The sequence below is a fragment of the Danio rerio genome, chromosome 8 (assembly GCF_052040795.2).
Source record: "Danio rerio strain M-AB ecotype USA chromosome 8, GRCz13ab, whole genome shotgun sequence".
Taxonomy (NCBI): domain Eukaryota; kingdom Metazoa; phylum Chordata; class Actinopteri; order Cypriniformes; family Danionidae; genus Danio; species Danio rerio.
In genome coordinates, this window is record NC_141028.1 from 45,664,190 (window position 1) to 45,736,278 (window position 72,089).

Genomic DNA, 72,089 nt, shown 5'->3' on the forward strand with positions numbered 1-72,089 from the left:
AAAGGCAAAAGGGGGTCCAACCCTGTACTAGTAAGGTGTACCTAATAAAGTAGCTGGTGAGAGTATGGATTCAATATTAGGAGTAAATAAACAGTTTCCCCATTTTAGGAAAGATATTTGTGACCATGGACAACAAATGTCTAATAAGTGTCAATCTTTGGATTTATGCATTATTGTAAAAGCTGAATACACTCAAAAAATGACTTTTGCTGCATGTTCAAACTACTTGTTTCAAATGAGTTGAGACAACACAGTTCAGTGTTTCCTCTAGGATTTCTATCAGCTGTGGCAGCAGGTCTTTTTTTAACACAGATCTACCTGTGACGCTATTTCAATGACAAATGTCATGAGCGCAGTATTAGAAGTCGAGATCGCATTTATGTAAAAGCCTACAGCATGTGGATCTCTTTGCTTGCGTGCCGATTTCCTCTGCTCGTGGACAAAACTTTTTGCACGTCCCCTCAAATATCAGCCGCTTCAAGAGCTTGCACCGCACAGATCTTGTGCGCTCTCAAATAAATGCTGAAGTGCGATTTAGTGCGTTTATGTAACAAGTATGTCTCCAGCATTTATTAGATTTGCTAGGAATATTTATGAATGTCTCCCCAATAAACCTACAGAGCGATGTTAATGCGTCCTGAAGTAAAGTGAAAGGGCTATACGTCGTGTTTGCTGGCCTCACGCATCATGCGCCTGTCAATCTGCCAGTCAGTGAGTCAGCACGTAACCTAAAAAGGTTAAACAAATGACACACAGCACTACTACGGTTACAGAGAAGTTCACGCTGTTATAATTTACTTACCCTTTAATACGTTTTGGTGCGATTATTACCCGCTATAAAAAGAAAAAGTATATGTTTTGAATGAGAAGCTGTAATGTAGCTGTGGCGGGATGAATTTTGGCGTGGCGCCCCGCCATGGAAGAATGAATATAGCGGAAACCATGCAGTTGTTATTTCTTTTTGGGACAACTTAATCGTTTTATTTTCAATCCACTTAAATTTGTAAAAATGATTAAGCTAACTTAATGGATTTGTGTTGGGACAGATTGAAGGAATTGTGTGAAACCCAGCATTTTTATAGTGTAGATAAGCTGTTATAATATTTGACTGAAAAACAACTATTTAAGATCTGTAATTTGAGTCTTTAAAAAACAACAACTAAATTCTGAATTTAAATTAGAGTTTTGATGTATTGATAGTAGGATGTATACAAAATATCACCATGGAACATGAGCTTTATCTAATATCATTTTTTTAACTTAATCTTTAACGATTTTCACAAATATACCCGTACAATCATATGACTAGTTTTGTAGTCCAGGGTCCCATTTCACTGATCAAACCATTCATCAGAATATTGTGACAACATTATTAATAATTACATAAGAAACCCATCTTATGCAAGCTTTTACACTGGTATCAATGCTATTTTTAATACCATACTCATGATTTTATGCAGTATTATGGATGCTGAATCTGCAACCTCTGCAAAACACTATATGGACAACCGTATGTGGATCGCATCTGCCTTTTATCTACGCTTTCATTCATCTGGTGTTTATCTCTCTCTCCCCTCGGTGTTAGCAAAAGAGGTTAGTTATGTAAATCTCCAGTGCTGCAGTCTGATAATGGCTGCCGTTTGCAGCACTACCCATCCATCTACCACCCCCATATACTAAAAAATCCTCCAAACATCCAGCATGTTGCTTTAAAATGTATCCAAACTGCATATAAGAGATATAAGAGTAGTTAAAAAATAGGCAGTAACAATGCTTTTTTTTTGTAAAACACTTTTTTTTTGAGGAATGAATTGTTATATATATATATATATGTAGTTTGATGTCTGATGTTTGAGGAAATATAATAACTTTATCAATACCTTCACCGTTTTTTACTCAACTGTACCTTAATATGGAAAAAAAAAACACAACAAAACAAAACTCTTTATAATATCCAAATTGTGTAAGTGATTTACCATCATTACTGAAAACTTATCTTCATATAGTAATATTTATTTATATGAAATTATGAATATTTTTTCTCTATTACATGTTGGATATTTTCAATAAATAGGGGTGTCACACCAAAGGGCAACTTGATTTAGTAGTTTTGCCAATATATATATATATATATATATATATATATATATATATATATATATATATATATATATATATATATATATATATATATATATATGTATATATTGGCAAAACTATTTTTTAGGGGTTTTCAACTTTATTGATAGGACAGTGGAGATATAGAGACAGGAAAGTGTGGGGAGCAGAGATAGGGGAAGGATCAGCAAAGGAACTCGAGACGGGAATCGAACTCAGGTCGCTGCGAGCACCTCAGTGCTATGTATCGACGCACTAACCACTAGGCTATTGGCGCCAACATAATGTGCAAATATTAAGTGAGTTTTCCTTAAAACAAGCAAAATATTCTGCCAGTAGGGTAAGCAGAATAATCTTGTTTTTCCTTTTGACGTGCGATTATCACGTCACCAACCCTCAAACTGATGCAGATCTCGTTTTCATATGCACCCGCTGTTGATTTGCATCAATACAAAACACCCCGTCGACTTATACTATTTTAAAACATAAAGCACGACCACAAAGAAAAGCAATATTAAATTGAGTTCTTTATTAAATCGACAGAATTGCAAAGTGAGTCCATGGCACACAATTTCGCAAAACATGGAAGTAGGAACGTTGTCTTAAAATTGATCGGCAACTCCAAAAAGTTTCACAACGATATAAAATGTCACTTCTCACGAAACTTGTCTCAAAACGGCCTGTCGTCTTACAAAAGGAATGTACCAATATCAATGCAACAACCACGAAAGCTCTGCTAACAAGCAGCACGACAAAGCACAATAAAGTTGAACCAATAGCACACATTAACAGCCATAACATTGTTGTTGTTGTTTTTTTTCCGAAAACAGTAAGCGTCGTGTCTCTCTTTAGTTTCACAGAGTTACAAAGCGATTGATACCGCGTTTCGATTCAATTCATTAAAAGAAATCAAGGTTAGGAAAGAGTAAAGTGGAAAGCAGGCTGATTTGATGTGCTCATATACTTTCCATCCGACCCTGACTTCTTGGTGGCAGCAAAATACGTGCCGCTATAGTGCGTTTAATGGAGGTCAGTTTACACAAAAGCTGGTAGTGCTTCAGTTCGCTTCGCATAACATCTCTGCCATATATCCACGTAGCTTTACAGCAAATGTCAAATCTCTTGTCTCTGCAGCATGTGCCAGTTTTACGACTGTTTAGCTTAGCTTCTGTGAGCCTAACCTTGGTAAAAATGTACAGACCAAACAATGTACTGTGCTTCCTATACAATCCCACCTGACTTTAGTGACCAGGCTTAGCAAAAAACAAAGTGCATTTCCATGTGCGATTGACTGTCAGGTGTAAAGATATTGATTATAATGTGACCCTGCAGCTAAATTGTAAGATCTACGCGAGGGCTTAGTCTCAAGCACAGTTCAACAGCAGGTTTTTGCTATGGTTAAGACTCAAGGAGGTCTGTAAACACTGATAATGTACAATAGTGACGGTACATCAAAGTCTCTACTGAAGCAGTGCCAGGAGGGAAAGTGAGAGTAAAGGTACGTATACTGTACTACAGGAAGAGAGCGACGTTCTCTCCACACTCCTGTCTTTCCCTTTGCACTCGATTCGTTCTGTTGATACAATGGAAATCTTTGACCCTTTGCTTGTTGCTGCTCTCCTTCAGCGGCCGGGAGTGAAGATGTAGTCCAGTGCCTGTCTTTCAGCTGCGGCCACGTTTGGATGCCACAGGTCTACCATGAATACCGCTCTTGGGCCGTCTTCTGCAGAACCTGAGCACACAGTAAAGGGATTTTTTATGTAAATGACAATTTCTTACAACATTTTTATGCATAATTGCTTGCATAAAAGCATCTAAGGACATTATTTTGAAATGATGCTGATATTTTGTTGATTTTAGGTTGTGTTTTAAAGTGACCGAAATCCAATGTCGAGCCAACGTTTAATACAACATCATATTGATGTCAAACTGACATTTATTTGTCTGGTTTGGCAACCAAAATCCAACGTCTGATTGACGTCATATTGGTTCACACAACGTCAAGCTGTAACATCATTAGACAGTAATATTTTGTTGTTTGTAGGTTGTGTGGGAAAGTAACCAAAATGCAACATTTTTCTGAAGTTGGACATTGACGTCGGCCTGAATGCAATGTTTCACGACGTTGGGGTACAATGTCAATCTGACGTCATGTTGACGACCTGTGCCTGCTGGGTGTGTTCAGAGTGGTTAATAATAGGAATTTTTGGGCTGACTAAACTCCATTAATTATACAAGCTTCCTTTAAACTAATTAACTGATTAATTTTATGAATTATATCTGCTTGTTAAGTAGTGACGTATGAAATACTGTTTCTGGTTCCAAGCCGCTACTTATTTGAATTGAGAAAATATTTATTTTTGACAATTTTTTTTTGTTATATCTCACATTAAAGTCATTTTTATATATAAAAAAAAAATCATGGTCTACACAACAGTCTCCGGACTTGCTGCATCACAGACATAAATATTTTACCAATTTCTAAAAAAATGGATCACTTTCTGGCCATCTGACAACAGGGATATATATATATATATATATATATATATATATATATATATATATATATATATATATATATATATATATATATATATATATATATATATATATATATATATATATATATATATATTAGGGGTGTACGGATCACAGTGACCAACATCCAACATTTTTAACAATTGCAGATAGATCCCTTCCTGCGTCATTCAAATCATGTGTATGAAAGCATTTTGGTGTCCCTGTAAAATATAGCAATGACGGAAAAAGTTGTGGTGGGACCTGCCTAACTGCTTTCTTAGGCTATTAGTTAAATAAGTTTTCTGTCACTGTTTATTTAGCCTGCATTAATGTGTTCTATGTAAAGCTGCACAATTAAACAATAAAAAGATTGAAATCTCAATTCAAACCCATGTAACATGAATGATAAATGATAATAATGATTTGCATATGTTTATTAATCCTTCTAATAAGCGCTGCAAAAGAGATTCAGTTTTCACATTTTTTCAGTGAGTTACAAATAACTAAATATCACAGAAGAACTGGGATATGGTAAAGATTAAAATCCCCATTAAATTCACTTGACGCTGGTGAAAGCAATTACATTGTGTAACCAATGGGTGTCGACAAACAACCATCAAAATTGTGTCACTAAATAGGTTTTCAAAAATGATCCATCTATAACGAAACAAAGTTTTATGTGTGAATTTTTGAATCATTAATTGAAAATATATGATATAGTGTACAAGATTTCTGTATTTAGCATTATCAGCAACAGATCATATTTCGTATTGAATATTTTAATTTTTTTTCATCTGGTTCTTTCTTGATTTTTATTTTTATAAAAATAGCAAGTTCTAAAATATGTTTGTTAAAACTATAGGTGGGCATAGATGGGTAAGCTAAATTGTCCGTAGTGTGTGTGTGTGTGTGTGAATAGGAGTGCATGGGTGTTTCCCAGTGTTGGGTTGCAGCTGGAAAGGCATTCATTGTGTGACGACCCCTTGTGGTTGTTTTCGTTGAGGTATGGGCGTCTGTCTGTGTGTGTCTGCGTGTGTCTGTGTGTTACAGGTCCAGCTGATTGAAAACAGCGGTGTATGGTTGATTTGCCCTGCTAAAATAGCGTGTCTGTCTCGGACGTGAGGAAGGGGGGCTGCAGATGGAATCTGGTCATCATCTTTCGTCTAGGGTCGGTCTTGGACCTGAGTAGGGCTAGCAACATGACTATTGAATTGAGTAAATAAATATGTTTTTCTACCGCAATTGCACTCGTCTTCTACTTGTTTCTGGTGACCGGTTTAGGTCATAACAACTGCATAAAACATATGCTGGATAAGTTGATGGTTCATTCCACGTTGGCAACCCTAGATTAATAAAGGGACTAAGCCGAAAAGAAAATAAACGAATGAATGACAACTGGGATCGACTACATGACTTTTTTTTAGCTAGGGTACAGTATATGACAGAATGAGAAGTTAGAGAGAAAGAAGACGCTGGGATCAGGGAAAGGTCCACAAGCCACTGTCAAGCATTGGCCACAAAAGGCTATATTAGAAATATGAACTCTTTTCATCCATCCTGTATTTACAGGGATTTTGGTAACCCAAACATTTTAATTGGACTCTTATTTACATATAAACATCAATCTCTTTCAGGGCCATTCAAGACTTAAAGAGAATTTTTGGCAAAAACTGTAGAACAATTGTTTTGCTTCATTAAACCTCAATGTATTGTCAGGAGCCATGGGTAATTATTTTGTTTTGCTTGTATTTGTTTTTTGACTTTCCAAGTGCTGCTAGTCATTGACTACTGGGATTTATGGATTCTCTGCTGACCACAGTTTTAGTTAAAAATTTTCATGTTAAACTGGAGAACAAAAAGTCTGGCCTGAGGGTGAGTAAAAAAACAGCAAACACTTATTGCAGTAAATAATGTAAATGTATCTAAATAATGGTCATAAATAATATTAAATGTATGTAAATGATGACATGATTTCATTTTGGAATGAACTATTTCTTTAAAAACTTTTTCATCATGCTAAAATGCAAGTTTCATCAGACAGGTTTATCTATCACTGTAATCTGTCAAATCAGAGAGGTTTCTATGACAATGTTAAAAGTCTGTTCACCCAAATCTAATTGATTATGAAATCAAAAGAATATGCATATTATATATATATATATATATATATATATATATATATATATATATATATATATATATATATATATATATACATATATATATATATATATATATATACACAGTTGAAGTCAGAATTATTAGCCCCCTGAATTATTACCCCCCCCCCCCCCCTGTTTATTTTTTCCCCGTTTTCTGTTTAACGAACACTTTTCTCAAAATGTGCATATATATATATATATATATATATATATATATATATATATATATATATATATATATATATATATATATATATACTTAATTATTGACTTTGATAAGTTTTTCTTTTTTGCTGCAGCATACAGCCAGCTTGCATGGTGTAAGGAGTTGTTTTTCTAAAAAAGTGTATCTTTCTGCAGGTATTCCTGTCACTGTTAATTTAGTTATTATTCTTTATGTATTAAAATAATTCATTTTAGTGCCATTTTATCTACTATTTTGCTTAGAAGTTTGTTGGCTGATAATGTGCATTATTTTTGATGTACCAAAACAAATGTTCTAATTTTGTCAAATAACATACCAAATTATATTTCTATTTTTTTTAAATATTCATTCAAACTGCATGCTTTATAATACAGATTTGTACTGTTCATAGAGAGTAGTATTTTAAATGTAAGATGAAGAAATATGCTATGTCAATGTGTACATTAGTATAGTACAAATTGCTTAGACCTTCTATAAAAAAATAAATAAATAAACAGAAATATTACAGAATTCTCTTAAAACTTGTTTAAAATCAAAAACTGTAGCTCATTTATTAACAAACTGGCTAGAATATTCCCACAAAAATTAAAATTTGATCATCTGAATAATAACAAAATTTAACAATAATATCAATAAATAATGAGGAGCTTCACTGTTTTTTCAGCTTCTCTTGTAAAAAGCGAGAAAAAGTAAATATTTTTTTAGTATGAAATGGACTGCTTTTTTAGCGCTTGACACTTTTTGGTCATTTTGTGTTCCAAAAATAAAGTCTAAGGTTAAAAATATGTTACTTGAGAAATGATATTCTACATTCAACAACATTAAAATAAAAGATGACCTACTACATAGATCATGTCTCAGGTAGATTGCACAATTTGTCTCCTAGCTGTATGCTGGATTCATGAAAAATAATTAGCTGCAGTGAATGCCCAACATCTTCATTTGCTTTCTGACTAAAGCCTTCGTTTGCTTACTGACTAAAGGCTGAGGAAATGAGAATAATATTTTCATTCTGGGTTGAACTAACCCTTAAAATCAGCAAAAGTAATGAAACTATATGTTTTAGGAAATCATTAAATTAAAAGTAAAATAAAAGTATTGTTTGCATTCGGCTCACACACTGATTTGCTGATTCAAAAACATGTGACACCAGTATTAGGCCAGTTTGATGGTAAACGGTGAACTAAGATTTTCCCCCACAATTGTGATGGTATAGCAGTCAAAACGAGACAAAAGAGCTCATGTATGGGACAAATTCTGGACCTTTGGCAGTGGGGGTTGGGTCGTTTAAACCACCAGAACCCCCAACCCCCTCTCCTCTAGGCCATGCACTGGTAAATGTGATAAGTAACTCTTCATATTTAACAAAACAGAGAACCCAGTGTGTAAAAGCTTTCATTATTCTTTATAGTTTACTAGATTTGTTTAACAGTTCTGTCGAATAACTGAAACGCAGTTGCAGTAATTATTTTATTATATAAGTTGTTGGACATGCATAGGCAACTATAAATGCTTGATTGCCAAGTATGCTGCACTATATCAACTGTGACAATGTCATATTCAGAAATAATGAGACATTCACTGATTAACACACACACACACACACACACACACACACACATACACACACACACACACACACATATATATATATATATATATATATATATATATATATATATATATATATATATATATATATATATATATATATATATTTGGTTCATATGGCTTGAAATGTGTTTTTTTATTCTATATGCAATAGGAACAGTAAGAGGTTAAGGGGAAAAAATAAAAATAATTTATTGCAATACGCATTTGGTTTTACTTAAAAGCCAAGAAAAGTACACTAGTTCCTAGTGTATTGTATTAAAAAAAAATAACACTGAAATCTCACAGCTGTTGGTAGCCCATGTACAAACTGGGGAACACACGTTCCTACATTTTGAAAATCAACATACATGTGAAGTTAAAGATAAGTTGGCCATTTCAAATAAACATATTTGTACTTAAGTAAACATAAATAAACCATCCTAATTATCTTTGTGCTGAAAAAAATGCGAGACTGAAGTCTGTAACGCGGATTGAGTGCTTTTATGAGATGACAGAAGCCCATATCTCCCATTACCGAAAACGGCTGCAAATATTTAGCAATAAACACCCACACTGCCTTTGTTATTTTTATGTGTCTCTCGGAACCAGTTGGGTATGTTTGCTTAAAAGATTCAGCAAGAGAGTGTTGCTATTTGGAGGACTTTATTACCTTCTCTGCTATCCTGCCTTCAGACAGTGATATTGCTGGGTGATGGCGCTGCAGATGTGCAGTCATGGTTATACATGTAAAACAATGCTTGCACACAGTTATCTTTTGTTCACCTTTTTTCTTTTATTGGCATTATACTTACTGGCAAAACCGAAATGTCCTCACACCGCAGATTTGAAAGACGCCGGCGCTTCCTCGTACTGTTAACTCACTTCGCCGGCGATTCCTTGTACTGTTGCCTCAGCCTCAATTCACCGCCGCTTGCCATGTTAAAGTGTTGAATGATGGTCAAGCGCCCCCTAACTTTAAAGCATAGTGATTGGATATTTGGATATATAAGAGTTTCCTCATCTCAGCTTATGGACTTACAAGCAAACACTTAATTCGGGGAGATATAAAAATACACATAAATTATTTAAACGCAAAACCGAGAAAACCGCAATTCACAAGCGCATATTGAACCGGAGGTTGTACCGAACGGTACAAATAAATTAATAAATAAATAACGCGTTAAAAAAAATTTACGCAATTGCAGGTTTTTCTTACTTTCTGTTGTGGTGGACATGTGTTTAACATGCAAGAAATGTGGATAAGACCAAGGAAGCACTTTTTGAAGGCAAGTTTCAGTATAAAACAATTAGTCGCATCACCAGGCTCTCCAAAGTTTCATGAAATTTCGGGTGTTTAATTTTTAACTTTCGACTTCTGTTGTAAGTTGATACCGCATGGCGAACAGAAACAAAATCCTCCGCATTTCGTGACTCTGTGTTCCTTTAAGGTATTAAAATCACTGCTTAGGCTACACGGTAGAATTTTATTAAGAGTATAATCTTAACCATATTAAAATCGGAGTATTGGTGTCTTATGTGAATGCACTCAGAAAGTCTCTGGTGAAGTCGCGAGCTGTCAAAGACAGGGCATTACTCTGCCTTTCAGCATGAGGCCTCCAAGTTTAGCGTGTTTAATCATTAAAAGCAACGAAAGCGTATGCTTCGCGTTGTTGTGTCAGAGTCCTTGTGAAATACAGTAATACTTTAGGACGCTTAGTTTAAGCAAATCTGAGGGGAGTTGCTCCAGTATGGAAGGCCGTTGGGGCCAAAACGTCTGCAGTGCATTGTGTGTGTGTCTGTCTGTGTCTGTGTCAGGCCCGTTGAAGGGTGTCAGGGGTGGAGTGAGCGACGTATCTGAGTAGGGGCGTGTGCGCGTGAGACGTACCTGAAGGACGGTGGGGGTGAGTTGCGCGCGACATAGGCTACCTGAAGAGCTAGGAGGGATGCGGGGGAGAGGGGTGTGCAATGTATTTAACGACCGGTTTGCGAGAAATTATCACTCATTTGCGGGCATTTGGGAGTCTCTGTGCACTTGCTGGATACTCCTAGTCTTAGCAACTGGATGAATGTAAAGGAGGATTAAGCAAAATTGTTTCTACTCTATAACTAATGTTCTCAACTCACAGCAACAAAACTTTACAATGAGTGCAACAGTTTGTATTCTATAGTTTATTATTATAATTTTTCATTTTCCATATCTGCAATTCCTGTATTTTGGCATTTTTTTGCAGTCCACTTAGAATCCAACATGGAAATCAATGTTTTCTTTATTGGCATTGATTGTTTTGAAATTTAAATGTCATTAACATGCCTGTGTTTTAATTTCTTTAATAAATATGGCTGTCAAGCCAGGATCTTGATGGTTTATTGTGGGTATGTTGTTTACATGAGGAAATCTGTGTTACAAGTTAAACAAAAATTTTATTAGACAATTAAATTTTGAATTTTAATTCTAATAAACAATTATATTTTAAATTTAAATAGTTTTTGTTTTGCGTTTACATTAATTTTCCATTTGAATAGCCAAAATTACAAGTTTCATTATTTTAAATGCGATTAATCGCGATTAATTTTTAAAAAAAAGGTGTGATTATTTAGTTAATTTTTTTAATCGATTGACAGCACTAATATATATATATATATATATATATATATATATATATATATATATATATATATGTGTGTGTGTGTGTGTGTGTGTGTGTGTGTGTGTGTGTATATACATATGTGTGTGTGTGTGTGTGTGTGTGTGTGTGTGTATATATATATATATAAATAATCAGTACTAGTTATAATTTGATAAAACTGTAATTTACACATATTTTAAAATATATTTTTTATTTATAGTTAACATCTATTTTTACACATCTCTATATGTGCAAAATACTATTATTATATTATTTAGACTACCTGACAAAAGTCTTGTCATCGATCCCAGTTGTAAGTGTAACAAATAATAACTTGACTTCCAGTTGGTCATTTGGAAAAGTGGCAGAAGATAGATTTGTCTGATGAATCATCTGTTGAACTGCATACCAATCATCAGAAATGCAGCAGAAGACCTGTTGGAACCCGTATAGAAAATGTTTCTCACAGAATTCAGTCAAGTTTGGTAAAGGAAAAAATCATGGTTTGGGGTTACATTCAGTAAGAGATCTGCACTGTGGATGGCAACATCAACAGCCTGAGGTGTCAAGACATTTGTTCTGCCCATTACAAACAGACATTACAAACCACAGGAGAGGGCAAATTGTTCAGCAGGATAGCACTTCTTCTCATACTTCAGCCTCAACATCAACAAGTTCCTGAAAGCAAAGAAGTCAAGGTGCTCCAGGATTGGCCAGCCCAGTCACCAGAGATGAAAATTATTGAGCATGTCTTTGGTAAGATGAAGATTTGTCTTTCATTGAAGCCATTTCTGATAGCAAATGATCAACTAGAAGTCAAGCTATTATTTGTTGTTCCTTAAACTTGGATAGGCGACAAGACATTTGTCAGGTAGTCTACTATTATTTAATAAACAGTACAGAGTCAAGAAATTCCTTTTAAAGTTAATATAAACCTGTATTTTTAAATATATTAAATATCTGAAATATATAAAATGTATAATTCAAACCTTTATATGTTTAAACTAAATAATGTAAGATCATGTATAGTTTGATAGGGATTGTGTCAGACAGACTGCTGCATAAGATGTCAGCATCACTGAATGTTTTTTTTCGGCATTAAAAATTCATATCAGCTGACCACCACTGCACTCTTTATTTTATATCAAAGGCCTGTGCTCTACTATCTATTACATTTAGGCAATGCATTGTTTGTCTTTCTCACCATCATGAAATGCAGTGTGAAGAAAAGAGTCATCGAACAGCAGGCAGCTTCCCTCAGACCAGCACTGCGGCTCTCCACCGACTACCAGCTCACAACCAGAGGGCACCTTCAGTCCTGCACACACACACACACACACACACACACACACACACACACACACACACACACACACACACACACACACACACACACACACACACACACACACACACACACACACACACACACACACACACACACACACAATGACTATACCTTAAACAGACAGATAGTGCATCAAAGTGGTTTAAAACACACAATACCTGTCAGATGTTTGGGCACGTTTGATTTAAAGTTTTGCGCCTGAAAATCCGTTTGATAGAAAATAAAATCTGCCTCTACATTAGTTTCCTTGCAAACTTTCATTCATTCATTTTCTTTTCAGATAGGTTGCTTTATTAATCAGGGGTCATCACATCAGAATGAACCACTAACTTGTCCAGCATATGCTTTACACAGCAGATGCCCTTCCAACTGCAACCCAACACTAGGAAAATATCCTTGCGACTTATTTATTTATTTATACTAAGGTTACAGTATTCAAAATGTGTCCAGTTTAAATTTAAACTACTTACGTAATGTTTAAAATAATCTGAAATATTTATTGATATGTTAATGCAAATTACTGTTTAATAAATTGGATTTAATTTAAGTTTCAAAAAATGTTTTATTCATGTAGTTTTTTATTTGCTTATTTATTCAATGCAGTAAAAATTATTATGTTATGAAATAATATTACAACTGTTCTCTATTTCAATACATTTTGAAATGCAATATTAATAAGATGGCAAACAAAATGTTTCAGCTGCCGCACTTCAGTTTTCAGTGTCACATGATATGCTGATTTTCTGCTTTAAATATCTTCCACTTTCGATGTTGAAAAAACATTTCTAGAGGACATTGATAACTAGGAATCTATATTATATGCATGCCTGATTAATAATTTCAGTTTTTCAAAATACAAATATAAACTCTTACTGACCCCAACCTATATTTGTAAGATTTCCATACCACTTTTTGAGTTACTCTAAAATATGATGACAAATGTGACCCCGGATCACAAAACCAGTCATAAGTGTTTATTCAGATATTTAGATTTATACATCATCTGAAAGCTGGAAAAAATACATTGACAAGTGTGGTCTAAATTTGGCTATTAGATGCAACTCCATCTGGAATCTAATCGTTTAGAAAAATCTAACTTTTAAGAAAATCACGCCCGCTTCGAATGTTATCACTCGATTGAATAGACGTTACCAGTGGCTTTTAGCTGATAGATATAGCTTTGCACATACTGGTAGGCTCAGAAGGCTATTATTATCCATCCACATGGTTAATCAACTATATTAATAGAGAAGACTCCAAATACAGATCTGTTTTTACCTTACTGTGGCAGTTGGGTTTAGGTTTGGAGTGGACATTAAAAGAAAACAATTATTGGAAAATTTAATAAGTAATATATATAATTCTCTTTAACTTCCTGTATGTTATTTATAGCTGATTAACCATGTGGATAACCTAGAACCTGGAGCCTACCAGTATACGCAGAAGGCCCCTACTGGCCTGTATCTATCAGCTGATAACCACTGAAAACGCCATTTTAATTTCGTGATAACACTCGAATCAGCTGGTAAATCACCTTTAAAGTTGTCCAAATTTCATTATAGCCATATTACTGAATTGCGTTTAGATTGTTTTACCAAACAAAATGTCTCCATGTAAGATGATCTCTACTTAATACCCTAATGATTTTTGGCATAATATAAAAAAATATATATATTTTGGCCCATGCAATATATTTGGCTTTTCCCAAAAACACGTAGGCTAAGATAAACGACGAGTGGATGAGCCCAAACTTCTGACTGGTGGTGTTCATATATTCCAATCCATTAACCTCTTACCAAGATGGCAGCGCAGGCGTACATTAGTGGGGCCGTAGTGTTCAGTGATGGTGGATCCTGGACTGAGCACAGAGAAGCAGGCATTTCCAAACACATTATTGGCAATAAAAGTACGGAGCTGCCCAAGAACCCTCCATGTACGTGGACACCTTCTGGCATTCAGCACCATTGGAGTACCCTGGTTCACCAGATAGAAGGTCCACCACTGGCCACGGGGTGTACTGTTGGCTTTCCAGCCAGGTGGAAGTGAAGAGCCGGTCCGACTGGATGGCAGCCGGTATACACTTTCAAACTCAGCCAGAAGTGCAGGGAAACTTCTCTCCAGGAGCTCCACGTCATGCTTCTGCGCTTCCCGGGAGAAGAAAGGAGCTGAGGGAAGGTCTGGCAAGAAGAAAACCTCAGGTTTTTGGATAGACGGACGGCTGCAGAGTAAATAACGGCCTTGTTCGCGTACGCCCTTGTGCACGCGGCCCATGCCAGCCCAGGTGTAGCGTTTGGCGTACTCCTGCAGGCTGTGGTAGAGCCGCTGGTTCAGGCCTTCACCAGGTTTGGTGCACCGGAAGCATTCTGAGGACTGGCAGTAGGCAAACCCATTGAGTTCTTCATCACTGACTCCACCTCCTCCAACCCCACCGATCTGCCGGAGTTTGGAGGAGCCTCCACGGGACGAGAGCTCTGAGGCCAGAACGCCAGGTACAGCGCCAACACGCGGCTCAGGGCTGAAACCGCCACGGAGAGATGGGCTGGTGTGTTCACATCCCACACGATAGCAGTACCAGATAAACAGAAGGGCGAGACAAAGAGCAGTGCCTAGAGCGCTGGACTCACACTCTCGCACCGACTGCATGCCACCTGCCACCCATTCCCTCATCCGCTCTAAAGACCACTCCATCCCTGCATAAGAACATAGATTCAAGCGCTAGCTCAGACACACACGCTCAGACGTACATGTAGATTTGATTGAGGGTGCTCTAATTGGTTGGGTTGCGCATTGAAGAGCTTGATTTGGTATTTCAGTCCAGCAACACCGCCTTCGCTTCCTGTTCTTGCTTCATTTTCCTGCCTCATCAAGAAGCTTTTTATGCAATCGGTTTAATTCGTGCTTAAATAACGTGACTGCTGCTTTGGTTTCAGTGCTTTTGGAAATGTTGACAGTGTGCCTCTGAGAGATGCTTCAGCTGCTCCTCGCCTCCTGATCCCAACCAACAGACACAGTGAGCCCGAGGGCACCTGGGAGAAAGAAAGAAACAGATATAAAGGACATTTTGTGATAAAGTGCAGCAGAGAGTATCTGTGCATAGACGCTGCCGTCAAGCCAAACTGCATCACACCTGCCTTGATGGCCTGGGTTGACCACATGATCATTTCTATATACCACCCACCCACACACATTCCGGCTACTTCACCAACCCCCTCCCCACCCTCACTCACAGACCGACCAGCAGCCTGATAGAGACCGCAGCACAAAGACAGGAATGGCATCTGAAATTCAGTTTTGGCAACACCTCCGCACTGCACTTTCTAAAAATCATGAGTCATGAGAGAATTCCAAGCCATATACCTGCATTAAAAGCATACATAAACCTGCAGGAACATATTTGAGCCTAATTGGCCGACACAAAGACAACAGGGAATTGTTGCATTGCTGTTGCATTAGGATCCTTCAGATGGAATGCGCCCTGACAGGATAGTAGAGATGCGTGATAAAAACAAACCTAGGGTATATTACACGCGTTATAACGCGGCGGCTGTCAACAGACAGATTGAGAGAGGGAGTAACAGCAGGGGAATGCGTGCAATAATAAAAGAACAAAGAAAAGGAAAACCCATCAACATAACAATTTACATAAAAACACCCAGCATGCAAAAATAACGAGTCAATGGGCAAATGACGCTCATTCAATCGCATATTTACCGAGAGCTTCGCGGCACTTCTGGTCTGTCAGATTAGCAGCGACTGTTCCGCCCGGCGTTTGCCAGCTCTCCTGCCTCTACACTTGCCTCTCAGACACCTCCCTGTCGATGTGTTTCATTGCAGTTTCTAGTCCTGCCCTTCTGTCCGTAAAGCGCTGTCAGGCGACGTCCATAATGCCGAACGCAACCGGGCAGAAAACAACATGACAGACGTCCTGCGTCTCATCATTGAAATCTGGGCGTTTATATAACCAAGACGCACAGCTAACTCACTGATTGCTTGCTTAAATCCTGACACATGATTAGTATAGGGTTAATATCAAAACTTCTACTTGTAACGGAAATATCAATAATTCAAAGTATTATTATTAGGCAAAATAATAATTATTAATAATACTTTTCGAGCCATACAGCTAACTCATTATGCATGCAGGTAAAGAAGAGGTGCCACGGGCAGTAGTGATGGGGATTCAGTCTTCTTTATGCGTTCACAATAAATAAATTAAATATAGCATGATAAAATAAATAGATAAATAAATAAATAAGTAAGTAAATAAATAAATAAATGATACGTTTAAATAAGTATCGGTGCAGTTAACATCGTTTACCAATGGGGGCGACAAGCTAGTGCTTTTATTTTAATAATCTTTATATTACAATTATCATTTTTGTGTTTGTATGTGTTTGTGTGCAAAAGGGATATTATTGTTATTCAAGCTTTCAACCTAAACATTCAAAGCAGAGTGCTGTATGACAGGAAAACAAGCCTAAACCAAAAGCTTTCCCTTTCATTTTAATTTAATTCAGACAGCAATACTTTAAGTTTACGCAACAGGGACGAAAGTAAAAAAAATAAAAAAAAAAAATAAAAAAAAAATAAAATAAAAACAATTAAAAAAAATAATTAACTTTCAGAAATATATATTTTGGTGTGGTTACTGACTCACAAAAGTGCTCTATTAAAAGCCGGTGTTATTTTGTATCAATGTAGAAAAACTGCACATTGTTATCTATGACCCCAACAGCAGAGATGAAAGTAACAAAACAATATTTTTAAATATATCTGACTATGACCTTGTTGATGTTCACTGCAAACATATTTTGTCTTTTGTTTTTGCAAAAATATTAAACTGTTTTGATTTTAAATTTCAGTTCCATCAAATGTTTCAAAAGCAACACAACAATGCAAAATGTTAACATTTTTCTGAAAAGTTTTGAATATTTTATTATTATTGAAAATATACATAAAAAAACAAACAAACAAAAAAACAACTGAATCCAAACACTGCAAACTCTAATGTGGAAGTGAAAAATAAGATTTGTCTGTTAACAATGGGACATGAATAACTTTCGTCCCTACAGGAACTTGTGTCATTTAAACATTGAAAAACTCAGACAATTCAAACTTAAGTAAGTGTTCATGCACTAAATAACCTGTAGATTGATCATTACTGTGACTCATAAAAAGAGAAACCCAACTTGTAATAAGGAAAAAAAGAACTGCTGCAATAATTTAGTTTCTGCACTTTAAAACTGAAATTCGGACCAAATCACGGGACATGGCCTCGATATCAGCTGATATTTGGCAGCTCTATCAAGGGTTGCACGTTAAATGTGCTGTTATAGACTGGAAAACAAATGTTGTCAGGGCTTTGAGAAAATCCCTTTTACTTTCATCCCATGTTACTTCTATCCCTGCTCTCCCCAATCTGTGTCTGCACAAATGTGCAGAGGCATTAATAATAAAATAATAAGAAATATTAAAACAAAAATAATTGTTTTCAAAAAATGCTTTTTTGAATGTTGTTTTAAAGCCTTTTCAAGCCCCTAAAATAAATAAATGGTCAAAACATAAAGTGTTCCTAAGAATGTATTGTAACATTTAAGATAAGTCATGTTCACACCCTTTATAGAAACCATGTTTTAATATATTTTGTGTAACCCTGGTTTATTGCAAGTACACCCTGCAATGTTTAATGAGTTTTAGTTTTTGATTCCCACCAAAAGAGAAATGAAAAACCTTTAAGGAACAGTCCCAGAACACTTAAAGTCCCCAAGAGATCAAAACTAACCATATGATTTTGTTAACTCAGTTTTGTGGTGAACAATTCATCTGTGCATATCATTAAGAAAAAAAATGTTTGCCCCTTTAATTGAAATTTGAAAATGCACTTCCTGTTTGTTTTCAGTCTTATTCGCAGATTATGTGATTTTGAGGTAATGGGCTAACATATTTAATCACGCTGGTTCAACTGTCAGTTTTGACAATAAACAGAAATGCTAAGCAGGGGTCTGTTAGGTTGTAATAACTCTTCTAAAACCCCTTTCTCAATCTTTCTAAACGAAATTCCTACTTTGCTACATTCATTCAACCAGTGGTAGAAAAAACAAGCCACACCCACTGTTGTGTCATTAAGGCTGTTTCTCAATATGCGTTCTTCAGCGACCTTGTGTCCTCGTGATCTCGTGTAACGTCATCATCAACTGCCAACGTTCAGTTCCAAAACTCAAGACCGCAAGAATGGAGGACACATGAAAATTCCCTAATGTGTTCTTGGTATCGAGGACACGTCGATGCAGCACTCACTCTAAAAGTCTCAGAAATCATTGCGACTAAAGGTGGGAAAAGGTGGAAAGTGCACCATTTTATATAGATTTATTATTTAAGTTTAGAGATATAACGTATTTACCTCCCTTAATTTACCTAAATGAAACGGTGAAAGTAAGCATTACCATGAGAATATTAATAAAGGCATAAAACACACATTAAGGGTGTTATTTTGCTGAAATTAGTATTAAAATCTGTTTTATTTGTATTGTGCAAGGTATATTTGTAAAGTCTTTAGGCATAGTATATATTGTTAAAGGGGAAAATTGAAGTAAATCGATGTATGAATGCTGTAATGTTTAAATCATTTTCTGTTAAAAACGCGTGAAGGTCACGTGACCATCAGGAAAAACCAGGGAAGAATGCAACATCTCGGCTGTTTCTCAATTCCAAGAACGCAGAGAACGGACTTGTGTTCTTGTGGAGAGCGGTCTTGCCAGGTGTCCTCGGAAGAACGAACTCAGAAGACGGCGAGGGCAGAGAACGCGTCCTTTGAGAAATGGGATGCTGCGTTCTTCCTGATGGTCATGTGACCTTCACGTGTTTTAAATGGTAAATTATTTAAACATTACAGCACCCATACAACGATTTATTGTTTTTCCCCTTTTCAAAATATATACTTTGCATAAAAACATTATAAATATACTCTGCACAATATAAATAAAACAGATTTTAATACGAATTTCAGCAAACAAACACCCTTAATGTGTTTATTCCTTTATTAAGATGTCCACGTTAATGTTTACTTTCACCGTTTCATTTAGAGAAACTCCTGAGGTAAATAGTTCATATCTCTAAACTTTAATAATAAATCAAAATAAAATGCAGCGCTTCCCACCTCCAGTCGCGATGACTTCTGGGACTTCCAGAGCGAGTTCGGTGCTCAAGTCTGCATCGGTGCATCCTCGATATCAAGAACACATCCGGGAAGTTTCACGCGTCCTCCGTACTTGCGGTCTTGAGTATTGGAACTGAACTTAGGCAGCTGATGATGACGTTTCACGAGAACACGAGGATGCAAGACCGCTGAAGAACGCATATTGAGAAACAGCCCTCATTTCTTACAGGACACGTTCTGTTCTCGCGTTCTCCCGAGTTCGTTCTTCTGAGCCGACCTGGCAAGCCTGGTCTTCACAAGAACGCAGGCCTGTTCTCTGCGTTCTTGGAATTAAGAAACAGCCTAAAATTTCTCTAATACATTTCTCTAGGAACTGTATCACAATAGGAAAAAAATAACGATCACAGCTTCCGGTTTACGGGAACTTTAACTTTTTATGTCAGCTAAAACCCCTTATTTTTGTAATGGACATTATTCAGTCTCCCTTCTGCTTGTTGTGAATTTCATACAGACATCTCCCGGAAGTTCACATACCACCCCCCTACCCACCCCCCACATTTTTCGCAAACATATGTTCCCCCCTGGAAATGATTTTTTTCCAAATTGGGATGTTTATATGTGATGGTGAAAAAATATTTTTGTTTACACTCCAAATCAAACAATCAAAAGGTGGTTATAATTCAAAGATTTCTTTCATTGTAAACACATTCATTCAAAACACTGATTTGTTGAAGAACATGCCTACAAAGCCTTTCTCACTCAACATAAACCCTGCAGTGCGACAAGACTTAATCATAGACAAATAGTAAAAGCAAGATAGACTCATCCACATTTTAAATATATGTAACAATTTTACTCCTACAAGGCGGGTTATATTGTAAATTTGTATATTTGTTCTAAAGTAACACTTCTACGGACTACAACACCCATGGAGCATTGAGCGCCACGTAGACTACTTCCTCTGACGTCATACTGGAGAGCGTTCAGGGGTAGAACAGACTTGCAACAAATGAAACGCGTTTTGCGGTTTGTTAGTAAATTTCAACTTTGCTTTGATAGTAGGATATACTTAGTTCTATGTATACAATGTAGTCATCGACGGTTAGTTTCACTATCAGCTCAGCAGACTGCAGTAACGCGGATATCTGCTTTACATTGTTTGAGCCATAAAGTAGCCAGGATACGAGCTTCTTTCAAAATGCAGGTTTGTAGTCGCATAATTTCATTACTTTAGAATAGCACAGTGACTGTTGCAGACTAAAAACGTCAGACAGTGACAAATTAGAAACTTGCCTTGAGGTGACAGACGAAGTAAACAGTTCCTGATGTGTTCGTAATCGAATCTTCAAATGCAATGAAGGACCTCCCCTTTACCCAGCCCTCAGAAACAGAAAACGAGTCCCACAGAGCATGTTTATAAACAATATCTGTAATTCAAGTCAGGAATGTGTACAAATAGACCTTCAATAAGTTAATATGTTTCAGACCAAAAAGTATCCCAAAAATGAACTTGAAAAATATATTTACTTTTTTTATTTTTTTAATAAAAATATTATTTTAATAAATTGCATTAATATATGTATGAAGTGTTGATGCAAAAATGAACATAATTAGTATTGCCATCCTTTAAAATGCAGTAGGGTTAACATTTATTATTATGAGGCATTAATAAATACCTCAAGCCTAATTTTTATGAGTCCTAAAAAAATTAAAATAAAAACACTAAATGCAAAATTTAAATCAGGAAATTCCATTGAAAACATTATAGTTGAAGTACCCCATTCCAAATCAAGTGACTGAAGCTCCATGTGAAACCCATGACGTGCACCTGTTCTTCACAGGCCTTCACAGCATTAACTGGAGGACGGCTTTGCTTTGACAGTTTACCATTTGATCACACACAGCAGCAAATTGAGACTCTCTGCATAGTTTGGACAGAACTATGCAGAAAATGGGAGGAGGGGTGTAATTTGACCATAGAGACAGAAATAAGCTGTAATTGAATTTTTTTTCTGCAAAGATACATTTTTAACTCTACATTCACCTGTAACTTTAGATGCATTTATCATTTCTATTGGCCCCCAAAGATTCTTATGATCATCCTAACTTTCCACCTTAATCGGCACCCCTGTTCTTATTGACTAATCACTATATGAAACTGAAGAGAAAGCAAAAGTGAACGTGGTAAACTCAGAGCTCATGGCCTGCTCTCTGCAGCAAAAACATTACAGTAGTTACCCACCTGTCTGTTTTGAAGACCTTCTTTGGGATAAACTTGCTGAAAGCTTCAGTGATGTAAACCAGAAGACCCCAACAAATGTAAATGTCATAAATTAGTAATCTGATTCCTTGGAATGAGAGAGTGAAGTGGCGTGCCAAACGCTGTTTTAACTGAGCTGCTGGGGGAGGCTTCAATAACTAGTCACTCGTACTCAAGGCAAACTTTATCTGAGGCCTTGTCCACACGAACTCGGGTATTTTCAAAACCACACTTTTTTATGTATGCGGTTTTGCTGTTTGTCACATGAATACAAAGTATTGTGACTGAAACCAAAATTTTCAGAAAACTTTGATCAGGGTGAAGATTTTCCCAACATATGGGTACAATGTGTTCATGTGGACTCTTGAACCAGAGTTTTTGCCCTTATGACGTCAGTGTGTACACAGTTTTTTTATTTTTCTGATTGGCCAACACGGCTTGGTTCACACCACACGCAGAAGACACAAATCAATTGCGTATTCTGTATTGTTCGCTAGGCGGGATGGTAATCCTCCTCTGGGGCCCGTTTCAGAAAGGAGGTTAAGTGAAAACTAGTATTTTAACCCTGAAATGAGAGAAACTCTGGGTTTCCCGTTTCAAAATGACAGGTTTGTTAAACTCGAGCACGGTAAGTCAAGCCTGTTTCTGAAAGAGACTATGCAGTAGCCTATTTAACTCAGAGTCAGTTACTGTGGTAACTTACTATGTGAACCTAACCTGGTCAGGAGCAGCTTTTATTCTCTAGACTCTGAGTTTCTGTCACTCTCCTCCCTGTTTTTAAAAACGAAGCCGTATTTCTCGCCTTAGCCTTACGTTTCCACCCACCTATTTTAATGCTTATTTTGGATATGCACATAAAAAAATTTTGATGGAAATGTCATGATGGACATAACTTGTGAAAATACGCAAAAAAAAAACATTCACATAACTGAGAATAAACGTTTATTCGATAAGAAAAAATGCGATGGAAACACTTTTATTGAACTAATTCCAGTATGCGCATTAAAAAAAATTTGTTGTAAGAGATCATATGTAGATGGAAAATGTGTGTAAATGGACAAGCCATCAGGCTGAGCATACTAAATCTTTAACATCCTAAATGTTGTTTTGGTCATTCTAAAATGCCTTAACAATTACAGAGTTAGGGTTATTATGTTATTAATGACCTCCAGAGCGTCTGGAGCGTGTCAAGAGCATCTGTTCTCTGCGTCTCATGGCTTCAAACGCCCCCACGTGTTCATTGTGTATTGTTCATTGCGCATTGTCTACTGAGGCGCAAGTGCATTTATTAATTAAAGAAAAGATTGACGCAGCTTCTTGTACCGCAGTAAATTCTGTTTTTACTTTTGCTATGTGGTGCCAGTTAATCAGGAAGTGACAATTTTGTTCTCTTTAACTCGTTGGATGGAAACACTGCGTTGTTCGCACATCTTTTATGCGATAATCCAGTTTTGCACATAAATGTAATTAAAATATTTGGATGGAAACATAGCTATTCCCTACATTTCAGTCACACAAAAAACAAAGTCACTTACGAGAATGGCTTGTCCCTTTTTAATAAATAATTAGCTTAGGCCTAAATTCACTGAACTGGGACATGTACTGTAATAGATTAATGGGATTATTACTCATTCTAAAAACAGTTTTTTAGTTCTGCTTACATTCAAAATGTCATATCAACCTCTATCACTTAATCAATAAAAAAGGCAGACACACAAGTGCACTTTTAAATCTTTTAAACCCGTCAACGTGTGTAAAACTGGGAAACATAAACATCCACACAAATTTGTTGTAGACACTATGCAGTAGCCTATTTCTGTAATTTAATGCAGTTATTGAAAATGCAATTATCTGAAATAGCTTCATAATTGCAGCCAATTCCCCACTTTTTCAAGTAAAAATTTAAGAAATGTGACACATTACATTACTTATTTTATTATACTTAAATATTTAAATACTTTAAATGTAAATTAACTTGCATTAACTTGAACAGCTATTTTTTCCCACACTAACTGTTTCTGTTTCACTGTTGCAGTGGTGTTGCTTTATATGTATATGTAGATGTGTATATGGTCATATTTACCATAACTTTGCATGAGCACATTAAGTTCAGCTGGAGAAAAAAATGCTGATCTCTTTTTTCAGATGTTGCCATGGTGACTCGTAATATCTGCGCTCCATTGATAATGACTTTTTATAGTCACAGTGTGTGTGCGCGCTTAACTCTGAGTTGGTCTACTCAAAGTTGATTGACCTAACTCAGATCAGCTATTCTGAAACTGAAAACTCTTGAGTTTTTAATCTCTCGATAAATCAACTCAAAGTTCAAGTTTTAACTCTGAGTTGGTTGAACCTCCTTACTGAAACAGGCCCCTGTTCTTACGTTTACATTGACTTGTATGGAATTTACTTGCGAAAATACTTAATTCTGCGTTTGTTGTAAACCCAGCATGTGTATAGAACTTCTTTGAAAAACTGAAAGCTGGAAAAACTTTATAAAAAAAACACACATGCACATGTCTTGAGATTAACCTGTCAAGATGAAACAAGAATATATTTATAATGAGAAATCAATATATGATGCTGCAGAGAAAGTGAATGTGGACGCGGTAAACTCAGAGCTTTCCATATTTGCAGATTTGAGCCCTTTATTTGTGATAAACCTTCTTAAAATGTCTCATGAGAAAGAATACATCCTTATAATTGTTCATAGCGATAATGCATTGCCTTGCAGAGAGAGGGGACATTTGTTTTTAAAGAAATCGATACGATGGAAAGTTTTGGCAACTGCCACCAACCAGCTTCTTGTTGGTGTGCATCTCGCTAGTGCATCTGTGACCAAGACAGCGAGTGATGTATGAAGTGCCACGGTATCCAGCTCTGTGTTTGGTCGGCTGGGTTGCGCTGATGAGTGTAGGCGGAAGTGAGAGCCTCAGCGAGTGTTTACAAGTGTGGAGTCCCGTGAAGGAGCTCCAGATGGAAACTGTTGTTTTGTGTTTACCTTATGATAAAAGTTGTTGCACATCCGCTGATTCCCATCTCAAAATGAGCGAGTTTAAGACACTTTTACATTAAAGTAGCATTCAGAAAAAAACAAAACAACAGCGAAGAAACTCAGCACAGATGAACATAAACACCTACTGCCAGCTAGCGTATCTAAAGTGCTATTGCAGAGCAACACAAACAGCACACAGAAGTATAAATGCACGGCTACGTGCATTGTATGCGCTGTGGGTCATGCCGATCCTTTGATGTATAAACAAGGCTTAACTGTGGACGCAAGAGAAAGCTGTCTGAAAGGGATGCCTGGGTGCCAACTTAGATTGTATTGAAAACTGCCTAACTCACTTCAGAATTTAATGTGCACCTCGACTCTCCTGTTTTCATCAAAACTGTTTGTCAGGATTTCTATTGGCTCAACATAGATGGCCGGACTGCAGGCCAAACCTTTGGTCACTCGTGCCAATGCCAAATATTGGTTTCAATGGTGCCAGCAGCAAAAATCTGGGGCTGTGGACAATTTGAAACATGTATTGTTCGCGTATGAGTCCACTTTTACTGTCTTTCCCATATCCATGAGAGTTACGGTTGGAGAAGCCCCAAAGAAGCGTACTGTTGTTTGCCCAAATTGAAGCATGGGGGTGGATCAGTGATTGTTTGGGCTGCAATATCATGCCATTCCCTAGGCCCAAAACATGTGCTAGATGGACGCATCATTATCAAGGACTATACCAAACCATTCTGGAGGGTCATGTGCACACAATGGTTTAAACATTGTTTGAACTGAATGCCGTGCTGTGTGTCAGAATCAGTTTTATTGCCAAGTGTGCTTCACACACCCAAGGAATTTGTTTTGGGCAAAGAAGCTTCCAATGTACATAAAGTGACAACACAAAATAAATATGAAAAAAAGATAATAAACATTAAACAGAGATGCAGTTAGTCAAAAACATCTAGATGTTGAGTTGTATGTACAGATTTGTTATTAATATACAGGTTAGATGGTGCTGTGTACAAATACGAATGGAGAAAGTATTGCTAATGGAGAAAGTAGTGCTGTGTACAAGTGTGTATGAGAAACTATTGCACATGTTTATCACACAGTTAAAGAAATATTTAACTGTTCATGAGGTAGATGGCCTGAGAAAAGAAAATTTTCCTGTGTCTGGATGTTTTTGTGCTTGGTGCTCTGAAGTGCTGACCAGACGGTAATAGTTCAAACAGGAAGTGTGCTGGGTGCGAGGTGTCCAGAGTGATTTTGCGAGCCCTTTTACTCACTCTGGAAGAGTACAGTTCTTGAACTGTAGGAAGGGTAGCGTCAGTTATTCGTTCAGCAGTCCAGACTATTATCTCTAGTCTACGGAGGTCGGTTTTGGCAGCTGAGCCAAACCAGACACTGATTGAAGTGCAGAGGATGGATTGGATGACAGCTGAGTAGAACTGTACGAGCAGCTCCTGTGGCAGGTTAAACTTCCTCAGCTGACGAAGGAAGTACAGTCTTTGCTGGACTTTCTACACGATAGAGTCTATGTGAATGTCCCACTTCAGATCCTGAGAGATGGTGGTGCCCAGGAACCTGAATGACTCTAGAGCAGCCACAGTGCTGTTCACGATTGAGAGTGGGGGGAGTGCAGGGGGTTTCTCCCAAAGTCCACTATCATCTCCACTGTTTTGAGCGTGTTCTGCTCCAGGTTGTCAGGATGATAATGCACCAACACACACAGCAAGACTGGTGACAGAGTGGTTTGATGAACATGAAGATGAAGTTGAACATCTGCCATGGCCTGCACAGTCACCAGATCCTAATATTATTGAGCCACTTTAGAGTGTTTTGAAGGAGCAAGTCAGGAAACATTTTCTTCCACCAGCATCACGTAAAGACTTGGCTACTATTCTGCAAGAAGAATGACTCGAAATCCCTCTTGTCAATGTGCACATGGTGCAGGACTTGAATCTGTCATTCCCAATACAAATTGATGCTATATTGGCTGCAAAAGGAGGCCCTACACAATACTAATGAATTATTTTTCTAAAATGAGGTATCTGGAATCTGGCATCATTGGTCTGAATGAGTTTTAAAGGTGAGCTGAACAGTTTGGTCAAGAGTCATGTTGGTAATGCACACTGTGTAAACAGTTTTTAACAGGGCTTCAATAATATTGTGCAAGACTTGTTAGCGGTCGAGAAAAAACTGTAAATATGAAAACACATTACAGTCATCTACACAATAAACCGACAGAAAGCAAATCAATGTGTTTACATGTGGAGTGAAATCTGTGTAACCTAAGCTGCAAAAAGACTAATTGTGCTTTGAACATGTTGAACCCTGACAATGTGTCCAGTAGGTGGTGCTTTAAACCAAGCTGGGGTAGCACTTACAGAATACATGCAATTTGCATGTGTGTTTGAAACTGCAACATTCTGTAATGCATTGTTATTTTTTAAAGGTCATTTTGCAATTTCATCAAACAATTGTCCTACAGTGTACTTCCTTCATTTTCTCTTCAGTGACGTGCAGTCTAAACAGTCTTTAGGTTGTTGAATGTAATGATTTTGCATCTTCTTGGACATTTTTGCTTCCCCACTGTACATGTGTGCTGCATTTTGAAAGCATCTATGTGTTGAGGCTGGTCTGTATGATGCACATTTGTAATTTTTTATTTGATTCACTTCACTAGACAAAAAATAAAACAAAGCAAAAACATAAAAAGTAGTGACTGCAGGTTTGTTGAAGTACTGATACAGCACAAAAAATTTACTCAAGTAAAATAAAAATGTTTAAAAAATAAATAAATGTAAAAAATAAATAAATAAATATATATATATATATATATATATATATATATATATATATATATATATATATATATATATATATATATATATATATATATATATTCCATGTCAACAGCTCCTTTAGAAATATTACTTTCAGAATACTCATTTCCCCCACTGTAAAATCTCCATTTTCATTTTCACTTCAGAATAAAAGGCCATACACCGTGGCCATATACATCTATGTCATAGATCTCAAACTCAATTCCTGGAGGGACGCAGCTCTACACAGTTTTGCTTCAACCCTAATCAATCACAGCTGATGCAACTAATCAAGGTGTTCAACAATCTTTTGAACACTCAATTATTTGGATCAGCTGTGTTTGAATAGGGTTGCAGCAAAACGGTGCAGAGCTGCGGCCCTCAAGGAACTGAGTTTGAGATGATATATAAACACAAGAATAAAATAACAACTTTATAAGAGAAACTGATAAAATGTTATTCCCAGCCATTAGACTTTTCTGACAGGGTATTTAAGTGTCATTGTAAATGAAAAATGTATTATTATCTCCAGAGCTGACATCGAGTGACAGATGGGAAAGTATGTTGTGGGACTGCTATGAGTTAATTATAGATAGCGAAATGAAGCGTTTTTTAAATATATATTTTTAAAAAGCATGATCGTAAAACATGAACGTCATTATGAATGTATTGAAACATATGCTTGTTGTATCAATTCTTAGGAATGCCAAAAAAAAGTAAATTTGTGCATTTCCTGAGGGTAAGGGGAAGGGCTAAGGGGTAAAATTGGGATTGGGCCTTCCTCTGTACTACCAGGACAAATTGTAAGCATATAGAGGCAATAGTGCTTTATCTTATGTAGGTCATGAATTGTGAAACAACCTTCCTCATTCCATTCTCTCTAAAAGAAAATCTACATACAACATTTTTTAAGCATAGAGGCGATAGTTTTTGTTTTTCTCATGTAGGTCCTAACTTGTAAAAACAATCTTCCTCATTCCATTCTCATTGCCAAATCCCTTCAAAATTTTAAGTGAAGCTAAAATATTTTGTTTTTTAATTATAAATGGAGTAAAATGGGTTATTGTGATATGCTTGTGCTTGTGATGTGTGTTTGTGTTTTCTCTCTTTTTTTCTGTTTGTTAGTCATGTGACTAAGCACTTTGGGCAAAGCGATTTAATTTAATTAAAATGAAGCTATATAAATAAACAAACAAACATTCAGAAAAGACTATCTAAACCCTTGTGTTCTGTTGGGTATGTTTTTGTCCACTCTGGGGTTGTTTTGAGCTTTAATTTGGCCACAGCTTTTCTCTTTGAAAAACCTAGGTTTTGTCATTTATAGTGACCTAAAGTTGGACAAACAAGTAATTGCTGTGTTCAGGTCCTGTTTTTAAATTTATCTTTGCTACTAAACTCTGTAGAGGAAGTTTTCGTCCACTCTGAAGTGTTTTTAAGCCTTAATTTGTCCCCCGCTCTGTATGGCAAACTAAATGATTTGTTGGTGACAGACCTTATTTTGACATATTTCTGGGAAAATGCTTTGAAAATGTTCAAAAACACACACACTCTGGGCACTTTCACTACACTTTCATTATATTTATTTCTTATGATTTGTTGGATAAAATCTGAATAAGCATATGGAATTATAATGAACAGTGTTATGCATGCACTCTATAAATTGCTGTCACTATGTTCCGGCCGGTACTGACATTTAATCTCCAAGCTGGAATTTAGACAATGATCTCATCACTGTGATGTAGCTTCAACATTTCTTTTAAATCCGGAGGAACGAATTTGCTTGAAATATATAAGGCAAAAACAAGCAATTTTCACTTTTTAGTGAAATATGTGTGTCCTAATAGTGTTTTAGCAACGTGGGACATGTATATAGTTGAAGTCAAAATTATTAGCCCCTGTTTGATTTTTTTTTCTTTTATTTAAATATTTTCCAAATGATTTTTAAAAGAGCAAGGAACAAATAATATTTTTTCTTCTGGAGAAAGTCTTTTTTGTTTTATTTCGGCTAGGATAAAAGCCGTTTTTATTTTTTTAAACACCTTTTTAAGGTCAAAATTATTAGCCCCTTTAAGCTATATATTTTTTCGATAGTCTACAGAACAAACCATCATCATACAATAACTTGCCTAATTACCCTAACCTGCCTAGTTCACCTAATTGACCTAGTTAAGCTTTTAACTGTCACTTAAAGCTGTATAGAAGTGTCTTGAAAAATATCTAGTCAAATATTATTTACTGTCATCATGGCAAATATCAAATAAATCTGTTATTAGAAATGAGTTATTAAAACTATTATGTTTAGAAATGTGTAAAAGAAATGTTCTCTCCGTTAAACAGAAATTTGAAAAAAATAAATAAACAGGAGGGCTAATAATTCAGGGCGGCTAATAATTCCGACTTCAACTGTACATGACTGTCAACATCTCAAAAATGTGTTTTGATGTTTCGGCACCTTTTAATGATGCCAACTAATGATGAACAGTAAAATTGACATTAAATGTCCTCCTAACAGAGAAAACCACCAACAATCAAGATTGCATGATAATTGGTGTAATGGCTTTGCAATCAAAATATGTTGTTATAATGGAAGTCAATGGGCCATGAAAAAGTCAAAACCTAATGAAAGGGTAGTAAATTTGAACAATACACTTGGGTTAAATTATTGAATCATTTACTGGACATTCACTCTGAATGGATCACTTGAATCAGTGAGTTGACTCATGCATGCATTACTTCCTACACAATTACTGCACAATTCTGAGACTGAGAACATGAACAGAGTAGAATAATATGTATGTTCTGAAATTATACAAGACATTATGACATTACGGTGACTTGAATACATCAGTACTAGACTCGTTAATTGAACAATTTCAGTGCAAATCCATACTTTTTAATAGCCCCAAAAAAGTTTTTCTTTGACTGCGTTCACAATATAATGTATTCCATGGCGTAATTGATGATTGTTGATTAAATAATTGCTTTATTGACATACAGTTTGACAGTGAAAATGAATGTTGTCATTTGCATCCACATCTTTTCCATAATCAAATGTGCTAGTGTCCTTTGATGTGCTAACACATGCAAAACAGTGTTATATAGGGCCCCATTTACATATAATATTAAAAAGGGTTGTTGTCATACAATAACACACAGGGACAGTGTTAATTCACCTGTAAATAGGATCTAAAGCATTGTGAGCACCATGACCACTTCCAGATGTTCTTGAAAATGGATTCACTGTAGTTGCCTTCTATCTGGACAAACCTATACAGACCAAGCACATGGGACGTCTTGAGAGAAAGTTCATTAAAAGGTAGCCTATTGTAGTGCTTGTGCGTTGTATCAAAACATATGAGTTACTACTATAAGCACTGCCATCAGATCCATTCAGTTTTATTTATTAAATAATTCACCCTCTTTTTAAACTAATATTTTTGTCCATTTCTTAGTGAATATAGACAACAAATTGATGTAAAAACCAAGCAGATGTAGAAACTACAATGTGTCCCAGCTGAAACATGTGATCACATCAATGAAACACGCAGTGTTAATACTAAATTGAAACGGGGACTCTTGTTTGTTACTTTTTCCATTATCACACTTCTGAGCACCTCATTTTAACCATAAAACATGTTCTGTGTGAATGCCAATATCCCACCCCTGCCAGCATATGAAATGGTTGGCATATGAAATGGAACTAAGTCTTAAATCATGTGGGACCCAATGGGCGACAAACATTATATGCTGGTCCTCCCTTATGGAGCCCATGTGGTGTATAGCAGGACATTGTTCAGATGCTATATTTCAAGATATTGTCAGGTGTTTGTTCCTAAAATGTGTCATTTGTTGTGTATATTAATGGGCTAGATTTGAAACTATTTTGTAATGGAGGCTTGAGTCATTACCAGCAGACTAATGCAGTTACTAATATAGCTATGTGAGAGAAATCAATCTGCTTTGTCAAATGTGATCCGCTGTTGCTAAAACCACCTCAGATGAGCATAGTTCCCCTTTTTTAATTAATGGATTTTTATTTAAAAGTTGACATTTCCATTATGTGTGTAACATGGGCTACTTCAAAATACACGTTCACAGGGTGATGGAATCCCAGCTAACTAGTAATGGACAGCTGCCTCATAGGGGACGTGTGTGTGTTCTGATGCAAAAAAAATTTCAAGCATCTTCTTTGGACGGTAAATTAAATTATTATGGTAAATAATCAATTCTAATTTAATTCAGTTTAATTTATGTTTCTTTTTTATAGCGCTTTTACAATCTAGATTGTGTCAAATCAGCTTAACATAGAAGTTAAACTGAAACTGTCAGTCTAGTTTTCAGAGTTGAATTGACCTCTGATATTTGCATTCTGTTGTTATTTTACAGGTTTAATTAACTGATAAATTAACATTGCATTTCGGTTTAGTTTATAAATTTTAGTTTTCAACATGAGTATTCCACATTCATTCATCATTAGACTCACTAAACCCAAGAAGGAATTTGTAAAAGCAGAAAATAAAATGTTGTAAAGACTCAACATCAAAGATTTTGATATCAGATTCAGATATCAGCTTTTGTATAATGGTGAACTGTAATAGTAAAATCCTTCAGCTTAGGCCCTGAGGGTTGCCACAGTGGAATCACCGTCATATTAATATATTTGGACTAAAAAAGTATCACAACATGATTATAGTTCTTTTTTTTTGTTCCCTCTTCTCTTTCATTTGCTCTGGTTCTCTCTTTCAGTCATGTTTCTGGAACAGGTAAAACGTAGAGAGTCTTTCTGCTCACATTTTTGGTTAATGTATTCCTGTTCAGTTTCTCAATTCGCCTGTAAAAGCAAATGTTTCTGGGTTACAATTGGGTTACATGATATTTTATCATGTCCTGCACATTTAAGTCATCAGCATCATCTTCATCATCAAAAGAAAAAAAGATTAAAACTAGCACTTTCTATAAAGTTTAGTTAGTGTTAGTTTATTGTAATATGAAAATTCAGATTTTTTTTTTTTTTTGCTCCCTCGTGTCATTGCAATTAGCCTACATACAGGGCAGATTTAGTGATTTGGGGGCCCTAAGCATTTCCAGCCATAGGGCCCTATGCAGTGCTGAAATGCACCTTTTGTACTTTTAATAGTTTTAAAAATATTTTTTTTTCTTATATCACTCAATCTCCTTATTTCATTTTTTTTTATCTTAGTGCAATATTTACATTTTAAATGATTTGATTTCTTAAAATGAATTCTAAAACTAAAAAAATAATAATTAAAAAGAAAATACTGTAATTTAAAACTAAATATTTACTTGATTTAACTGCTGGATTGCTCCATGATTGGGGTGTAAGACAAATTTATATAGATGTAGTAATTATAAAATTTTATTTGATAGAAAATTACAATAGTATCTGGATACAGCCTTTATGATGCAAGCTGAGATGCATCACTCAGCGATGCAATGTCAGACACAATGCAGTCAAATGGAGCTAATGACATCACTGTGATGGGTGGGTTAGGGGTGGTGTTAAGTGAGCCCATTAAAAAGCATTGGATGCAGCTCAAATTGAATTGCACCAGGTCTGCATCCAGACCCCTCTCGAAAATGATGTTTATTCATTCATTCTCTTTTCGGCTTAGTCTCTTTTAAAATCTGGGGTTTCCACAGCGGAATGAACCACCAACTCATCCAGCATATGTTTTATGCAGCGGATGCCCTTCCAGCCGCAACCTGGGAAAAGAAAATGATGTTATTGGTGGTATAATTGAAACTTGGGGGCCTCAAAATGTCCTGGAGCCCTAAGCAGCTGCTTACTTCGCTTATTTGTTAAATTCGCCCTTCTCTAAATAAGAGGATCATTCACAAATCTATAACAAGATTACAATAGGATAACTAAAAGTTGTCATGTTTGGTAGAAATAGCTAAACTAACTTTTAACGTGATAGGAAAGTGATCCCTTCCGTCTTAGAAACAACATATGGTCTTAAAAAAAAGAAAAGAAATGAAAAAAATGGGGGAGGGGGGCGAGGGGTTGTTAGTTTCAAAGCCGGGTGGTCTGGTGGTCCATCCCATTACTCCAGTGAGATGTCTGAACAGAGAGTAAGCTAAATAGCCATTAGAGAGCTCGAAATCACCTCTTATAGCAACTCTTTCCGCAATCCAATTTAGACTCGACGACTTAATTAGGCGTTGACACTCTTGAAGGGGAGGGCAAACAGCCGCACTTCAGCTCTGCTGCAAACCGGGTGTTAAGCGGTAAAGCGAGCCGCGCCGGATTAGAGAATGGCCAAACGGAAAGAGAAAGTTTGCTTGTGTATAAGCATTCCGCTTTTATGCGCGGTTACGATTATTGTTATCATCTCCGTAGCTCACTTTAACGAAGAATGCGCGGAAGGACTTTACAAGAAAGCAGCAGTGGCAGCAGACTCGGAAACCTGCTCGAAGGTCGGACGGTGAGTTGAATATAATGAGTTATAGGCTGCATCATGCGTCTGTTCACAGCTAGTATGCTTGCCGGTGATAACAAAAAATGTTTTATTGAATTCTCAAATATCTAGTATCTAAATGTTTCACCCAGATATGCTCTATGGTGTATAATATTACGTTTTCTTGGAAAATAACAACAATAAATTCTCGTGACCTCATGTAAAAGCTGGGTCAGGTAAAACTGAGGACGTGGTTGGATAATGAGGTGAAACGTCCGGCTAAATGTACACAAAAAGTTTGAAGTGAATTAGAGGCATCTTCGCAGCCTAGTAATCCTCTTAATCGTTGGCTTCCTCGCTCTAGGAGGCATTTGTTCACAAGTCAACAACGAATGATTCAGTCCTATAACGTTAAAATAATCACTTTAAGGCTGTTTAACATGGTTAATGTTTGTAACAATGGATTATTTCTCTATAAACGACACATCTTTTGGAGGATGTGGAAACAATCTGACAAGTGCCAGACAGTATACTTTGTAATTTTCTTTATTTGGCTTTCTATAAATAGGTCTTTGAACGTGACACACCTGTCGTCAGAAATAGGCTAATCAGATCATTTATCAGTTTGTAAACGCATTGCTTAGATGGTTTCTGACGGGTTTTAAAGCGTGTTTTTAGGCTATGAGGAGGTTTTTAATAGCCTATTGTTGGGAACTCTAGGCGGTTTTCCAAACTATTTTGCGCAGGCTACATCACGTTTCACGTCTGGCAAGTTTGTCATGTTCGTTTAACGTTAAAGACAACAGTTTGGGGCCTAGCTGTTCACATGTCCGTTACAAATAAATGACCGAAAGAGTGTACTATAATGTTAAATGGTTTTTATTATATATTTTTATTTTTGTGGGTTTTACATAAGTTATAATCCAATTATGATGCCAATTGCTAGATATGACACAAATCACCTTAAAATTGTTATACATTTATGGTTTGGAACACAGATGTTTCATCTTTTATTATTATTATTATTATTATTTTATTAATATTATTTTTTAAAAAGACTTAAAGGCGGATTATAATTCATGATGTGGAAAAAAGTTACAGTTTAAAATCAATTGTAAGTTATATATAAATAAAATTTTTTTATATTTGATCTGATATTTCGCCAAATTCGTATTACATTAATAATGTTAAAAATCAAAATATAAAATCTAAGTTTAATTTTGAGACTGATATTTCTAAACAAATTTCAAAGAGAGACTTCATTGAGATTTTTTTTGGAAGGGGGGGGGGGGGGGGGGGTTGTGGGGTGGGTGTTGTACACTATCGAAGTAATTTCCATTTGTTTCCATTGTGTCCATTTCTTACTTTAAAGGAGTGCTATATTTTCCAGCAACATTGAACACTTTCAAATCTTCAACAAAAGCAATCGAAGAAAGTTTTAAATAACTGTCATTTCTGATAATAGATGACACAAATCAGCCTGATACCTTATTAATCCAACAAACATATTAAGTATTTATTTTTCAGTTTTTCTAGTTTATAGTTATAGTTTTCTAACCATAGCAGGTACATCATGTAGTAACCTTATTATTCCCTGTGCACTGTAAATGCATGAAAATGTATGTACTATGAAATAAAATTTGTGTTTGTGTTTAATATAACATTTTATAGGCTACTATAAAAACAAATGTCAGACAGGACGAATTGTGTGAACATTTTAAGCAGAATGTTATGCAAACATTTTAGTTTTATGTATATTTTATGGATGTTAAGTCTATTTTAATGTTTTTACTTTTTGTGATATTCCCAAGCTTCCATCAGTGAATTATTAACTGAGGCATATTTGAATCAGTGGGTTTTCAAATTTTGACATTAGATGCAATCTGAATCAGATCAGTCCTTTTTGAGAATAAATATGATTTGCTAACTGTTTTATCGGGTTAACTGAGTAAATCCAGCTCATTTACTAATTAAACTATCACATTTCTGAGCAAGAGGACATTTCTCCAAATCCAAATAATGAGGAATAACATTCATTCATATATTCATTCATTTTCAGCTTCATTTCGACACAGCAGAATGAACCGCCAACTTATCTAGCAAGTGTTTTACAATGTTTTGCAACCCATCACTGGGAAATGAGGAATAACATGTATTTATTTATTTATTTATTTATTTATTTATTTAAATGTAGTTGACTCAGAGTAAAAAAGTAAGATAGTATGCTTGGAAAATTCAGTGTCACAAAATTAAAATACTCTGATTAAGATTATTTAAGTATGTATTTAGGTACTGAAACCATGTATAAATACTTATTGTTCTCCATTGTTAATTAACTTTTAAACAGTTTTCCAACTTAAATAGTCATACATCTTGTATGATTTGGAACACAGAAGTCTGATATTTTATTATTATCCACAAAAATAGGCTATTATTAGCTAACTATTCAAGCTTCAATAAGGCTAAAAAACAAGTGTAAGTTTTTAGTTATAGAAAATTCACAGTTTTCACAGATTTAATATGAGATTTATATTTTGCAAAACCTGTTTTACATTTAAACTGTGAAAAACAAAGTATAAACCCTAAGTTGTGTTTTAAATTTGAGCCATATCTCAAAAACAAATAAAATCCCCAAAAGAGACTTCAGTAAGATTTTGTTTGGGTGCTGTCTGAAAATAATTTCCCCATTTGTTTCAATTAAGTACATTTCTTTTTTATTTTTTTTAATTACTATTACAATGTAACAAAATGCTGTGTATCACACAATCCCCTTATCAGTCAATGCAAATTAAAGTTAACTTAATAGCTTTTAGAATTTTAACTTGATTGAACATAAAGCAATGAAGTTATCTCTAAAAAAAATCTGCAAGAACTGTGTTGTTTCAGCTCATTTTAAATAGTTTGAACAAACAGCAAACATATTTTTGGAGTGCACTTTTGTTAGCACCACTTTACATTTTCAGATCTTCAACAACAAAAGCATGTAAACTGGCCAAAATAGGCACGTGTTAAGTGACGGGGTCCTGATAAGTGGGACAAATGCACTACTAGTAGAGATTATTGAACATCTAATTTCTTCTCGCCACCAGCAAAAGCAATCTCCTGCATTCTTTGGAAACTTACAGTACATTTTTCTACGAAGTCATTGCAGAACAACACAGATAAACAGTCACTGCTATGAATGATGCAGACGAACAGTAACATTAACAAACAAAAGAAAAGCCAAAACCCATGTTTCATATAAGTTGGGGAGAAATAGACCATACATATCAGCTTTGCAGAAATAATATCAATATTTACCATGTAATAACACATTTATAATAGCCTTCAATCCTATATCTATATCATATTTGTAGTTCTTTGCAATCAAATGACTTGAAACCTTTGTCGTAGCCCGTTTTCAGTATTTTCCTCATTCATTCTTTCTTTCTCCCAGAGATATCCTGCAGTCTGGTGGATCAGCGGTAGATGGCGCCATCGCTACTTTACTGTGCACGTCAGTCATAAACCCTCAAAGCATGGGCATCGGCGGAGGCTCTATATTCACAATACGGGAACCAAATGGTTAGGATTGTTTTACTCTAAATTCCATAGGTTCATTTCTTTCTTATTGTAATGTACGTTTGTGTTATTGTTCATCGCTATCTCTGTTTTTCTAGGAAGAGTAAGAATAATCAATGCCAGAGAGGCCATCCCGAAAAATTTCAAAACAGACCTTCTTGCCACGTGTCCAACAACAATACAGCCAATGGAAGGTGAACATGTTTTAAAGTGGATGAACTTTTGGTTTTCGCAATAACTGAAAGTGCTTGTTTCTCTCACACCTTTTTGAACTCCACATTTGCTGCTAGAGTAAATAAAGTATCTGTTTCATGAAAATCATTTGTAATAATATACCCCTAGGGGATTGCGGTATTTGGTTCGATAAATATAAACCATAATTCATTATAAAGGACATACCTGCTCATTTTCAGTTTGCATTTCTCATTTTCATATTCAGTGTTGGGTAAGTTACTTCAAAAAAGTAAATGGAAAAAAATAACATCATTAAAACTGTATTTAACTAATTTTAAATGACTTTATTTGAAAAGTGACTCAATTACTCAGTAAGTAATTTAATTACTTAATGGTTCTTAAAATATCTGTAAATCTCAACACATAGAAAATAGAAATTAAACATTTAATTTGAGACAAACGGAAACTATTTGGTTTTAAAGCAACATTTAAAAACTTTGAAACATTTCCAATTTAAGACACTAAATTTCATACCATATCTTTATTTATTCCTTATTTTATAGTTTTATTTAGAGAAGCAGATCAATTGTGTACATATTTACTGTATACATATTTCTTTGTTATTCATATATTTTGCACAATAACCCAATTTTGTTCAACTAACGTTCTGTAGTTGAACATAATTGGGTAATTATGCACAATATATGAATAACTAAAATATATACACTGTCTGACAAAAGTCTTGTCGTCAATCCCAGTTGTAAGAGCAACAAATAATACTTGACTTCCGGTTCATTATTTAGAAAAGTGGCAGAACATAGATTTTTCTGATGAATCATCACAAGTTCTGCTGAAGACCTGCATGGACCCAAGATTCTCACTGAAATCAGTCAAGTTTGGTGAAGGAAAAAAAACATGGTTTGGGGTTACATTCAGCATGGAGGTGTGCAAGAGATCTGCAGAGTTGAATGCAACATCAACAGCCTGAGGTATCGAGACATATGTGCTGCCCATTACATTACAAACCAGAGGAGAGGGCAAATTCTTCAGCAGGACAGCGCTCCTTCTCATACTTCAGTCTCAAAGTCAAAGTTCCTGAAAGCAAATAACATCAAGGTGCTCCAGGATTGGACAGCTCAGTCACCAGACATGAACATTATTGAGCATGTCTGGGGTAAGATGAAGAATGAGGAAGCTGAATCCAAAGATTCTTGAACTCTACAAGTCCTGCAAGATCACTTTTTTTGCCATTCCAGATGACTTTATTGATAAGGTATTTAAGTCATTGCAGAGATGAATGGATGCAGTACTCCAAGCTCATGGGAGTCAAACACAATATTAATTCATTCTCCTCTGCACCAAGACTTTAAATTTGATACTGTACATTATTTTTGTTTAGTGACAAGACTTTTTTTTTATAAGCAAAGTCAGACCAATCTGTCCTAATTTTAAAATTAAAAATCAAGTTCATGATCATATTTTATTTTGATAAAATAAGCGTAATCTAGAGGCCTTTGCCTTTCATATAAGCCACCTCTGATACCAAATGCTCAACCAGAAGTCAAGTTATTTGGTGTTCTTAAAACTTAGTTAGGTGACAAGACTTTTGTCAGGTAGTGTACAGTAATATGCACACAGTTATTCTGCTTTTCTGATTATATACCTTATATCTTTATGAATTACTTTCTCAATTATTTTTTTTCTTAATCATGTGCAATCTCCCCAATTAAATGTAACCTTGTTTAGTTAAAAAATATAGTTATTCTGCAAAAAAAAATTGTATAACAAAAAATGACAATCTGTTTCTCTAAATTGATTCATACACATTAAATAAATTACCTAAATTAAGCCTTATCCCTTACTTTGCATTTTTAGCAGAAAGCTAATTTAAGTAATTAGTTACTTTGTAAATATATACACCAAACACTGCACATAGTGTACTTATCGCACATATGATAACTATAGATTTTCTCTCTCTATAGGTGCCCATTGGATCGGTGTCCCAGGAGATATTCGTGGCTATGAGCGAGCACACAGACTATATGGACGTCTCCCTTGGGCCAGTTTATTTCAGCCTACCATCAATATGGCTAGAGAGGGCATTCGCATTCCCTATATGCTCTCTCGGTTTTTGCCACTTGTCCTAAAGGAGAAGCCAGAATCACCACTACGGTAAGGCATGTTCTTACTTTTAAGCTCATAGTTATAAGTGCTCTGTTATGGTTTTTAAATATCATTTGATTTTGTCACAATTGGTTTACATAATAGTTGGCAGTTCATTCCGCTATGGCGACCCCTGATAAATAAGGGACTGAGCCGAAGGAAGATGAATAATTGTAAGATTAAAAAGCTACTGAAATGGTTCACTTCAGTCTTTCTAAACTTGTCCTTTCCTTGAGGATACTCTGTTGTGGTTGTTAACATGGCCCAGCTTGTTGTGATTGCTCTACCGCTGACAGCACGTGTCGGAAAACACTCATTACTATATCTGAATATCAGTTCCAGATACTTCCTCTGCACTTGTAAACACTGTGATGCGAAACGATAGTGTTGTGTTTATGTATCAATTAGAGTCCTAAGTTGGAAGCGAGTGCAAATTAGACTTGCTTTTGCAGCACAGAAAACACTGTTTTCTCAACAACGTCAACATGACCCAAATTCTTTCAGACTTCAGCTACATCTACAGTGTTTTGAAGTTTAGCTCTGGCTATATCATGCTATTAGAGCAGTGCTTTACAAAATAACCAAGGCACTTCAACCAAAAAAAACTTAATTTTCTTTTGACAATATAGTGATCGAAATTATAATTTAGCAAAAAAAAAAAAATCAAGTCAAAATTATTCACCCACCTGTAAATTTGTTTTTCTTTTTCAAATATTTACCAAATGAGGTTTAACAGAGCAATACATTTTTCACAGTATTTCCTATCATGTTTTTTCTTCTGGAGAAAGTCCTATTTGTTTTATTTTGTCTAGAATAAATGCCGTTTTTGTACTTAAAAAAAAAAAAAAATTTAATATTTTTACTATTAGCCCCTTTAAGCTATATTATTTTCCAGTGGTCTACAGGACAAACTATAGTTATTAAAATAGTTTAGTTATTTAACTATAATTATTTAAAATAAATATTATTAAAATTAATATGTTTGTAAATGTGCTACAATTCTTCTTTCCATTAAATCACAATTAGAGAAAAATATAAACAGTAGGCTAATAATTCAGGAGGGTTAATAATTCAGCTGTACTTCAGCTACTACTATTCAGACTTCAGCTGTACATCTAAAGTTCTGCTGTAAAAGATTACAGCAGTCAAAATAAGTAGTGTGTGTAGAGGCCCTAACTTTGGCCAGAGGTTTTTATCACTCTCTCACAGACATCAGAAATCTTGAGCAGCTTTTCTTCAATCTCTACTAGTGACTGTAATGTATTCTTAGCTGTAAATTTGTGACCAAGGTTTTGGCTTTCTGGTCATGTCATTAATTTGTTTGGCTAAAATGAACTACTTTACGATAAAGGAAACCTTTGTGTAACAGAGTTCATTGTCATGCATGTAATTTGCTGGCTGATTGGGAAATAAACACAAATACGGATGTACTGTATTATGTTTTTTTATTTTTTTATCAGAGTCAAATAAATTAAACTGGATTTCATCTCTTAAGTACATTTTGGTCCAGTTCGTCCTCACATCATACTCTGAACTTGAAAAGAAATTCTGGCTGATTGTCTGCAGAAATTGTCCACATTATTGTGTCCTCTTGTGCATTTGTCTTTTGTGGACGACCAGCAGTTTGGGGGACATCAGGTTCTTTCGCTGTGGCTGAAAGGTGATAGGTCATTAAAGGCAGTGTTTCAGATTCCTTGATACTTAAAATTAATACTTACTGATTCTATGGTGTCTTTCTCAAAATGTGCATCAATATATGTCACATTTTTTGTATTTGTTTACTGTGATAACCTACACAATATTACAAATCTTAAATTCTTAATTTTTACATCTTGACCCTATAAAACCTACTGCATCATATTTTAGACAAAAAGGACTGTATATTATCAAAGTTGACAAACCTTTGTTAAAAAGGCTTCAACAATAGCATTATAAGAATCATGCTAAAATATATTAATGAAAATATGATGTATTTATTTATTTTTGTTGTATTTATATTGATTTATATGATTTTTTTGTTCAGTCAATCAGATTTGTAGGCCCACTGCACTGTGTTTTGCCCAGCATAAAATTACAGAGCTTTCATTTTTGACAATTTAATGTCAACTATCTAAAGACAAATTATTGAGAGATTTAGAGCAATACATTCTATTTACAGTGGGGGAAATAAGTATTCAACACGTCACTGTTTTTTTTTTCTTCAGAAAACATATTTATAAAGGCACTGTTGACATGAAATGTTCACTGGATGTTGGTAACAACTAAGGGTGTCACGATCCTCCAAATCCTCAATTCGATTACATTTTCGATTCTAAAGGCACGATTCGATTCGATTTTCGATCATGAATAATTAATTAATTAATTAATGACCAATTAATTATTTGTAGCCTACCGTTTAAACTACCTGACCTGCATGGCCTTTGTTTTACCCATAAACAAATCATACAGTAAATGAAAAAAGGCAAGATACACACATAATTACCACCTGTCAATCACTCTTTCTGCAGGACTCGTGACTAGGCAGTGATCTGTGTCGTTATAATGGCGTCGGTAAAAAAGACGCACAACCAACAGGAACCAGCCAACAGTATCTGAGGTGTTCGCTAAAATGACTAAGTACAAGTGAGTGAAAGATTGAAGCAGTCCTCTGACTGCCTGGAGCTGCTGTCTCGAGCGCATGGCTGTGTGTGCGTCTGTGTGGTCACGTGATGTGCATTTTCAGAGGTAGAGAGGAAGGAGGGCTGCTCAGAAATGCTACACGCCACTGTGGATGTCAAATCGTTGTCGTTCTAAAATTTCATTTAAAAACAAAGACAGTGTAAACAGGGCCTAAGTGTGTACTTTTCGCGAGCGGATTTGCAATGGGGGCGGGCGGAGGATCGCGATGCCGGTGTTGTCTATCGGATGAACCGTACGTAATACGTACATAGCAGAGCTTGCGAAACTGTGTTTTTTTGTCGACAACACAAACATTGTCAACATAACTCACTGGAAATCCAAAATGCTTCCACACCGACGACTTCATTTAAAGAGGAGAGGGTTTAAGTTCTGTCGACGGGTCTCCTGCTTCTGCAGTTTAACAAGCACTTCAACAAGCCTGTTTTTTTCCCGCTTGGCAAGCCAAGCTGACGTGACATGAGCGCGTGGCAGCATCGACGATTCTATTTTTTGATTCGATAATCGAAATTAAATTTATGTGTAATAAAATGTAATGACACAGGAAAAAGTACTGTACACATGAAAAAAAGGAGGTGTAGAAGGGCAGTGATAGCCCAGACAGCTGCTGAAATCTCTCAGTAGTTTTTCAGTAACCTTTTGCTCTTCCTCTTTGTAAATGAACATCAGCTGCTTCGGTCCAACATCTACATTCGCAGGATGATTAGGATGAAACCAAAGTGGACATTTTAGCAAGATAAAGATCCAAAACACACCAAGGAACGGCTCAGCCAATCACCTGACTTGATTCCAATATAAAATACAAATTAAAGATCAGATTTGTTAGGCGAAACCCACAGAACAATCAAGATATTTGCACTCTGTTGAAGTCATTCTCTATATTAGAGGTGTCTTTAAGCTGCCATGACCAAAAAAGCCTTTATTTATAGTATTAAATACATTTCAGTAGTTCAGTACTTCCATTGTTATTACACAAAACTCATTTTTCAGATTAAAGTTTTGTTAATTTTTTTATGTTTGTATTGTTTGGGATTTACCGAAATCTGATTCAATTCCATGTCAACAGCTCCTTTAGAAATATTTTTCCCAGGAAAAAAAAAAAAAAAACATGTCATGTTAAATACTTGGACCTGGATCTGGTTCATATTTTTCATGTAAATAAGTTAAATAACATAAGGCTGGCTATTTTATTTGTTAATTAAAATAACTAATTGTATATCTGTTCTGTTGGGGAAGAATGTGGGGAAGCCATTGGGGGAGTGGGGAGTAGTATATATTTTTTTCCAAATACCTTATTTCAGGTATTTTTAATACATTGCTTTAGAATATTTTTAACTTTTAACATGGTTAAAGACTTCTCTTTTACTCAAAAACTTGAAAAATATGTCTACATTTATGAAATGGCAAATTGCTCTCTAATTTAGATCTACAATGTGTTTGTTTTACAGCCAGTTATTCCAGAATGAAAAAGGAGAGCTTCTGAAAGAGGGGGACATAGTGAAATTTAACAAACTAGCAGATACGCTTGAGATCATCGCAAAGCACGGAGCAGACGCTTTATACACTGGTGACATCGCCAAAGACCTTGTTAGTGACATACAGGCTGCAGGTGATTTTAAACGTCACTCCACATTTCTGAATGTAAAAAGCCTGTAGAGGTAAATGAATCACACTTTGTGTTGTTTTTAGGTGGAACGGTTTCTCTGGAGGACCTGAATTCGTTCAGGGCATCTGAATCAGATGCTTGGGAAGTCAATCTGGGAGACTATGACATGTACTTTCCTCCACCGCCAGCAGGAGGAGCGATACTTAGCTTCGTACTCAACACCATGCTAGGTGGGAAAAACTATTTTTATTTAATAGTAGTTGCTTATCCTTACTTATCCTGAATCAGCTGTGCTTTAGATATGAACGACTTAACCATGTGGACTACCATTTAAAAGTATGGGGTTGGTAAAACTTGCCATGTTTTTGTGTAGTCACTAATGCTTAACATTTGCTAAATTTTTAGGATCAAAAATACAGTAAATATTTAATGTATTTCATACATTCTTTTGATCTCAAAGTAGAGTTTTTAGCATCATTACTATTGGTTTCTGTGTGTAAGTTTAAATGGAAACTGATTATCCAATTTTAATACAATTAATACAATACTCCTGTAAACAGCGATTTTTGATTAATTTAATCCTATTAAGGTCATAATCGAACTGAACAGAAATTGAATTAAGACGTGAAGTATGCCGATTTTAGTATCATTATGAAAGTGCGGCACAGACATTGAAAACAACTTAATCAAGCTGTTATCATTGTGTAAGATTTTTGCCACATTTTGCGTCAGGATAGCCCATACACACATGACTGTTTGACACAATTCTCTGCACCTATTAAGTCAGAGAGGGACCACAGACACTTGCATCCAGAAATGTGGAGTTTTTTTGCCCCTCCGGCGAGCGGTATCAAATATAGATAGCATGGTGTCACAATGACATTAATTGAATTATGTGCTATACCATGTAAAATGGGATCATAAAAGGAACATTCAAAAAGCAACTCATGTAAACACCTTAAACATATTATTGTCTTATTCAGATTAAGGCAAATAATTTAATTTACTGATATCCATGTATATGTTGTCACTGTCACATGATTCTAGAAAAAAAACATTTAAATGTGGTAGTTTGCTGCTCATTTAAAACATTTCAGCTGTAAAAGCATCCGTTTGTCATCATATTTAGGAGGAAATCATTATAGAATTCCTTAGAGTTTTTTTATTATTATTAAAGGGACTTTTCAATAAAAAATTCTGTCATCATTTAAAACACCTTTCACTTGTTCCAAACCATCATGAGTTTCTTCATTCAGTTGAACACAAAAGAAGATATTTTGAAGAAAGTTAGAATCCTGTAACCATTGAGACCCATAGTATTTGTTTTATCTAGTAGGGATGTTAATGGTTACCAGTTTTTAACTTTCTTCAAAATATCTTCTTTCATGTTCAAAATTCACAAAACTGAAAATAAATAAAATGAATCAAACAAAAAATATTTTATTTGTGAATGAATCACACAACGAGTCTGAGATGAAGGACCAAGAGCTCATTTTCTAGTCACTAATGTTGTCTGTCAGTTAATTTGAAAATAAAGTATTAGGCTACAAAGAGTAAAATATATAATTTATTAATTAATACAGATTATGAAAGGTACTGTTCTTAATAAAATAATCAACCTCTAATTAAGAAATACGTTGTCTTGCCTTTGCTGCTGGACTGCATGCAGAACTCCAATTGTGGTCTTTCTCTCCTGGTTGATGCTGATGATGTCACGTATGAGGCCAAGCTATTTTGTTTACAACTAATTTCACTTGATTTTAAAATTTTATACAGTTGAAGTCAGAATTATTACCCCTCCTGAATTATTAACCCCACTGTTTATTTTTTCCCCCAATTTCAGTTTAACGGAGAGGAGATTTTTTTAAACACATTTCTAAACATAATAGTTTTAATAACTCATTTCTATTAACTGATTTTTGTTTTATCTTTGCCATGATGACAGTACATAATGTTTGACTAGACATTTTTCAAGACACTTCTATACAGCTTAAAGTGACATTTAAATGCTTAACTAGGTTAATTAGGTTAACAAGGCAGGTCAGGGTAATTAGGCAAGTTATTGTATAACGATGGTTTGTTCTGTAGACTATCGAAAGAAAATATAGTTTAAAGGGGCTAATAATTTTGACTTTAAAATGGTTTAAAAAAAATAAAAACTAGCAAATATAAAACAAACAAGACTTTCTTTAGAAGAAAAGATATTATCACACATACTGTGAAAATTTCCTTGCTCTGTTAAACATAATTTGGGAAATAGTTAAAAAAGAAAAAAATATTCAAAGGGGGGCTAATAATTCTGACTTCAACAGTATATACAGTACACACACACACTGTATATGTGAGCAATATCATGCTCATGGTACTGCGTTATGGCTATGTACAATGTTACTGTGCACACATTACAGCAGTGCTGATGTACAGCCATATTGCAATGCTACGAGTGTCATATGTTTATACAATGCAATCAACAGCATAATCGTGTATAAAAATTTTAATTAATGCAAAGATTATCAAAAACCCTTTTTTGCATGGACCTACAGTACTTTCTTTCACTATGCATTCACATTTGCAGCTGACCATCTGAAAAGCCATTGCTAATTAAAAAATGTCACTTAAGAAATAGATTTGAATTATTCTCTTGCAGAAAGTATTGTAATGTAATGTTGTAGTGTTGACAAAAAAGATCTCTTATACAGATCAAGATTATAAGGCTAAACGAGTTCTCGTGTATTTTTCTGCTGCATCCAGGTATTCACAAACATTAACCCCATAAAAACCAAAGCAAAGCAAACACAACTAGATTACTGAAGTACAAATACAGTAATACAAAACACTTTCATTTTTTTTATTAAATATCCTGTTCTGATATAATATCCTGTTCTGTAGTGATTAGTTCAGCTGTGGTTTAAAATATCTGCTGAGAAAAACATTTATTTATGTTTATTATTACAATTAGTTTATGATTATTATATTGTCTGTCACCATTTTATGGTGGAGCAATGTAACGCCACCTTGCTAATCACTGTTGCTCCAATATTGTGGTTTGTAATACAAAGCATTTTGATCAAGTATCACTACAATTTTAATCAAATGTCATGTATTGAACAACACAATTTAATAAACTATTATATACAGATGCTAAGTCTGTCAAAGCAATAATGACCAAGTTTTCATTTAGGATAATATACATTAAGCTGTAAAATAAATAAAACTTAACATTGCGGTCAAATCTATTTGCTCTATAAGTGCCCATGAAAGGCTACTGACGCATTGGAAGTCCCATCTACAAAATCATCAACACATTTTCAAATAGGCACTATGCTTATAAATAAACTGCATATTTGCAGTCTAAATAACTACATTCTTGCCTAAAACAGTATCAATTGACAATATTTTGTCCACAGCCACAGTATTTTTACAAACTATAGTGAGTTTAGTCCTAAACAGAGGTAAATAGACTGGATAAGTTTTGATACTGGCAGAATATCGCATGGCTATCAGATTTGAGCACCAGAAAGAACTGTTGTATATGTATATTTATGCATTTTTTTTTTCAACATTTTCATTGACTTTTATTACTGCATATTAACAGTTAGCTAGTTGCCCAATCTCAAACATTTCTGTTGATTTTAAACTACAGCCCTGATTAATTTCTCTGTGTTTCTCAGGTTTCAATCTAAGTTCCGCATCTCTGGAGGGGGACGAGAAGGTTTTAACATTCCAGCGTTACGTAGAAACCTGTAAATTTGCCAATGGCCTTAAAAAGTTCATGAAGGATCCCAACTTTGCCTCTCAAACGGTAGGCCCCCTATAGGAAATAGTTTGTTTTACATATTAATTGTATATGTTTAGAAAGGATAGCATTGGTCAGACTGTACTTTGATAACTCAACAGAAACATTACAGTCATTACGCTCTCTGGAGGCAGTGGTGTAATGTGCTGTAATGACTTAAGTGCTGTTTTCTGGGCGATCATTACTGCAGGCAGTAAAGTACAGCACTGCAACACTGCCATTATTGCTGGCAACCCACTGGTTTCGACACACATAGAGTCATGCATTAGTTCATCGTCCTCCACATTCTGTGTGGCTTCAACAGGAGGCGGTTGAGATCATTCAGAAGCATTTCGCCGACAAAGTGAGAGCAAAAATCAGCCCTGACCACAGTTATGATGCCAGCTATTATAACGTCACCCCATATCTGGATTCGCATGGCACTACTCACGTGTCTGTGCTCGCTGAGGATGGCATGGCTGTTTCTGTGACCAGCACCATCAACCACATGTATGTGCACTTAATAATATTCACTCTAGTAAGTGCTAGGACACGCAGTGAGATGATGCTTATTATTTAGGCCATGTTTCTGTTTGGTTTCAGATTTGGATCCAGGATTTTCTCCTCCAAAACAGGCATCCTCCTCAATAATGAACTTGCAGACTTCTGTGGAAAAACTGATCAGATTCATGCTGGTCAGTAAATCTTCATGAATGACTTCTGCTTTGTGTGACTCCTAATAGGTACTGCTCCTGAAATTAAAGGGATTTTTTAGAACAAATATCCAATATAAGTTATCCAATCCAGTTAGGATGAGTTTTTTTTTAAGAATGCACAATTTATTGGTACTAAATAAGTTAACAGCTTCAAGTTTATCACACTCCAAAATAAAGGTACAAAATTTGTCACTGGGACTTTTGTATCATACAGGTGGATATTAGTACCTTTAGGGTGCACTTTTGTACTTTTTAGGTTCACTTTTGTAGCTTAAAGGTATAACGGGCTACACATTTGTACTTTTTAGGTATTATTATGTAGGGCTGCACAATATTGAAAAAATCATAAATTGCAATATTTTAATTTTCTGTTATAACCATTGCGATCTGAATACAGTTTCGCAATGTAGTTTGAATAGCACTTCTTGATGGTTTTCTGGAGAGTCTAACAGTATTCTGGTACAAAAGTTTAATAACCACAATGAAAAAAAATCCTTTTTTTAGTTTGGTTTGTCTCGTTATTAGTAAAAATATCAAAAATTCTTAGACCATGTAAAAATATCATTTTCTTTTCACCGTCATAAGAAATAAGTCATAATTTTTGACTATTATCCCATAAAACAAACTAAATGATCTGCCAGTGGGGTAAGTGAAATAATCTTGTTTTCGCTTTAAAATGTGGATATGTAAACTAGGAACAAGACAAAAATTCTAATTATGATTTTGTTTTTGCATAAATCATATAAACTTCATACAAATGCAGTGATTAAATACAATTCTTTAGCTTCTGCTCTACTATAATTTTAGACTCAACATTGCATATCTTTGTGATGTGTCTATTACAGTTGTGCACATTGCGATATCAATGCTAAAACGATATATTGTGCAGCCCTATTAATATGTACCTTTGTTAGGAACAAAAAAAGAACCTTTTAAAAAGGTTCCACTCCAGTGACAGATTGTATACATTTATTTATGAGAGTATATAAAAATATATAAAAATCTAATTATAAAAATAACAATTAGAAATACATATATACATTTTGTAAAAAAAACCCAGATGGTCTTCATGTACATTATATTTGTACATATTTACAGCCCTATTGTAAATGTTTCTCTCTTATCTATCTATTTAGATATCAGAACTAATATACTCTGTATTATTAGTAAAATTCTAGCAGATACATTCATATAAAAACATAGTTATAACATACTTTAATAGATATAAATTTACTTAATAGATATAAGTTCGTAAATGAAACAATTCATTTTATTATTTTGGCTTAGGAAGTGTAAACCAGAATATACATAAGTTATTTGTTGAATTGTTACATTGTGTCATTGTTAGACTTAGGGCGTACTCACACTAGGTACAGTTGCCTTGGACCGTGCCGAAGCACGGTTGTCCCCCCTCCCTTTTCCCCCGACAGCCTGCACTCACACTGTGTTTTGCCTTTTGAGCCGGATCACGCTTACATCATCGATGATGCGACTGTTCAGTTTACCTGGAAGAAAAGCGCTCTCGCTCACACAGCTCGCACAGTGGAGATTTCTGTAGTTATATCGTTTTAGTCATTTGGAATTCAGTGACATGCAGTCAAATATTTTGCAGAACAGATTCACAACTTTTGACACTAAGAAATTATCATAAAGTCATCATGCTGCACGTGTTAGAAAGTTTGCTGAAGGTGCAGCTGAAGTGGAGTGGGGGTTTGCATCTTTAATAAACTACGACAGTTCGTGTTAATTGAAAAGTAAGAATGATTAATAAAACCATATGAAACAGTCCCTTAAAAGTGACATTGCATCTTCGGTTTCGGCTCAGGTGCGCTTTGACTCACAATAGCATACCATGCAAAAGCCCAACCGAACTGCGGTTTGACACACCTTTTCCAGCCGGGCCAGGGCCGGCCAATTAAAACCTGCCTGGGCCTGATTCGGAGCACTCTCACTTGTCAAATGAACTGGGAATAGCTAGTTCGGATAGTCTAGTGTGAGTGCATCCTTTAAGCAATCTGGCAAATTAATACTAAGACACATCATTTTTATGGGTTAAAAATAAATCCCTGAGGTAAGCATAGCACTTTTTGGTGAAATATAGTACCGTTGATTTAGACAGCTTCAGACATTCATAAAATAAAAGTTCAGAATATGGATTCTGGATACACACATACGTGTGTAAATGTTTTTATGACATATCAGGGCACAAATCTGTATAATGACATGGGCATGACACAGGTATTACAAGAAGGTGGTGAAACATGAGGACATTGCTGATGTCCTCATTTCTCAAAAAGGTTATAAATCACATGAGATCAAATCAGATCACATGAGATCAAATCATTTTTTCTTAAAGTAAAACTGTACACAGTTTCCTGTGAGGGTTGGGTTTAGGGGGTAGAGTGGGGTTGGGGCCATAGAAAATACAGTTTCATTCATTCATTCATTCATTCATTCATTTTCTTTTCGGCTAAGTCTCTTTATTAATCTGGGTCGCCTCAGCGGAATGAACTGCCAACTTATCCAGCATATGTTTTTACGCAGTGGATGCCCTTCCAGCCGCAACCCATCACAGGGAAAGACACACACTCATACACTATGGTCAATTTTAGCCAACCCAATTCAGCTGTACCACATGCCTTTTGGATTTGTGGGGGAAACCGGAGCACCCATAGGAAACCCACGTGAACACAGGGATAACATGCAAACTCCACACAGAAATGCCAACTGACCCAGCCGAGGCTCGAACCAGCAATCTTCTTGCTGTGAGAAGAACGTGCTACCCACTGCGCCACCACGTCACCAAAAATAAAGTTTGTACAGCATAAAAACAATGGAAACCTATGTAATGTACCCACAATTCATAAAAACAATAGTGTGTGTGTGTGTGTGTGTGTGTGTGTGTGTTGTGTATTGACCTTATTATTTTAAATGAGAGCAGGTGCAGCTCTTGAAACTGACTAGAAGTCTCGGGATTCTGGTCTTATTCAATTCCATTGATTTTTAGCTGAACAAAATAGCTTGTTATGCTGCTCTGTTACAAACTGCTATTTTCTTTTTTTTTTTTTTCATAAACACAGCTGTTTGTAGAGCAAGTAGTTTGACCATTTACGTCCATAAGTTGTTCTTAGTCATTTCCACCATAGGCACAGAAAAGAGCTTGTTCCTGCATTTCAGAATAAGGTAAAAACCCGTGTCTGTTTTGTGTGTGTGTGTAAAGGTGAACAGCCGCCCTCCTCCATGTCTCCAGTGGTTCTTCACTCAAGATCTAAGAAGCATATTGTGGTCATAGGAGCGTCAGGGGGCAGTATGATCACCACCGGGGTGGCGCTGGTGAGCTTCAAGCACACACTATAATGGTTCTTATGAGAACTCTCCAGTGTCCCCAGAAATTATACACAGTAAAATGTACTCAGTTTAGATAGAAACTCTTTGAATAGAGGTACACAGAAGAGAAACTCAAAACTACAACTGACTTCATATGAAATTACAGCCTAAATGAAATCAGCTGAAATATAATACACTGAATCTCTCAAAATCTCAGCAGAAGATCAACTTGATCAGTAAGCAACTACACAAACAGCAGCTTTACTTATTACTAACCTTACTTACTATAAAGTAAAATAAAGTTTGCATTACTATAAAGAGGGACCAAATACTCTCCGAACTGAGTAGATTTTACTCACTGGATTTTGCTGTGTAAGTGAAGTTTGAGCTCAAAATACTTTTTGTATGATTGATTTAAATGCTGTGAATATCCCTTTTGACTCTTTTTATGTGTCTCTTTATATGCAAATAAGTCACTGACCCATGACTCAACCCAAAAGCACTGTTTTGGTTTTATATATTTAAGTTTACATAAAAAAATCTTGTTTTTATTTTTATTTATTTAATTTTTTTGTGGGTGCCAATAACCCAGTGCAGTGTTTCACCAACACATATTTTAGATGTCTCCCTTGTGACCCATTCACTTCAGGTTTTGGAGTCTATTCTGATGTTCTGATAAGTGGGATAGATTGAAAATATGTACTGTTGGTGTGCCTTCAGGAACAGGGTTGGGAAACACTGGCCTAATGGTTAAGTGCGCAAACATATAGAGTTAAATTCCCGGCTCAAGGTTCTTTGCCATTCCTGTTACCCTCTCTCTGCTCCCCACACAATGTTTAGTTATCGAATGAATGAATTGTCTTTAATTACATGAATTGAATAAATGATTCCAAGTTTAATGAATTATGATTCATTTATAGACTCTAATGAACTTCCTGTGGTTCGGCAAGACTCTGCAGGACTCCATTGACGCTCCTGTGGTGTTTGTAGACTCCAAAAACGTTCTCAACTTTGAGCCCTCATTTGACAAGGTAAGTAGAGGCAAATATTTCTCCAGCAAAGTGTGTTTAATGGCTTGTTTCCACTGACTGGTACAGTACAGTATGGTTCGGGACGGTACAGGTCACCTTTATCAGGCTTGCATTTCCATTTTTTTTGCTCGAGAAAATGTCTAAAGTAAAACTGTACGGGTTGCTTACATATCATATGAGAAGCATTTCTTACAAAACAGACGCTTTATACACATAAATACTTGTGTATAAATGTTTATTACGAACTTTTTTCTGTCAACATGAGTTGGTTTTAACTGCAGATCAATGACGAAATAGCCTACTGTAACGTCTGCAATTGTGTAAAATAAATGAATAAATGCAACATATATGAACACATACAGCCCCTTACAGTCTCTGATATGTTACAACCTATAGAATAACTACACACAGCAGACATTTAGTCCTTATTTAGGTTCAAAAACAACACAAAATATAGCCTACAGTCAGAGCAGACCTCTCATCTGTGTCTGTAATCTTCAGCAGCCTCTGTTAGAGAGTCATTCCATCATTCTGAGTTCATAATAGTTCAAAAGGTGATGATAATAGTTAAACAAGGCAGTTTGTTCGCGTTTGCTGAAAAAATAATGTGCTCCTTTTTTTCCAGCTTCTCCTTTGTTTTCGCGCTCCACTCTCACGTTTGTCAGTTTCTGACAGCATTGGGTTTCAAAAGCACGTCAATAATCAAGCGCACGTTATTCTCATCAGCTCAAGAAGTTTGTTATTTCGGATATAGACGTGTGACGAGCGCAAGCAAGAAAAAGAAACCGCTCGCTAAACTAAGGGGCACAGGGTAAATCTGCTCTTCTTTTTTGGCTTTTTGGCTGTTCATCAAGACGACAACAAGGTTTGTTTGAGCCCAGGTGGACCATGGGTCATTATTATATGTATATATATTTACGCTGTAATCTCTCGGCTGTGTATTTTAAACATGGCGGCTCCTTTGTTTTCATTCTGGCTTGTTGCATAAGCGAATCACGTTTCTCTGTAAACCAATAGCATTCAGCTGCGCTTCTAGCTCCGCCTTTTGGTAACCTTTCTTGTGATTGGTTCCCTTTCAACAGGGTGCTGAAAAAGTGGTATGGTATGGTTTGGTTCGATACGCCTTTTGAAAGTGAACTGAACCGTATTGTACCGTACCGCTCAGTGGAAACGGGCCATTAAGGGCCAAGTGAAGTTTTAAAACATCTCTCATCTCTTCTCCTCCTCAGATAGTTGTGGAGTCACTTAATAAGATCGGGCACAAAGTCAAAGTCCCACAGATATTTTATAATGTGGTTAATGCCGTTTCAAAGGAAAACCAGTGTATAGTGGCCGTTTCTGACTCAAGGAAAAAAGGAAAAGCTGCAGGATATTAACCTAGAGTTCAGCTGGAGACAAACTCACTCCAGCTCTTGTGACTCTTCATCATCTGTGCCGTTTTTTGGATAAGAAGTGCATGACAAATAGTTTTAAACACCATCAAAATGGGATTTGTTTTGGTGTACTTTTAGTAAACACCATCAAAATGTGACCTTTTTATGTACTGTGAAACAACTCAACAAAATATTTATTGTAAATATGCATTTTTTGTATAAGTATGCACAAAATATGTGACTGATATTTTACAATATTTAAAATGCAGTTTTGTGTGTTAGATATCACTTTTGTACTTGAATCAGCTTGTTTATTATGAGTTGATGTGTGCACAGAAAGGAATCTTAAAGGGTAAATATACAATAATGTAAAACATTTGGGGTCTGCAGAATTTGTCTGCAAGTTTTATTAAATACTTTTATTAAGCAGGAATCAATTAAATTGATGAAAAGTTGCAGTTATTCTTTTGAGCAAAATGAATAATGTTTTCCACAACACAAAATCTGTTTTTAACATCTATTATAAGAAATGGATTTGAACAGCAAATCAGCCTACTAGAAGGATTTCAGAAGGATCATGTGACTGAAGACTGGAGTAATTCAACTTTGCCAATATAAATAGTATGTGTGATGAAAAAATATTACACATCCAAACCTTTAAATGGTAGCACTTGTTTGTCACAACACTGGCAAACACACCTTTCTTTCTTTCATAATTCAATGGTTATTTTATGTTTAGCCATGATGGTTAAAACAAAACACATGAAGCAATGTTTATAACCACAACTGATGTTTTACAATTTCACCTTTTATGTAAGTATATAATAAAAGTTTCACTTTAAAATGTTTTGAATACAAATGTAAAATAAATAATTTAATATTAAATAATAAAATATTACTGCCAAGAATCTGTTTTTGAGTTTGTTTACATATATTTTTTCAAGCATATGGACATGACAAATATGTAGTGTGTGTGTGTGTGTGTGTGTGTGTGTGCGTGTGTGTGTGTTTGTGTGTGTGTGTGTGTGTGTGTGTGTGTGTGTGTGTGTGTGTGTGTGTGTGTGTGTGTGTGTGTGAATGTGAGTGTGTTTGGTAAGTTACTTTAAAAAAATAAAATTGCTGACATAAGAATGACTATTCATTTGCTATGTGAATGCAAGGCCAAAAGTTATCACTATAGCCCCTTTCACACAGTAATACCGAAAATTGCCTCCAAACGGCTGCGCTTATATTTGTAACAGTTGACTCTATTACAAACTGTTGATTAAGGGTGTCACAATCCTCCAAATCCTCGATTCGATTACATTTTCGATTCTAAAGGCACAATTCGATTCGATTTTCGATTATGAATAATTAATTAATTAATGACCAATTAATTATTTGTAGCCTACCTTTTAAACTACCTGACCTGCGTGGTCTTTGTTTTACCCATAAACAAATCATACAGTAAATGAATAAAGGCAAGAAACACACATAATTACCACCTGTCAATCACTTTTTCTGCGGGACTCGTTAATAGGGGGTGATCTGTGTCGTTATAATTGCGTTGGTAAAAAAGACGCACAACCAACAGGAACCAGCCAACAGTATCTGAGGTGTTCGCTAAAATGACTAAGTACAAGTGAGTGAAAGATTAAAGCAGTCTACTAATCCTCAGACTGCCTGAACCCACTGTCTCGAACACATGGCTGTGTGTGTGCGTCTGTGTCTGTGTGTGTGTGTGTGTGTGTCAGAGGTAGAGAGGAAGGAGGGCTGCTCAGAAATGCTACACGCCACTGTGGATGTCAAATCGTTGTCGTTCTAAAATGCCATTTAAAAACAAAGACTGTGTAAACAGGGCCTGAGTGTGTACTTTTCGCGAGCGGATTTGCAACGGGGGCAGGCGGAGGATCGCGATGCCGGTGTTGTCTATCGGACGAACCCTAATACGTACATAGCAAGGCTTGCAAAACTGTGTTTTTTTTTGTTGACAACACGAACGTTGTCAACATAACTCACTGGAAGTCCAAAATGCTTACACACCGGCGACTTCATTGAAAGAAGAGTGGATTTAAGCTCTGTCGACGGGTCTCCTGTATCTGCACTTCAACAAGCCTGTTTTTTCCCGCTTGGCAAGCCAAGCTGACGTGACATGGTGGCGTGGCAGCATCGACGATTCTATTTTTTGATTCGATAATCGAAATTGAGCATAAATTTCGATCGATTTCGATTAAAAAATCGAAATCGTGACACCCCTACTGTTGATGGATAAATATTGTGAACAACTTCGATGAAAACATGAAGGAACACTTTCGCGTGTCAGGATGTACATATTATGTGTGTGTGCTGGCGCTCGCCGGCTGCTTTACGAGCAAACGCGTTAGAGCTTAAAAGTAACATACGACTGTTTATCAAAAGCATTTTATCGATAATTTTTTACAGTCGACAAAGATGGAACATAGAAACGTTATCTGACTAACATCTAGCAGCTCAATTTGTCTGGAAAAATATTTAAAGGCTTTTGTGAATGCGTCTGAGTGTTCTGATTGGCTAGACTCCTCACGTCAGCGCGTTCTAGACATGCATGCGCTCTTTCCAGTACTCTTTCTTCTGCATTCACACAGTGCAAATTACTGGTAATGTTACAACTTCTAAAATAAAGAAAAAAAAAATTGAGAAGAAATTTGGGGTGGGATGAGAAGTAATTCTTTGGAACTGAACATGCTTAATGTAATTAAACCTTTTACTACTATTTCAGTTGTGTTCAGAACTGCGAAATGTATTTGTTTAAAGCATGTTGATGAGGAAAAAATTATCTTTAATTTATTGATGGAAATATTTTGGCACTATCACTTGCCTGTTATAAAATAGAATTGGATTGAGGTGGGCGTGCAAAAGTTGAAGCCACATACCCATCACGCCCCATTCACGCGGGGCTTCAGCGTCAACGCTTGACTGAAGGCGTTTCTGAAGTTGGGGCTAAAGTGATCATCGTAGCAGTGTCAGCCAATGAAATTCAGTCAGCAATAGGCCAATGTCTAGCAGGTGTATTTGCATACAGCAATCTGATTGGCTGACGCTTCCTTCAACGCTTGAAAAGTTGAGCTAGTCCCAACTTCTGCAGCGAGCAACGCCTCTGAAGCGGCACCGACAGATCCACAATGCAGTTCGGCAACGCCTGACGTCACCCATTCAAAGTGAATGGGAAGCGTTGACGCTGATGCCCTGTGTGAATGCGACGTTAGTGTAGGCGCAGTTGCGCGCCTCCCACTGGCCATTAGAACAAATATCTTTAGCATGTAGCCATTCATAACTCTTAAACTTTAATTGATAATGGTCTTAAAAATGTCTCAAAATTGACTGGGTGAAACCTGCGTCCAATGGGTTGTTTTTGCAGAATGAAGGCCTTCATTCGTATTAAACTGCTCTCCACTTCACGTCAGGCTCTGAATTTATTCTCGGATATCAACTGCCTGGATCTACTCAGTCCCTTACGTAATGGTCATCAGTACAACATAAAATATTTGTGCTTATTTTCACTCGCTGAATAACTTTCAAGTAAGATTGAGTGGCTGTTTGATTGCCGAAATATTTTAATGGTGTACAACAGGACTCTTGAAAGTGTGTTGAAGTATTGACGTTGTGTATTACTGACTGCCTGTCAGGCTCTTGGCATCTCTCGGCATCTCTAAAGTGTGCAGATGGACGGTCAAAGGGAATGTTTAGCTCAGCTGCTCATCACTGATGCCTCCACAGCAAGACGTCCAGCATTTCTTTATAATTAACATCCCGAGCCCTGAAAATAGAACGCGTCTGACTCATGAAAATGCACTGCAAGATGCCATACCAACAATGCTGAGTGATTGCATTAGCTTTGGCATCATGATCGGAAAGTTCAACGCAGAATTATGAGCTCTAGTTATTCCGGAGCACAAGAATAAACGTTGTCGTGTAATCGCTTGACATAAGCAGTTAGCTTAACTTAAGCAGCAGTCAGCAGCAAACCCTTAGAGTCTGCCTTCTGCGCGAGACTAAAAGCCCAGTCATTTCAAGTCCACAGGGGAGCTTTAGTCCTGATTCTGCCTGCTGCTACCCCAAATCTTTTTCGCTCTCTTTCCTTTATGCTTCCCATCCCGGAGCTGAGAGCATATGGAAGCTGGAGGGTTTCCTGTCTGACAGTGGGATAATAGGATGTGAATCATCTCCTCAGCCCAAACCTATAGCCATCCTTAGCAAGCGCGGGCTGGGGGACAATACGACTGTCAGATTCTAGTGTGCTTCTGGACGTCGCCTTTTGTGTGTCAATCAGCAGATTTCCTTCATTCTCAGTTCATTCAGAGTGTGAGTGTGTTGTTGAGAACTCTTTGACGGAGCAGTGATGAGCTCTCCAGAAAGTGAACAAAAGCCCGCTCTGCAGTGAGTTATGAGAGGACGCCGGTGGCCGCACTACTGAAGGTGTACGTGGCTTTAGGGCTTTTGAAGAACAGAAAGATTTTCTTGTTTGCTTGAATATTTTATTCTGCCTTTTCCCTGCTGAGTTATGTCAGCATGGAAATAAATGCAAATCACACATAGGCGAGGCCTGGGGCGCTTTTATACTTGCATGTTTCCACTGGCTGCTGCTGCATTGAAGAGTGCCTGCGATATGAAATGTCAAATAGAAGTTAAAGAGTTTTATGTAAATATACACCTACTCTACTCTTCAAAATGATTGGGGTAGGTTTTTGAAAGAAGTCCCTTACGCACAGTAAGACTGTATTCATTTGATCAAATACATGAATAACATTGAATGACTTCAGCATATCTGGAGCATCTGCACATCACTAGTCACACAGAAATCACTAGTCTAACAGGACATCACTATTGTCTCTAACAGGACATCAATATAGTCTCTAAAAGGACATCACTATTGTATCTAACAGGACATCACTATAGTCTTTAACAGGATATCAATATAATCTCTATCCGGACCTCAATAGTCTCTAACAGGACATCACTATAGTCTATAACAGGACATCAATAGTCTCTAACAGGACATCAATAGTTAGTCTCTAACAGGACATCACTATTGTCTCTAACAGGACATCAATAGTCTCTAACAGGACATCACTAAAGTCTCTAACAGGACATTAATATAGTCTCTAACAGGACATCAATAGTTAGTCTCTAACAGGACATCACTATTGTCTCTAACAGGACATCAATAGTCTCTAACAGGACATCACTATTGTCTCTACAGGACATCACTATAGTCTTTAACAGGACCACAATAGTCTCTAACAGGACATCAGTATAGTCTCTAACAGAACATCACTATAGTCTTTAACAGGACATCACTATAGTCTTTAACAGAACATCATTATTGTCTCTAACAGGACATAACTAAAGTCTCTAACAGGACATCATTATTGTTTCTAACAGGACATCACTAAAGTCTTCAACAGGACATCACTATAGTCTTTGACAGGACATCATTATAGTCTCTAACAGGACCTCAATGGTCTCTAACATGACATAATTTATTTGTCAGTCTCTTTCAAAGTTCATTGCTTGTATTGAGTTTCCTAATCATAACTTTGTCACCAATGATTTTCCAAATATTTTCAATTAGGTTTAGTTCAGAACTCTGTACTGGCCATTTTAATATTTCTAACTTTAAGAAACTGCATGCTTTACCCATTTGCCTTGTGCATTCTCCTCCATTAAAAGTGCAGTCTGCGTGATGAAAACAGGGAAGGAAACACAATTTGCTGAAGGATCTTCTGATAAACATTTGCAGTCACTTTGCCATTATAAGAGATTAAACTCTTACTGCACAGAACACCACCTCCTCATTGCACTGCTTACTTTATTTTGCATTCAGTATTTTCCCAGTTTGACTAACATCATAATTTTTACCATCAGACCAAATAAATTAAACATGATTTTATAACTGAATTTACAGTTGAACCAGTTCCAACAAGGCTAAACTAACAGAGGTTAATGTCTTGATTTTATTTATTTTTTTGTTGCAGATACTGTAATTCGAGATCCTTACCCTGTTCAGCAATGAGCTAGCAATCAATTCCTGCAGCCTCGCTGAACTAATTGCCCATTGACATTCTCCACAATATTCTGTCTTCTTGTGCATTAGTCTGTTGCAGACAATCAGCCGTTTTGGGGACTTGAATGAGCAAGTGACATTGTAAAGATAAAATATTATCAAAATCTAGATTTGGAATGACCAACTTCTCTTGTTATGGCTGAAAGGTTCTCTTTGACCTTCAGTTGTTTAGTAAAGCTTCCATCGGAGGGTTTCAGTCACTTTTTAAACAGTCAAGCAATGTCATGGCTTCATCATTAGCCCCTGGTGCTAACACACACACACACACACACACACACACACACACACACACACACACACACACGTGACATTGCTTGGTTAACCTATTATGTCAAAATATATTCCTTCCATACTGTTATGCTAAAGGAAGACTGAACGTTCATGGTTCTGGATGCACAGGATTGCCATTCTGTTTGGTTGTGTTGAAATTACATAGCACTATTTAGAGCATGTAGACACCAGACCTTCATTACTTCATACAGAGAGGTACGTTGTTTACTTGGTTTTTATTATCCCTTCAAAGATGAGCAAGATTGTTATTCTAGATATATAAATATATTCCTGTGTGGCTGCAGACTGGGTAACTATGTGATTATGCTTTTGCTTTTTCAAAACATGTTTTTGCCCATGAGCTGGTTCAAAATGGCACTGTTTCATAAAATACAGCTTGCGCTATTTAGTAATTAGCTCTTACAAAATTCAAATAAACACTTAGGCAAACATACTGTCCAAAAACAGTTTAATTAATTAACAGCATAGCAACAGCCACAGGACAGTGGGTGTTTAAAAAATATATACACAAATGAATTTCTATACATTACCACCACAGAGTTTTTTTATGATCAACGGGTACAAATCTATAGCTTCATGAAATAGCTTAATTGTGGTCTGTACATTACACAGCATTATATCGCAGTCTTATGATTTGGAGACCAAAAAATGTCAACATTCAACAGCCCTTGTACATAATTTAACATAAAATGAGACTGACATATAATAGCATAGACCTCTGATGAAGATTTTTATGAATATCTCCAAACAGAGATGCATTATGAAAATCTCTAAAGAATATTTTAATATCCTACATTATCCTCATTTTAATTTGAAGGAACACTGCACTTTTCTTGAAATTTTACAATTCACCTAAAGTTAAACAATTGCGTTTTACCATGGTTAAATCAATTCAGGCAATATCCCAGTCTATCAGGAGAACTTTTAGCTTAGCTTAGTATAAATCATTTATTAAAAAAGCATGCGCAATGACAACATTTTTGATTAATATACCAGAACAAGCTTATTCCTAGCCATATCAACTTAGAACATAGCACAAAAGAAAAAAAGGAAAATGATCTAAACTTCTGGTCATTTTTTGAGTGAGATGCTAATGATTTATTCTAAGCTAAGCTAGAAGTGCTCTCGGCAGACCCAGAGATTGGCTGAACGGATTTAAAAATAGTAAACCTAAGATGTCATCTTCAGGGGACTTGTAAAAAGAGCCTAATTCCAAAAACAAAACAAAGCTTGTGTTCCATTAAATGTAAAAGATTTTTAGTTTTAGAAACAGTATTACCATACTCTTTATTAGGTACACCTGTCCAGCTGCTTGTAAACACAAATTTCTAAACAGCCAATCACATGGCAGCAGCTCAATGCATTTAGGCGTGTAGACATGGTGAAGATGATCTGCTGCCGCGCGCAACTCACCCTCACCGCTCTTAAGGTATGTCGTGCACAACTCACCCCCACCCCTCTTCAGGTATGTCGTGCACAACTCACCCCCACCCCTCTTCAGGTACGTCATGCGCAAATCACCCCCACCCCTCTTTAGATACGTCGTGCTCAAATCACCCCCACCCCTCTTCAGGTACGTTCCGCGCAAATCACCCCCACCCCTCTTCAGGTACGTTCCACGCAAATCACCCCCACCCCTCTTCAGGTACGTTCCGCGCAAATCACCCCCACCCCTCTTCAGGTACGTTCCACGCAAATCACCCCCACCCCTCTTCAGGTACGTTCCACGCAAATCACCCCCACCCCTCTTCAGGTACGTCGCGCGCAAATTACCCCCACCCCTCTTCAGATACATCGTGCTCAAATCACCCCCACCCCTCTTCAGGTACGTCGTGCAAAACTCACCCCCACTGCTCTTCAGGTACGTCGCGCGCAAATCACCCCCACCCCTCTTCAGGTTCGTCGCGCGCAAATCACCCCCATCCCTCTTCAGGTATGTCATGCGCAAATCACCCCCACCCCTCTTCAGGTACGTCGCGCGCAAATCACCCCCACCCCTCTTCAGGTACATCGCACGCAAATCACCCCCACCCCTCTTCAGGTACGTTGCACGCAAATCACCCCCACCCCTCTTCAGGTACGTCACGCGCAAATCACCCCCACCCCTCTTCAGGTACATCGCACGCAAATCACCCCCACCCCTCTTCAGGTACGTTGCACGCAAATCACCCCCACCCCTCTTCAGGTACGTCGCGTGCAACTCACCCCCACCCCTCTTCAGGTACGTCGCGTGCAAATCACACCCACCCCTCTTCAGGTACGTCGCGCGCAACTCACCCCCACCCCTCTTCAGGTACGTCGCGCGCAACTCACACCCACCCCTCTTCAGGTACGTCGCGCGCAACTCACCCCCACCCCTCTTCAGGTACGTCGCGCGCAACTCACCCCCACCGCTTTTCAGGTACGTAACGCGCAACTCACCCCCACCGCTCCTTAGGTACATGACGCGCAACTCACCCCCACCGCTCTTCAGGTACGTCACGCGCAACTCACCCTCACCGCTCTTAAGGTAAGTCGTGCGCAACTCACCCCCACCGCTCTTCAGGTACGTCACGCGCAACTCACCCTCACCGCTCTTAAGGTAAGTCGTGCGCAACTCACCCCCACCCCTCTTCAGGTACGTCGCGCGCAACTCACCCTCTCCGCTCTTCAGGTATGTCCCGCGCAACTCACCCTCACCGCTATTCAGGTACGTTGCGCACAAATCACCCCCACCCCTCTTCAGGTACGTGGCACGCAAATCACCCCCACCCTACTTCAGGTACGTCGCGTGCAACTCACCCCCACCCCTCTTCAGGTACGTTGCGCGCAACTCACCCCCATCGCTTTTCAGGTACGTAATGCGCAACTCACCCCCACCGCTCCTTAGGTACATGACGCGCAACTTACCCTCACCACTCTTCAACTTACCCCCACCGCTCTTCAGTAATGTTGCGCGCAACTCAAACCCATCGCTTTTCAAGTAATTCACGTGCACCTCACCTCCACCGCGCTTCAGATATGTCGCGTACAACTCACCCCCAACGCTCTTCAGGTACATTTTGGGCAACTCACCCCCACCCCTCTTCAGGTATGTCGCGCGCAAATCACCCCCACCCCTCTTCAGGTACGTTCCGCGCAAATCACCCCCACCCCTCTTCAGGTACGTCGCGCACAACTCACCCCCACCGCTTTTCAGGTACGTGGCGCACAACTCACCCCCACCGCTCCTTAGGTACATGACGCGCAACTCACCCCCACCGCTCTTCAGGTACGTCACGCTTAACTCACCCTCACCGCTCTTAAGGTAAGTCATGCGCAACTCACACCCACCCCTCTTCAGGCACGCCGTGTACAAATCACCTCCACCCCTCTTCAGGTACGTCGCGCGCAACTCACCCTCCACGGCTTTTCAGGAATGTCGCGAGCAACTCTCCCCCACCGCTCTTCAACTTACCCCCACCGCTCTTCAGGTATGTTGCGCGTAACTCAAACCCATTGCTTTTCACGCGCAAGTCACCCCCACCCCTCTTCAGGTACGTTTCGGGCAACTCACCCCCACCCCTCTTCAGGTTTGTCGCGCGCAACTCACCCCCACCCCTTTTCAGTTATGTCGCGCGCAACTCACCCCCACCAGTCTTCAGGGTCGTCACGCACACACACACCCCTACTCAGATACGTTGGACACTAAACACAATTGGGATGAATAAGAGAAAATATCCAGTGAGCGGCAGTTCTGTGGGTGCTTTGTTGCTTGGTTGATGCCAGAGGTCAGAAGAGAATGGCCAGACTGGTTCAGGCTGATACAAAGGCAACAGTAACTTAAATAACCACTCGTTACAACCGAGGTATGCAGAAGAGCATCTCTAAACACACAACACGTCCAATCTTGAGGCGGATTAAGTGTACCTAATAAAGTGGCCGGTGAGTGTATATTGCTCTAATGAGTCCAAATGTGCCCTAAATAATACAAACATCAAGACCTGATGTGAACATAATGCCTCAGAGCTCAGGTCTCTTTCAAGTACACAAGTCGTTTACTTATAACAGATTAACAGTCGTTAATGTTGTTTAGCATTTCACATTAGGCAAGTCATCTCTGAAGAGAATGGCTGTATACCGAATGTCAAGTGAGGTAATCTGACGCCACACATGCGCTTTTACTTATGAATGGCTGTGTATGTTAATAATAGCTTGTCTTCACCATAAAAACATAATTATTCCAGTTCAGTGTTTAAAAATAAATATGCTGGATACATTAAAAGAAACATTCAGCTTGTTGAGTTTGCTACACATTTTAATAGTGCCTGATATATACAACAATTTGTAACTTTTTGATTCAAAGGCTAATTAGTATTAATTTTTATGATTTCATTCTTACATTTTAGTATCATTTGATCATTTGACATTGTTCGAATATGTATGAATTAGCCATTTTTTTCTGACAATATGTAAAATAATTATGTTTCCTTGTGAAATCGGGCTGGATATTCCAACACAATCTAATGGCAATTCTTAACCATTTGATTTAGTGGCTTATTCTTTTGAATGCATACAATCTCATTCGTACAATTTAGTATGATTTGCATATCCCCCAATGATGGCTGAGTTTAGGGGCGGTGTTGGGTGCCATACCTTCTTTTTAAAAATCATACATTTTTTGTACGACTGAACTCATACAAATTTGCCACTAAACAAAAGACAAAATTCATACTTTTTTTTCGTGAGATCAGGTTGAATCATTCAGTGTCTACCATAAAAATTAGGAAGCATAAAGAGATTAGAGATTATTGTACACTCTCAGAAATAAAGGTACAGGAGCTGTCACTGGGGCACTACCTTTTCAAAAGATGCATATTTGTACCCAAATATTCCACAGTGGTACCTAAAAGACGCCCAGATGTACCTAAAAGTACCTTTGAGGTACCATTATGGACCCTTCAGGTACAAAAATGTACCTTTTGAAAAGGTACTGGCCCAGTGACAGCTCCTGTACCTTTTTTTCTGAGAGTTAAATTTGTTAAATTTGATCCTTTTTTTTTCTGTTGAACACAACACTGAATCAAATTTTATAGGTTTAGTTTTCAACTAAAAATTCAAACAAAAAGTTTAGATTTTTAAATTAACCTCATTTAAAAGTCAACACCCACCAAGTAGTTGTGTTTTAAAGATATCTAAGGGAGTATATGCACAGCTAGTGTTTTTCAGCCAATGATGAACTTTCAGTAAAAGGTTAATGTCACTTTTTTTCAGTTTCACAAGGTTCCTTTTACAGAATTAATGTTGTAATGAAATTACAATACATTCAGTTAAATAGTCTTAAGCATCCGTTTAGTTGTTCAGTTGTTAAAATAAGATGAAAGACTGTTTAAATGCAAGCGCTGTCATTAGCAGCAGGCGAGCGCAGAAACTTCTTTGCAAGTACTGGGGTAAAATTAATTTCCCTTTTAAAGTTTGGTCTGATGCCTACTTTATATCGTATCTCAGCCAGGCAGTGAAGATTTCTGTTTTTTTTTTTTTGTTTGTTTTTTTTTTAAGAAATCTGATCTTAAACGTGTCGATTTTGTGTGGGATGACAATTCAACAGAAGCCCTGGGGCTGGCTGTCTGAAATTAAAAGTCTATGTGCATATACACAGACTATATCTAAAAAATCTATCTAAACAATAGTCCAAAACAGACTAAGTAGATTAGACAGACTTCACATGTAGTCATTCCATCCTTTCTATTTAAGGACTAGTAAAATTTTGCACTATTGTTATAGACATCTTTTGGATTTTCACTAACAGACATTCTTTAGACATGTTTTAGTCAGGACGCCTATGTTTAGAGTTTCAAAGTGCAAGTTTTTAGAAATGAATCTCTGAACATACAAATGCTTGATTAGGTAAAAATGATGTGCGTGTTACACATTCAGTCTGTAACTTAAGCCTGAACTACTATCGCCAACTGGTCTACAAATCAAAACAATTCTCTCAAAGACTGTTTACATGGACATCAGTAATCTAACTATGCTTTAATCTAAAAAAGACAATGATACGATTAAGGTGTTTACATGAGTCGAACATGTATGTAATATTTTTGAATGTTCCTTTCATGATCCAGTTTTACATGTTATATCGCATAGATTAATTAACGTCATTGCATCACCATGCTATCCACATTTCTTTAGAATTTCATGTATTTTCGGGTGTTTTATATTTCATTTGTTGACTTTATCTGCAGTTCAGCAGCTTCACTTCGATTCAGGAACATTTTATTCATCCATCCATGACCTGTGTGTATGAACCATACTGTCGCAAATCGTGTTGAAAAGACGATGGTAATAGTTTGATTAAGGTGTTTACAGGTTGTACTGGTAAAATCGGCATACTCCACATCGTCACTTTGAAATTCTAAGATTCTATCTGCATCCTGAATGATTTTGAGACTTTGAGCTTCAAAGTTTTTGCAGTACATAGTAATCAGTATGTGTGTAACATTTGTTTTTTAAATAATAAATGTAAACAACTTATAAAAAGACATCCCATAATGTAAATAAGTTGTCATTTAATAAGTATATATGAACGATAATTAGAATATAATGACAATAACTCTATTTTGTCAAAAATGTCAGATAGAATTAAGATGTAATTCTAAGGTGATGACATGTCTTAATTAGATTTTTGTTTAGTTTGATTATGACCTATAAGGAATAAATTAATAAAAAAATCGCTGTTTACATAGTATACTCTTAATCATTGTCTTAATCGTTTTAAAATGGGATTATCGGTGTTCATGTAAACGTATTCATTGTTGCACATGACCTTTCCTTTTTTAGTTGCTAAATCCACACTTGGAATTTAAAAATATTGATTACCATCAGACATTTTAATTGTTGTTTACCATTTTTGCATGGTAGTTTTGCCCTTTTAAGGTTAAAATCAGTACTGCATAGAGATAGATGACCAACAAGCCTTTTGTGTCCAAAAAAAAAAGAAAAAAAAAGAAACATTTGCAGGATCTGTGTGAGGACGAGTTTATAGCTTGTTTATTTTGATTTAGTGGCCAATTCATATGAATTTGTTCCTCATTCACAAATTTTAGGATGGTTTGCTCATCCACCAATGACAGTTGGGTTTAGGGATGTGCTTTTGGGTCATGCCTCCTTTTAAAATTTGTTTTCATACTAATGAAATCTTTGGAATTTGCACAGATTAGCCACTTTTCTGATGATGTACATCTAAAATAGTTTTGTTTTCTCAGGCTGAGGAATATTCATTTTGTTAGGAATAGTCTCTTTTTTTGAATAAAAATGAACTCCCTATGAATAAACCTGTAATATTTTAGTCTTTATTTACTTATTTATTTATTTGTACGGTTATGTACCCTGACTTGGTCACATTTACAGACATGTTTTGTGTTAATATGAGCTTTGAAGATTCTCAACATGAAACCCCCAGGAACTTCATTACACAAACAAAGAACCCGTACAATAGAATCAGGCACCAAAAAGACCCCTGATAATAAATCCTCTTTTATACACACAAAAGGAATAAATAAGCTTGGTAAAATCATAAATATCAAAGAAACATTTCCCCATCAACAAAATAAAATAAAATAAATAATAAATACAGGGAGTCTTTGTGCAACTTTGTGCATTGTGGTCCATGTTGATCATTAGCCTGAAAGGTCTGTTGCTTCTGAATGTATCCATTTTTCACGACTGAGTCTCTGAAGGTCCACGAATGGTGAGATGGACTGGCGTTCAGTATCCTGCAGGATAGCCGCCTTTCCTGGGGTCACATTCAGCACAGAGTTTGTCCCCTTGCCGCACGATGGCCTGGACCACTGCACCTGGTGTCCTCTGTAGCTCTGTTACGTGATTCTTCTGTTCCAAGCCATCAAGAACACTCTGTAGTAGGTATGGAGATGGTTACAATCACACACACACATAAAAAAAATAATATGCAATTGAATTATATGCTTATCTTATCTTGCTGGGTTTAGACTACACACATCCACTGTGTTCTATTTGGAAGGGCTCATCCTTACACCCTAATCCCTTTGAAGGGTTTACCCTCTGGGGTGACAGCTTTAAAGGGATTAGGCCATAGAGATGATCCCTTCCGCAGTGTGCAACACCAAACAACTTCCCTGTGCAAAGGATCACGGGGGCTTTAAGAGTCACCTTCAGTTGTAACCTTTGGAATCTTTTAATCTAAAGGGCCATTCGAAGTGGCCATTTAAATACACTATATATTGTGTTAATGAACATACAGTCTATTGATATTGTGAGCACTTTAAAATACTGTGAACAATTAATTACTTTTAGATACATTTGTTATATTAATTAATGTGTATCACAGGAGCAAATTCTTGCAGACTTAATAAGCTGTTTTCAAAAGTTCACACTTAGATGATGATTGATTGGCATGTTTGGCATGTTGTCCCAGAAAAGAGCCTTGAGCTCATAAGATCCTCTAACGTAGGGCTCCCTCCCTTTTGCAAGGCGAGAGGGAAGTTTGAGCTCAGGTAGATCTCGAGAACTCCCTTGCTGTAGTAGCTAATGAACAGATTGTGATTGCTCTTAAGAGATAATAACTCACTAGGAGCATGTCTATGGTGCCAATTTGGATTAGTCAATTAACTTAAGTTGCATGTTTTTGGACAGTGGAAGGAAAGCGGGGAAGCAGGGGAAAACCTACAAGAGCATGGGGGGAACGTGTAAACTCTGTCGGCTGGCTTGGTAAGGATTAAAACCAGTGACGTTCTTGCTGTGAGGCAACAGTGCCAACCACTAGGCCACCATGCCAACCATCTTGGAAAGGAGGAGGAGTAGGGGTGGAAGAGGAAATTTTACAAAATGAAAATGGCTGTGATATATTTATAGTGGCTTAGGAATCGTCTGATTGGTGAACCATAAACTGGATGATGCAGTACCAGCTGCAAGCAATCACAAGCACGTGATCCTCTTAAAATTTGTTTATAAATAAACCACTTATTTTTTAGACAGCATTTTCAAATGGTAGTCTGGACTAATGTGCTGAAATATTGACTAAAATTTTTGTGTCCTTTTAAAGGTCAATTGGTTGTTAAAATAGATCTCCTTTTGTTAATAGTATTTAATTAAGTTAAAGTGACCTTTTATTAATCTTATCTGATGTTAATTTCTTAGTTAATGACCAATAACTATAACGAAAAGCCAAAATCATTTTATTAAATGTGGACAAATTAATTGAGTTAGTAACTATTAAAATTCAGTTGGATTTTTTTAAAGCGAGTCTTTTTAATCAGTTAACTAACATTCACTAATAAGCCTTTGTTGTAAAGTGCTACCTATTGAACTAGTTGTCTATAATTCTTTAATTTGGTTGAAACATTTGTTCACTCTGAACATGTACAGTATACAATAAAGCAATACATTAAGTATTTGGGGTTATACCTGTTACCTTTTTTTGTCAATGTTAATAATGTTTTGTCTTATGTCAATATAGTGATAATGCTATTCTGATAAAATCTTCAGCAATTGCAACAAGATTAATTACACCGTCATTAACCACGACATGGGCTCAGTGGTTGGCAATTTCACCTCACAGCAAGAAGGCTACTGGTTTAAGTCCCGGCTGGGCCAGTTGGCATTTTTAAGTCGAGTTTGCACATTCTGCCTTTGTTCACGTGGATTTTCTCCACAGACCAAGCTAAATTGACATCATTTATGTGTGTGTGTGTGTGTGTGTGTGTAAATGTGAGAGTTATGTGTGTTTCCCAGTACTGGGTTGCGGCTGGAAGGGCATCTGCTGCATAAAACTAACACAATCTCATGGGAATTCGTAACGTTTTGCTTTAGTGGCTAATTCGTATGAATTCGTACGATCTAATTCGCACAATTTGGTACAATTTGCTCATCCCCCAGTGAAGGTTGGGTTTAGGGGTGGGGTTAGGTGCCACACCTACTTTTTAAAATCAACCATTTTGTACGAATTCGTACGAATTAGCCACTAAACTGGCAAAACGTAAATACGTTTTCTCGTGAGATCAGGCTGATAAAACATATGCTGGAAGGTCATTCCTTCATGAATAATTGAATAAAACAAATCAATAGCGTGGAAGCCAGCATTTTTACAGTGAACTTTTATTCCCCTGTGTCTGAAAGATGTGTATGGAAGAGCTTTTGTTCTTCTATTTAATAAAGCCTGTCATGAAGGACTGACAACCTTTAGCCTTTCCACTAGTACATACTACATACCAGGGATTCTCAACCGGTTTCCGTGGCCCACTAGTGGGTCTCAGCAATCCTGCAGGTGGGCCGCGACATCTAAATTAGCCCAACTCTCAATATTATACTATAATTTTTACATTTCATTATTAATGTTCTATATTAAAATGATTGAGGTAATGCACTTTCTCCTCTGATTGATTACTTCAAACTCGGCACAAAAACAGCCTCATGATCGTGTCTGCAACAAATAAGTCTGGTCATTCACAAACTATGTGAGAAGTTGAAGTGAAAGTCTCTCTTTGTGTATTTTTGTGTGAAGTTGTCCAAAGTAATGTTAGCGATCTCCCAACACTATCCAGCTGCAAACTTAACCACCATCAGATCAACACATTTGAACAGATTTATGGTGTTTACTGTATTTTACATGGGTCTGTATATTTTTGAATAGTAGATATTTAATACTAGATATTCCGTCAGTAAAGTTTAAAACAGAAGATAGTCTTTTGCAATCTCCCTGTTGACCTGTAGTTATCTCTGAATATATATATAGTTTTAATATATTATGTAGTTTTAGTTTTATATTCAATTACATTTAAATACAATTATATTTTTTTCATAAAATGCTGATAATAGAAAATAAAAGAGGACACGGCAAATGTATAACATATATACTTGTTAATAAATAAAGGATTAAATGAGCATTTCAAACTAACAGGTGGGCTTTCAAATATATTGATTGGAGAAAGAAGTGGGCCCCGAAGTGAAAAAGGTTGAGAACCCCTTGTGTGCTATTTACAAACATAATCACCCAATGATCTATGATGTCAAATGAGCTACTATTGTGTAGTCTAAGCCCAGTATTAAATAGAGTTCGGAAGTCAAGTAGAGGAACCCACCTGCTCAAAGTCCT

The 72,089-nt window shown here is 36.6% G+C and overlaps 3 protein-coding genes across 15 annotated transcripts in view; 1 reads left to right on the forward strand and 2 right to left on the reverse strand.

Moving 5' to 3' along the window:
- Nucleotides 1–2,632: 2,632 nt before the first annotated feature.
- On the reverse strand, nucleotides 2,633–21,085 carry asphd2 (aspartate beta-hydroxylase domain containing 2). Of its 4 annotated transcripts, none has more exons than XM_087263745.1 (4): nucleotides 21,023–21,085; nucleotides 14,370–15,599; nucleotides 12,430–12,543; nucleotides 2,633–3,850 (listed from the first exon to the last, which is right to left on the reverse strand). In XM_087263745.1, the coding sequence occupies exons 2-4, from the start codon at nucleotides 15,259–15,261 to the stop codon at nucleotides 3,741–3,743; spliced, it is 1,116 nt and encodes a 371-aa protein (XP_087119871.1). In that variant the 5' UTR covers nucleotides 15,262–15,599; nucleotides 21,023–21,085; the 3' UTR covers nucleotides 2,633–3,740. The 4 variants fall into 4 exon arrangements, 2 of the variants coding, with proteins under 2 accessions (XP_087119871.1, NP_001073514.1); NM_001080045.1 differs by lacking the exon at nucleotides 21,023–21,085 and adding an exon at nucleotides 16,285–16,333; XR_015497239.1 differs by lacking the exons at nucleotides 2,633–3,850; nucleotides 12,430–12,543; nucleotides 21,023–21,085 and adding exons at nucleotides 12,636–13,665; nucleotides 16,285–16,520 and having other exon boundaries at nucleotides 13,863–15,599.
- ggt5a (gamma-glutamyltransferase 5a) lies at nucleotides 20,684–55,532 on the forward strand. Of its 3 annotated transcripts, none has more exons than XM_087263744.1 (12): nucleotides 20,684–20,933; nucleotides 37,662–37,789; nucleotides 37,885–37,980; nucleotides 39,943–40,132; nucleotides 44,248–44,408; nucleotides 44,489–44,635; nucleotides 48,077–48,207; nucleotides 48,506–48,690; nucleotides 48,784–48,875; nucleotides 52,117–52,229; nucleotides 53,144–53,254; nucleotides 54,484–55,532. In XM_087263744.1, the coding sequence occupies exons 2-12, from the start codon at nucleotides 37,744–37,746 to the stop codon at nucleotides 54,628–54,630; spliced, it is 1,419 nt and encodes a 472-aa protein (XP_087119870.1). In that variant the 5' UTR covers nucleotides 20,684–20,933; nucleotides 37,662–37,743; the 3' UTR covers nucleotides 54,631–55,532.
- Nucleotides 55,533–65,255: 9,723 nt separating this feature from the next.
- The window catches only part of ggt1a (gamma-glutamyltransferase 1a), a 73,450-nt gene continuing 66,616 nt past the window's right edge, over nucleotides 65,256–72,089 (reverse strand). For 4 of the 8 annotated variants that reach the window (XM_087262952.1, XM_087262951.1, XM_087262948.1 and 1 more), the window contains 2 exons: nucleotides 72,076–72,089; nucleotides 65,256–68,872 (listed from right to left, as the gene is read on the reverse strand). The exon at nucleotides 72,076–72,089 is cut by the window's right edge and continues 100 nt beyond it. In XM_087262952.1, the coding sequence (XP_087119078.1) occupies nucleotides 68,726–68,872; nucleotides 72,076–72,089 (161 nt within the window). In that variant the 3' untranslated portion in view covers nucleotides 65,256–68,725. 8 annotated transcript variants of the gene reach the window in all.

Excerpts from the sequence above, each read along its gene's own strand:
- asphd2 (XM_087263745.1), bottom strand. The coding sequence starts at position 15,261 with ATGGAGTGGTCTTTAGAGCGGATGAGGGAATGGGTGGCAGGTGGCATG. Across the intron at positions 12,544-14,369 it reads ACGCCTGCGCTGCCATCTTG|GACTGAAGGTGCCCTCTGGT; the intron begins GTAAGAGGTTAA and ends GTGTGTGTGCAG. Across the intron at positions 3,851-12,429 it reads TCACACTGCATTTCATGATG|GTTCTGCAGAAGACGGCCCA; the intron begins GTGAGAAAGACA and ends CTGTGTGCTCAG.
- ggt5a (XM_087263743.1), top strand. The coding sequence starts at position 34,083 with ATGGCCAAACGGAAAGAGAAAGTTTGCTTGTGTATAAGCATTCCGCTT. Across the intron at positions 48,208-48,505 it reads CCAACTTTGCCTCTCAAACG|GAGGCGGTTGAGATCATTCA; the intron begins GTAGGCCCCCTA and ends TGGCTTCAACAG. Across the intron at positions 52,230-53,143 it reads TCACCACCGGGGTGGCGCTG|ACTCTAATGAACTTCCTGTG; the intron begins GTGAGCTTCAAG and ends ATTCATTTATAG.